We start from the raw sequence: 72,089 nt of genomic DNA on the forward strand, positions 1-72,089 counted from the left end.
CCTGTGAAGCCGTCTGACCCAGTGCTCTTCTTAGATGGGAGGTTTTTAATGACTGATTCTATCTCTTTACTTGTGATTGGTTTGTTGAGAACATCAATTTCTTCTTTTGTCAATATAGGCTGCTTATGTGTTTCTAGGAATTTGTCCATTTCCTCTAAATTGTAATTTTTGTTGGAATGTAGTTTTTCAAAGTATCCTCTTATGATAGTATTTATTTCTGTGGGGTCAGTGGTGATATCTCCTTTCTCATTTCTTAGTTTTTGTATTTGCATCTTCTCTCTTTTTTTCTTTGTTAGTCTTGCAAAGAGTTTGTCAATTTTATATATCTTCTCAAAGAACCAGCTCTTGGTTTTGTTTATCTTTTCAAGTGCTTTCTTATTTTCTATTTCATTTAGTTCTGCTCTTATCTTTGTTTTTTCTTTCTTTCTTCTTCCTTTGGGGTTACTTTGTTGTTTTTTTTACTAATTTTTCCAAAAGTGCAGTTAGTTCTTCAATTTTTGCTCTTTCTTCTTTTTTGATGTATGAATTTATGGCTATAAATTTCCCTCTCAGTACTGCCTTAGCTGCATTCCATAAGTTTTGGTATGTTGTGTTATCATTTTCATAAGTTTCAAGGTAGTTATTAATTTCTTTTGAGATTTCCTTTTTGACCCACTGTTTTTCTAAGAGTGTGCTGTTTAATTTCCATATCTTGGTGTGAAATCTGGGTCTCTGGCCCTTGCAGATTTCCAGCTTCACTCCACTGTGGTCAGAGATATTATTTTGTATGATTTCGAATTTTCTGAATTCATTGAGCCTTTCTTTGTGACCTAACATATGGTCTATCTTGGAGAATGATCCATGTGCACTTGAGAAAAATGTATATCCTGCTGTATTCGGGTGTAATGATCTGTATATGTCTATTAGATCCAGCTCCTCTAATATACTGTTCAAGGTTTTTGTTTCTTTATTGATTCTCTTTTGAGATGTTCTGTCCAAAGTTGATAGTGGTGTATTAAAGTCTCCCACTATAATTGTAGAGGCATCTATTATTTCACTTAGTTTTTCCAGTGTTTGCCTCACGTATTTGGAGGCACCCTTGTTAGGAGCATAAATATTTATGATTGTTCGTTCTTCTTGAAAGATTGTCACTTTCACTAATATGTAGTATCGTTCTTTGTCTCTCGCAGTTGTTTTGCATTTAAAGTCTATTTTTTCTGATATTAATATAGCTACTCCTGCCTTTTTTTGGTTATTGTTTGCTTGTAAGATTGTTTTCCAGCCATTCACTTTCAACCTCCATGAATCCCTGGGTCTAAGATGTGTTTCTTGTAGACAGCATATAGATGGGTCAGATTTCCTTATCCAATCTCCCAGTCTGAATCTTTTGACAGGTGAGTTTAATCTGTTGACATTCAGTGTTACTACTTTCAAGGAATTATTTATGTTAGCCATATTTTGTTTGGACTCATGTTTGTCATATTTTGTTTGTTTTTTTTCCTTCTCTTTTTGTCTTTTTTGTTGCTCTTACACTCTCCTCCAACTCTGCCTCTCCTGTTTTTTCCTTTCTTCCTGCAGAACTCCCTTTAGTATTTCTTGAAGGGCATGGTTCTTGTTGGCATACTCTTTCAATTTCTGTTTATCTGTGAATATTTTGAACTCTCCATCATTTTTGAATGCTAGTTTAGCTGGGTAGAGTATTCTTGGTTGGAAATTTTTTTCTTTTAGTACCTTAACTATATCATACCACTGCCTTCTTCTCCATGGTTTCAGCTGAGGAATCAGCACTTAATCTTATGGAGCCTCCCTTGTATGTGATGGTTTTCTTTTCTCTTTCTGCTTTTAGAATTTTCTCTTTGTTGAGCATTGGATAATTTGAAAAGTATATGTCTTGGGGTGGGCCTGTTGGGATTTATGATGTTGGGGTGCATTGTGCTTCCTGGACATGTACTTCCATCTCTCTCAGTAGATTTGGGAAGTTTTCAGCCATTATTTCCTCCAACACCCCTTCTGTCCCCTTTCCCTTCTCTTCTCCTTCTGGGATGCCTATAATACATATGTTTGTGCATTTTGCATTGTCATTCAGGTCCCTAAGTCCTAGCTGGATTTTTTCTATCTTTTTATCAATCAGTTCTACTATCTGTTTGATTTCTGATGTACTGTCTTCCACGTTGCTAATTCTCTCCTCTGCCTCTTCTAATCTGCTGCTATTTGCTGAGAGTGTATTTTTGATTTCTTGAACTTTGATGTTCATCCCCATCATATCTGTTATCTTTTTGCATATTCCTGCAATTTCCTCTCCAAGTGTTTTTTTCATATTGTTAATCTTTCCTTTACTTCATTAAGTTCATCTCTAATATATGTTTTGAGATCTTTAATTACTTGTCTGATGTTCTGCTCCTCTTCCTGGTTTTCAGTTTGTTCATTGGATTCAGCCATGTTTTCCTGATTATTGTTTTGGTTTTTAGTTTTTTTGTTGCTGTCTGGTCATCATTTTATCTTGACAGGTTTAATCAGTTCCTTAGCTTCTTTGTCTAGTCTTGGGGATTAATTAGTTGTTGTTCATGTGTAAGTGTTATGTCTTCTCTTTGTCACTTTGTTCTTCTTACTATGTTTTCTTGTTGCTGGGTAAGTTCACTTTGAAGGAAAATATTAGGGCCAGGGAAAGCAAAATGAGTAAGAAAAGAAAATATTTAAAGTAGTATTGGTATAAATGTTAACAGAGCAACTCAGTGAGATCTGGGAGAATGGGTATTAGACTCATGTAAGTTGTGTAGGGTTATAGTAGTAAGTAGAGTACCTATAATGAGACAGTCAACTGAATATGGGGAGGAATACAGTATGAATTAAAAAGCCAGTGTTTTCATGAGAGAGGGAAAGAGAAAAGAAAAACAATAATATCAAGAGTGGATAAAAGACAGAAAACAGAACAAAGGTATTAGAAATTAAAAGTCAGACAATTTCAGGGCCAAAGAAAGGGAGGTGGAATGTAAGAGAAACAGTAGAATATGGATGATGGCAAGATGTGGGAGAAAGGGGATAGTGTAGGTGGCCAAAATCAATTCACACAGAAAAGAGGAAATGAAGGATGAGGAAACACAGCAAGTGTGAAGCGCTCCCTGCAGCCCCTATTATATAAAGAAAATAAAATAAAATAAGAAGAAAAAGAGAGAAAAGAAAAAAAAGAGAAGAGAAAAAGGAGGTGGGCAAAGAAAAGGGGAGGAAACAAGCAAGAAAAAGAAAAGGAGAAAAAAAAACTAAATAAATGAAGAAGGACCTTGGGGGATAAAGTAGGAGAAAAGACCAGGAAACAATGCAATATTAGCAACCAAGACAAGGAAAAAAAAAAAAAATGAAAAAACCCCACAAATGCCGAGGGCTAGGGTAATCTAGGATCTCAGATGGACCTCAGCACGTGGTGGATTCAGGGATGGGAAATCTGTGACACTGCAGACTCAAGGTTTGTGAGTCTCTGGAGCGTGGGCCACCAGGATTTACGGGACTCAGACTTGGGAACCATGCATCTGGTTAACAGGGGGCCTGGGAGCACCTCAGCACAACACAGGGATCCCTGCAGCTGGGATCCCCACAGCTGGGTGCCAGCCCTAGGGGGAGGGGTCCCACCTGCACCCTCTGACCTCTGTGTCAGAAGCCCAAAATTCCACCTCTCACAAGAGTCTCTTCTGTCACTGTCTCACCAAATTGACATCCAGACATTTCCTGCCCTGCAAGCCCCTGAAACAGCCCACTCAGGGTTTGGGAACACCCCACACAACAAAGATCCCAGGGATTGCTGCGGCCTGGCTGCCAGCCCTAGGGGGAGGGGCTCCAACCAGAACCTCTGACCTCTGTGTCAGAAACCCAAAAATCCACCTCTGGCAAGAATCTCCTCTGTCACTGTTTCACCAAATCGACTTCTAGACACCTCCTTCCCTGCAAGTCCCCCAAAATAGCCCGCTCAGGGTTTGGGAACTCCCCATACAACAAAAATCCCAGGGATCGCCACGACCTGGCCACTAGGGGGAGGGGCTCCAGCCAGAACCTCTGACCTCTGTGTCAGAAACCCAAAATTCCACCCCTTGCAAGAATCTCCTCCATCACTGTCTCACCGAATCGACTTCCAGACACCTCCCACCCTTCAGGCCCACTCAGGGCTTGGGAACTCCCCAGCACAGCAAAGCCTTCAGGAATCACCACCGCCGGGCCGCCAGCCCCAGGGGGAAGGATCTCACTCACAACCCCAACCTCTGTGAAAGAGACCCAAAATTCTACCTCTTGCAAGAATCACTGTCCCACTAAATTGACATCCAGACACCTCCTGCCCTGCAAGCACCCAAAACAGCCTGGTCCAGCAGGACTCCAACCCTACTCAGCTGCTTCTTTGCAGGAGAGGTGCACTCACTCAGACACCATCTTGCCCCACCCTAAAGTATAATCCTAAGAACAGCTTAAGATTCAGTCTGTCAGAGTTGGAAAGAGGCTGGTAGCCACCATTTTTATTCCATCCTCAGCATGAAAGGAAGTCTGGCTGATTGAAAATCACAGTGACAGCAGGCACCAGCTTCTTTCTACCCAGATCAGACTGCAGACCTAAACTAGACTTCAGCCTCACCTCTGGCAGGGAGGAAGTTGGTGGGACCTGAACCAGCCACTCTGGGTAACTGCAGGTGCATTCAGCTGGCACAGACTGAATTGTCGGAAGTCTACTGGGACAACTGCAGTCATTTTGGACCCATAGGGCATAGATTGCTGACCACACCTGCAGCTCCATCCCCAACCTAGGCAGAGGAGGAAGGGGCATGAAGCTTCATCAGTCTCCTTTGGCAACTATAGTCTGGGCCTGAACAACTTGGATTATTATGCAGAGCTATGAATCTGTCCCTACCCCTGGCAAAGGAGAAAGGTAGAATAAGCTTCGTTGGTCTCTGAAGCAATGTGGGCAACTTGAGCCTCCATAGCTTACAGCACCAACTATATCCTCACCTCCTACTATGCAACCAGCAAGGGAGAAAGGGCAAGAAAGCTGTAAACTAAAGAGAGAAGCTGCACCGAGAATAAATACATCTAGTAAGCCAGATGCCAAGACATCAACTATAATTACAACCCATACAAAGAAACAGGAAGATATAACTCAGTTAAAGGAAAGAGATAAGCCTCCAGATGACTTAAAGGAGTAGACAACTAATCATAGATGTTCAAACAAATCTTCTTAATAAATTCAATGAGATGGTTAAAAAGATTTAGATATTAAGCAGACATTGGATGAACACAAAGAATTTTAAAGCATACATAGAAAAATAGCTGATCTTCTGGGAATGAAAGGCACAATAAATGAAATTTTAAAATACACTGGAATCAGATAACAACAGATTTGAGGAAGCAGAAGAAAGGATTAGTGAGCTTGAATAAATGATGTCTGTGAATGAACATACAAAAGAACAGATGAAGACAAGAATGGAAAAAATTGAACAAGGTCTCAAGGAACTGACAGCAAGAGATGTGCAAACATACATGTCATGGGTGTCCCAGAAGGAGAAGAGAAGGGAAAAGGGGTAGAAGGAATATCTGAATAATGGTAGAAAATTTCCCTACCCTATTGAAAGACATAGATATCCATTTCCAAGAAGCACAACATCCATCCACCCAAATAAATCGAATAGAGTAACTCTGAGATACATACTAATCAGAATGTCCAATGCCAAAGACAAAAAGAAATCTCAGCAAGAGAAAAACAATGCCTAACATATAAGGGAGACCCAATAAGATTAAGTCCTGATTTCTCATCAAAAACCATAGAGGCAAGAAGACAGGGGTTTGATATATTTAAGACACTGCAAGAGAAAAACTTTCAGCTATGAATCTCACATCCAGCAAGACTGTTGTTTAAAAATGAGGGTGGGGAAACGGACTTGGCCCAGTGGTTAGGGTGTCCATCTACCACATGGGAGGTCCACGGTTCAAACCCGGGCCTCCTTGACCCGTGTGCAGCTGGCCCACACACAGTGCTGATGCGCGCAAGGAGTGCCGCGCCACGCAGGGGTGTCCCCCGTGTAAGGGAGCCCCACGCGCAAGGAGTGCACCCCGTAAGGAGAGCCGCCCAGCGCGAAAGAAAGTGCAGCCTACCCAGGAATGGCACCGCCCACACTTCCCGTGCTGCTGACGACAACAGAAATGGACAAAGAAACAAGATGCAGCAAATAGACACAGAGAACAGACAACTGGGGGAGGGGGGAGGGGGAAATTAAATAAATAAATAAATCTTTTAAAAAAAAAGTGAGGGTGAATTTAGAATATTCACAGATAAATGGGAACTGAGAGAGTTTGTAAGCAGAGACCAGCTTTGCAGGAAATACTAAAGGGTGTGCTACTGTTACTGGATTTTATCTAGGTTCTGGACTATACTACAGAAATTAATTTCAAGAGCATGTTGGGTAAGTCAGGCAAGTAATTTACTCAGGTAGGGAGGGAAGAGAAATGGGAGAAAATAACAGATCAGGGGTCCTAGATAGAGAGGAAAGGGCTGAAAAGTGATAAAGAGGGCTAATTTACAGACTACATTCCCCATTATAGGTTATAAACGCCCAAGTTTTACTTGCGAGGCCATATGGCGGAGGAAAAATGGCGAGAATGGTGCATAGAGGGCAGGACGGGTCCACAGGTGAGAGAGTGTATGAGAGTGTTCTTTCAGGCCTCACACCTGGCTTTTTGAGCTGTTAATTATTCCACCCCTTTGCTAATGGCAGGAGAGGGGTTCCAGCTGTTTGCTGTTCTGATTGATTACCCTACCCATCAATCCCCCATGGGGGCCCAGTGATAAAGTCCTTGGGGAATACCTGGGGCTTCTCCTGGCTTCCAAAGTCTTTGTTCTAGATGGCAGGATCTTGTGGGGTGGGGTTTTCCAGCAGCCATCTTGAGGTTATGGATGTCCATGTGGATTCTCTCCCAGGTTCTAGATCCATCTATTGATTCCCTTTCTTACTAGCTGGCTTCACTATGGTCTGAAAAGAAAAGACAGGAGAGGTTTGGAAGAGAGTCTAGAAATGAAGATTATATCAGTAAAAGTAACTAAAAGTCTCAAAAAAGCGGTGAAAATAAAATAAGACATAAAACCCAAAAGTCAAAATGGGTGAAATAAGAAATGCTTTTACAGTAATAACATTGAAATTGAAGGGATTAAACACCCCAATCAGAGACACAGACTGGAGGAATGGATAAAAAAATGAGCCACCTATATGCTTTCTGTAAGGGACTCACCTTAGACGCAAGAATACCAAGAGATTGAAAGTGAAAGGCTGGAGAAAGATATTCCACTCATGCAGTAACCAAAATAAAAGCCAGAGTAGCTATACTTATATCAGATGAAATAGACTTTAAAAGACGCTAGTGATAGGCAATCTGAGAAGGAAGTCAGGGAAAAAAATTCATTTACAATAGCAGTAAAAGAATCGACTATTTAGGAATAAACTTAAACAAGGTGTAAAGCATTTGTATTCAGAAAACTACAATACATTGTTAAAAGAAATTTTAAAAGACCTAAATAATTGGAAGAACATTCCAAGATCACACATTGGAAGACTGAATATCATTAAGATGTCAATTCTATCCAACTCGATATACAGATTTCAATGCAATCTCAATAAAAATTCCACCAGCATTTTAAAAATAAATAGAATACATGATTATAAAATTTATTTGGAAGGGTAAAGGGTCCTGAACAGCCAGAAACATCTTTTCTTTTTTAAGACTTTATTTTTTTATTTATTTCTATCCCCTTCCCTACCCCCTCTCCCCTAGTTGTCTGCTCTCTGAGCCCATTTGCTGTGTGTTCTTCTGCGTCCGCTTGTATTCTTGTCAGCAGCACCTGGAATCTTTATTTCTTTTTGTTGCATCATCTTGCTGCATCAGCTCTCCATGTGTGCATAACATTCCTGAGCAGGCTGCACTTTTTTCAAGCTGGGCAGCTCTCCTTACGGGGCACACTCCTTGCAAATGGGCCTCCCCTACGTGGGGGACACTCCTGCGTGGCAGGGCACTCCTTGCGCACATCAGCACTGTGCATGGGCCAGCTCCACACGGGTGAAGGAGGCCCTAGGTTTGAACCTTGGACCTCCCATGTTGTAGGCAAATGCCCTATCCGTTGGGCCAAATCCACTTCCCCAGAAACATCTTTTTTTTTTAAAGATTTATTTTTCTCCCTTTCCCCATCACCCCCACCCAGTTGTCTGTTCTCTGTGTCCATTCACTGTGTGTTCTTCTGTGTCTGCTTGTATTCTTGTCAGTGGCACCTGGAATCTGTGTCTTCTTTTGTTGCGTCATCTTGCTGCGTCAGCTCTACGTGTGCGTGGCGCCATTCCTGGGCAGGCTGCACTTTTTTCACATTAGGCGGCTCTCCTTGCAGTGCACACTCCTTGTGTGTGGGGCTCCCCTACATGGGGAACACCTCTGCTTGGCATGGCACTCCTTGCGTGCATCAGCAGTACGCATGGGCCAGCTCATCACACGGGTCAGGAGGCCCTGATTTGAACCTTGGACATCCCATGTGGTAGGCGGATGCCCTATCTGTTGGGCCAAATCCACTTCCCCAGAAACATCTTAAAAAGGAAAAGCAAAGTCCAGAACTCTCACTTCTGGACTTTAAATCATATTACCTAGCTACAGTGGTAAAAACAACATGGTACTGCATAAAGATAGACACATAGAACAATAATATCAAATTGGTGGTTCAGAAAGAGACCCTTACGTATGCGGTCAAGTGATTTTTGACAAGCCTCTCAAACACACCCAGCTCAGGCAGAACAGTCCATTAAACAAATGGTGCTGAGAGAACTAGATATCCATAGCCAAAAGAAAGAAAGAGGACCCCCATCTCACACCTTAAACAATTATCTCAAAATGGATCAAAGACCTAAATATAAAAGCAAGTACCATAAGGCTTCTAGAAGAAAATGTAGGAAAACATCATCAAGACCTGGTGGCAAGTGGTGAATTCTTAAAGGAGATAGGAGGCCTAAGATGGACTACTGGTACTTAATATTTATAGAAGTGTTAATTAACTTTACTGTAAAAGTGTAGAAATGTGTAGGGTTGATGGTAACGCACTGTAGTGAGTAACAGCTGGTTTATAAATGGGAATGTGGCTGGAAAGGATAATCTAGGGATGTAAATGTCAACTGAAAGAAAACTAGAGAATAATCTAGGGACTGAATAACATGGTAAACCCAGAAGTGTATGAGAACTGTGGTTTGATGGCACAGATGCAAAAGTGTCCTTCGTGACAGCAAATGTACATCACTATTGCAGTGTGGTGGGAATGTGGTGAAGCATGGAAAAAATACAACTGGAGTGAGCTATGGACTGTGGTTAACAGCATTACTGTAACATGCATGCATCTATCCCAAAGATATACTGTTTTGATAATGGGGGAATATGTAAAAAATATGCCAAACGTATGCTATGGACCATGGTTAGTGGTAATAATTTGACGATATTATCTCATAATCTGTAACAAATGTTCCACCATGGTGTGGTGTGTTGAAAGAGGGGTGTTGTTCAGGAATTTGCACATGTGCATGATAGTTTTGTAAGTTTACAACTTCTGTAATAAAAATATACTTAAAAAAATAATAGGGTGGGTTGGGGGGAAAAACACCAAATGTAAGATATGGGCTATAGCTAGTAGTAAGATTTTGATAATATTCTTTAATAATTTGTAACAAATGTCTCACAAAAATGCAAGGTGTTGGTGGTGGGTTTGCGTATGGGACCCTGTATGATGTTATGCATGTTTGCTTTGTAAGTTCACAACTTTTACTACACACTTATTGTTTATGTATGTTCATGTATGAATGATATAACAAATAATAATAGGAAAGGTTGGGGGAAAATACATCAAATGTAAGATACTTTGGTTAGTAGTAATATTTTGAGGATGCTCTTTAATCATTAGTTAAAAATGTTTCACAACAATGCAAGGCATTGGTGATAGGGTGAGGTGTAAGAATCCTATATGATATTATATATGTTTATTTTGTAAATTCACAACTATTACTAAACACTTATTTTTTTATATATGTTTATGTATGAGTGGCATACTTCAATAAATTTAAAAAAAAATTTCTTTAACCTCATTTGTATTTAAAAGTTCTCCCTTTTGGTCAAAGTCTTTTTCCAAATGCATTGCTAGTTGGCACTAGGTAATAACCCCTTGGTGCCAGGGAGGCCCATCCTCAGGAGTCATGTCCAACTCTGGGGGAAGGCAGTGAGCTTATATGCTGGGAGTTTGGCTCAGAGAGAGGCCACATTTGAACAACAAGGAGGCTTTCAGGAAGTAACTCTTAGGCAATATATATTACTAGGCTGAGTTTCACTTTGGTAAGAACAAGGTTCATAAGTACAAACATCAATATCAAGGGCAGGGCATATTGGTCTGTCCTCCTTCACTAGGCACTGCCTAGGCACTGCTTGAAATTCTTGCCATACTATTAGAGAATGTAGCAGGACTCCCGAGGATGAGAATTCAATATTCCATCATTTATTGTGTGGGTCTCCATCCACCAAGACAACTAACTCCCCATGACCACATGAAAACATTCATTTTCCATAGAGGCATGTCCCAGGTGCACCCCACCCCACACATCCCCCCACCACCGACAACCCACAGCAGTCATCATCCCCTGCCACAGCTGCGACCCTTCTGCAATCCAAAACCTCCCCCAAAACAAAACCAAAAACATTTTTTTGCACTGTGCCTTTCATCACCATTAGATCTATTACCTTTTTAAATATATTCACAGTTTCTTTGTCTGTTGTCCCAGTGTTGTATGTATTTTTTACTTCAATTTCAAAGAAGCTGTAGGTCACAGGAAAGTCACATAGAAAATAGAGAGGATTCTCATATACCCTACTTCCCTCCCCCTCACACTTTCCTTTATTAATAACATCTTATGTGAGTAAGGTACATTTGTTATAATGATGAACAAATATTGAAGCATTGGTACTGATGTGGTCAATGGTTTATATTGGGGATTCTTAGTAAGGGGTCTGTGAGCTTGAATTGAAATTCAAAAAAACATTCTTTTGGGAACTTGGTACAGATGTGATATATTTCTTAAATAATACACAGTATAGTGTGGAGTTAGTAAGAGGTCCATGGTTTTCACCTAATTGGCAAAGGGGTCCATGGAACAAAAAATGACTAAGAACCCCTGGTTTACATTATGGTTTACACTTTGCACTTTACACTTTTATAAGTTTGACACAATGCATAATGGCCTGTATCCATCACTGCAAAATGATGCAGAACATTTCCAATGCCATCAAAATGCACTATGTTCCACCTCTTCTTCCCTCTCCCTCCCCTCAGAACCCATGTTAACCACTAAGGTTCAATTTTTGAAGAAGAAAGTTCATAGTAACATGCATTAATGTTGAGTGCTTGACATACTGGTATGTTTTCTTTTAATAGGCACTACCTATGTACTCAAGAGATTTTTGCCCTGTTTGAGAATGTAGCAGGACTCCCCAGGAGGGGATTTAATATTTTCTTATTTATCATGTGGCTCTCCACCTATTGAGATAACACCCTAGGACAAGATGAACACATTCATATTTCACAGAAGCATGCCCCAAGTGTACCATTTCCCACATAACCCGCCATCACTGACGTCCAGCACCAGCAACCTTCCCCTGACACATTTGCCAAAAGAACATTCCTGTCATTGTAGTTTCAGCCAGAGACCTACAGATTCCCTCCCCTCAGTTCCTTAGTCTATCTCACCCCGCATTGCTCACCCTCACATTCCAGCACAATCAACCCCACTAGCATTGTGCATGACATCACCCCCATCCACTGCCAAACCACCCCTTCCTCCTTATCATGGGTATTGCCCATATTGAGCATTGGCTCACCACACTCTACCCCATTTCTGTCTCCAGATAACCTCTCTTTCAGACTCGAGCTCTGTGAATCTGTTCAATATGCTTAGATCATATCAATGAGGTCATGCAATATTTGTCCTTTAGTGACTGGCTTACCTCTCTCACTACACCACAGTTTATACAGTAAAAATGCAGACAAAAGAATGATGGTTGCTTGGGTATTTATAACCTTAGAGAAGGTTACTGTGAGGCAAATATTTTACACTATTTTCCAGAGTTTCTCTGTGGAATTAACTTCCATTGACTCAAGGTAGCAGCTAACTTAATATTCTCTTAAGTGAGTGCCTTACCCTCCTTGACTAACCTTCCACTCTCCATTACTGTTTATTACACCTCCCCAGTAAATTGCTTGTTTTCCATTCCCTGCCCCAGTCTTCTTCTGGAGAAACACAAATAACACCATGCCCACAAATACAGTTTTAAAATATTTTATGAATAATTATGTTCATCAGATTACTAGGAAGGGTCTATACTTTTCACCTCTGAAATGTACAATATCAGGTTCTTTTTAAACTATATATCTATACTTCGATTTTTTTGTTTTTACAGTTAACAATTATTTCTACAAAAACAATAAAGCTGTTTCTCACTCCCCAGTCCACACTCAACCTAAGTCAAGAATGAGATAGGCCTCTTTGCTCAAGAGCAACATAAGAACACTGAGAAGATGAGAGAATATCATGGAAAACTCTCTGGGACTAACTATAGTCAAGTCACTGTTAGTGCACTGAAGACTGATCATAAGGTTCCCTTTGAAAAGTAGAGAAACTGAGGAATCATTCTTCAGCTATCTCCCTGTGCACCTGTTTCGGGAGGTGTGAACACTGCATATAGTTTATTTAGATTAGAAGAGAAATGTTGCTACTGGCCAAGGATTTATTTGAAGATCCAGCTCTCTGCCCACCTGATATAGTACCAGTACCTTGCCATCCATATAAGACACTTTTTGATGGCATTGGTATCAGTTGTAGAAGCAGCACAGAGGCTGGACTGTACACCTCGAAGAAACATCCTAAAGAACTCAAATCTCAAGATTCCCATCTTGTTACTGCAAAAGCCTGGGCACATTCCTGTAAAAAAATATTACATTTAATATAATGCAGCATCTTGGCAACCATTTTAAAACCAATAACCATATGGCATCTTTATTTCAGACTTCACGTAGACCAGGTACCATTCAGCTCTGGTTCAGTGACACTGACCCCAGTCAGACAAAGGGAAAGACTAGGGATGTTTTAAAGCTTGTTCTAAGTGAAGACAGCTTTACTAATAGGAATGGTCTTAATGCTGCTTGCACCTTAATCAAAATAGCCTAAGTACCATAACACGCTGATGCTTACATTTTCATCATTAACCGTGTTTCATACAGTTAACTGGGGTATTGGGCAATACCCCCATTTTGACAATCTTGGCTAGAAATTGTTTCCTCAGGGAAGAAAGTTTCATTTTGAAGACAACTGGGGAATGGCAGAAAGAAAGCAGTGTATTATTCCTTTTTTTTCCCCCTCTAATATTGAGCAAAGCAATGATGATGTTGCATAAGCTGTGGTGTGTGGCACAAATAATTGGTGATAAGTGGTAAATGTGCTGAAATTAGTGAATGATTCATTTATTCTAAGATAAATTATGTGGCAGGATAATATATTGAGCTGTTGACAGGTTTTGTTTTTCCTATATTTTATTTCTTCTTTCCAGGAAGGAAGCCAGCCCTGTGTCAGGGAGCTTTGGTCCAGGGGAGAAAAGAGAAGTTGTTTGTTCAGACAGCCTGGCTTCTGTTTTCTGGAGGCCTGCAGCCTGGGGAGTATTGACATAAGTAGATCCTGGGCACTGCAGACCAGGATCTGCTCCCTGCCAGGGCCAGGGCTGAAGCAGTTCAGTAGGACTCTATAGAGAAGCTCTGTGGTCCCTCAGAAGGTTAGAGCCTTGGACTAGGATCCTCAGCTGCAACCAAAATTCTTTTGTACAAGCTTGGAACAGAAGCTGCCACAAGCCTTCTGTCCTGAAGGGACATGAAGGCTGGATCTTGGGGATATCAGCAGAGGCCTTGACCTCAAGAAAAGAGCTCCTCTGTCTCATTTCCCAGGCACTTTATCAATGTCTTGGATTCTCATGAATCCCCAGGAAAGAGGAGAACCGGCCCCACCCCCACAGCCAGTATTAATTTCATGCCAGCCTAGAGGATGTTGGCACTAAGCTTGAGTTAACTTGAAATAAAGAACAAAAGAAATGTGACAAGTCTTGCTCATTTGAATTTTGGAAGTAAGATTCATTCAGCACTACAAGTAGAATAAATCCAAGGTGAATCTTAAAACAAAATCATGCTCGCATTTAATTGCATTCCAGTATGTTCTCATCAGTGGGAGAGAAGGGGATGATGTTGCAGTGTGGTTTCAGGGAAACTCTTCCCACAGGAGTGTGTTACATGCTAAACCATCTGTCCATCATCCCTGTGGAAACAGAATTGAAAATCACTACCTCAAAGAGAAAACAATACGTAATAATGGTTTGTTATATTTCTTCAGTGGTGTCTTACTGTGAACCGTAAATATAGTTCTCTGGCATGGTGCATACTGACTAGTAAAACGGGACCTTGGAACACAAGCCGCATTCGTTTTAGGAAAAGTCAGGAGAGTGAGGAAATAGAATCTAACAATGGAGCAAATCCCGAAAGCACCCGAGCAATGAGTCTTACCACACACTAAGAAGCTCGTAAAGGCTGGATTCAAAGAAGGTAGTAACTTGGCACAAGGCTCCAGGGGCAAGTGGCATGTGGGTTGGCCTGGGTGACATCACGGACTGGACTGTCTCCTTCAGGTGGGTCCTGCTTTGTGATGACGCCAAGATGGCGGCCAGCAGCTCTTCTGCAACACAGAAGCACCAGCTCCCAGCCCTACCGTGGGGAGCAGCACAGACAGCCCTGGTGCCACCGTTGAAGGTCTCCGGATATTATCCTCTTTTGGGAACCTCCTGCCCTGTCAGGTATGACTGCAGCCAGTGTTAAATTTGTCCTGGTCATGTCCAGCCCAACTTGGAGTATAATAATAATAATAGTAGCTAACGTTTAAAAAAGATATACCATTTTCCTACAGAGTGCTGAACATTTTACATGAATTATCTAATTTTAGCCTGATACTGGCCCCATGGGATACCCATGATTACTTCCATTTTAAAGAAAGGAAACAGAAGCCTGGAACCATGGAACATCATGCTAAAGTCACATAAGGAGCCCAAACCTGGATGGTCTGAATCCAGACCCCACACTCTTTCCCCTATTGCTCTGCTCTGCCTTGTATGAGTTCAGAAAAGCTTATTAAGGGAAGTTTTTTTTGTTGTTTTTTTTCATGTGTCCTGAAACACGTTGGCAAAATTAGTGGTGAAATACAAATGGTGGGAAAATAATGAGGATGTAGTGCCTTCAATCAGGTTGCACCTGCACAGGGTTTAAGCTTTCATTATTTGGTACATACATTAAGCATTAGACATTATGAACACAGTGTCTTAAAATGTGTTGGATATGCGATTTAAATGATTCAAGTTGCAGTCTTCACTTGGCAAACTTTTCAGAATTTTCAGGGTTATTATATGATTTGGGCAGAGAAATCCAGAATTTATTTTTTGCTTTTTAGGCAAAAGCAAGATGCTGGAATTTCAAGTAAGACAAGCAATTACTTCTATCTGTTGAAAGAAAACCTATTAGCTAAATACCTCTCAAATTTAAAAAGAATGCCCAGCTTATGTTTTTACAAAACTGAACAGGCTCAGATTGCATTACTGTTTTGTTATGTTAACGATTTGAAGAGTTACTAATAAAATAAAAATATAACGTTGGCTGTATATTTAAAAATCATAATTCTGACTTGAAAATTTGAAAATATCAGAAAAGATATCTGACACATTGAAGCCAAAGATATCAGATTTTTTTAGATGGCATCACTAAAAATCTCCTAAGGTTTATAAAGTAGATCTGAAAAGTTTGTTTTTGTTTTGCCAAACAATGAAGATGAAAATTAGCAGAGGAACCTTTTATTGACCCCACCACTTTGACATTGAATCACTTGAAGAATGTGAGCAGTGGTTAGATAATATTTATAATTTAATTTTTGAAACAGGAAATCCTAATTAATTCTTTTTCAAACTTCTGTATCAGTTTCATGGAAGACTGTGAGAAGACTGAAGGCTGTTGTTGCCACTTTTATTCTTCAGACAGATTTCAGAATAAAGAAATGTAACTTCAGTACAGTCAAATGTTTGTTTAATTACAGCTCAGTGTCGCAGCTCGAACCTGGTTGGGATGATGGGAATGCCCCCTGGTGTTGCAGCTCAAGCCTGGCCGACACAAGCCTGGCTGAGGCACAAGTCTGGCCGAGGCACTGGTGGAAGTGCCCTCAGTGTTACAGCTCAAGCCTGGTCAGTCACAAGCCTGGCTGAGGCTCCAGTGGAAGTGCTCCCAGGGCGAAGATGGAAATGCATGGCTTGCTGCTCTGCTCAGAGTCGCAACTCGATGTTCCTCTGTCTGAGGCAAGATGGAATATGTGCCTGGGGCTTTGGGGCTGTGCTTGAAATAGGTTCACTGTGTGACCGCCCCTGGGGATGGAGCCCCCACTTGTGATGCTCTGTTTGGTCAATCACTGGTTCTGTATGAGGGCATTGGTTAGGGTTTGACGACTAGATTAGCATTTTATGTAAATAGGGTATCCTAACTGGGAGATGCTGATTGGCTGTTTATGGGAGTTGTTGACTGGCTATTTATTAATTAAGGTAATAGATTCTATTAGTTGATAAATCTCATCCTGTTGGTTGGCTCAGGATCCCTCTGCCCAGGGGTCCCAGCTAACTGCTAGTCTGCTCCTTCAAAGGCAAGTTGCTTAAAGACTATTACTGTTTGCAACTAATTCTTGAGTGAATGAAGAAATACTTTATCTGTGCAACTAAAACAAAATATGGAACTATACACCAATATGAAACCTGAACTGACATCCATAACCAATAATTTCTGATTTATGTGCTTATGAAAACATATTAATTGTCTCCCCAATTGATTTTATTCTTTGTGTTTAATAAATTATTTTAAAATCATTACTATTTCAAAAATACTTCACAGTAGAGAATAATATAAAAAATAAGTTCTCACTCAGATTTTAAGAAACAAAAACATTTTACCAGATTTTATTCAACCCTTTTTTAAAAAGACAAATAATACTGCAGTTAGAGACTCCTTCTATTGCCCCCTCACCAGAAGTCATCCTGAATGCTTGTGTTTTTCCTGTCCATTTTTACTACTTTTACCACAGAGGTATATATCACTAAAAATACACATATTATATGTGATGGTTAAGATCCTGTGTCAACTTGGCCAGTTTCTGGTGCCCAAGCAAGTAACTGGCCTGATTGTTACTGTGAAGATATATTGTGGATGTAAATCATCAGTAAGTTAATTGCATCTATGGCTGTTTACGTCTACAATTAACTGAGGAGATTGCCTTCAACAATGAGAGAAGTCTCATCCAATCAATTAAAGGCTTTAAGAGGAGAAGGGATGATTTCAGCAGTCAGAATTTCTATCTCTACTTCATCCACTCAGCTGAATTCATTGAATTCCCTTCTCCTAGGGAATTCATTGAAAACCTTCATCAGTGTTCCCAGCTTGTGGCCTGCCCTATGAAATTTGGACTTGCCTATCCCCACAGTTGCATGAGACAATTCTTATAAAAGTCACACAATATTTAGTTACCTACTTTTGGTTCTTTTTGCCTAGAGAATCCTAAATAATATAGTATGTATAGTATTGCTTTTTATTGTTATTAACATTTCTATAAAGTATATAATATATATATCTTTCTGCAACTTGTATTATTGTTACATAGAGATTTGTTCAGGCAGATTTGATTAGTTCTATCTCATCCATTCTTTTCTTTTTCTTATTGCAGTAAAACATGCATAAATTGAGGAGCACATCTCTAGTGCCCAGCTCCATAACCTCCACCCAGACCATTTCCAACACCTAACAGTGCTTATTTTTGCCCCTCAGAGTTCATAATTCTCAGAGGCAGCTACCATTTTGACCTCTGAGACCATAAACTAATTTTGGTTATTTGTGAACTTTATACAACTGGAAGCATACAGAATGTGCTGTTTGAGTCAGTTTTTGCTCAACATTGGATGCATGAGAGTCATCAAACTTGTTGCATGCAATAGTAGTTGTGACAGTTTGAAATTCTTTTGTGAATCCCAGAAAATCATATTCTTAAGACTAATCCATTCCTGTGGGTGTGAGACATGCTGATTGCATTAGATTCAGTTAAGGGAAGTTTGATTAGATCACATTTGGTGAGATCACTCTAGGGCCTTTGACTGGACTCTGTCAGTGAGGCACACTCAAATGAGGAACATGTTGCCTCCAAAATCAGAACAGACCAAATAAGCACTGTTTCCCTTCTTTGGTTGTAGGAAAGCCCCAGGTGTAGGAAGGCCTAGATGCAGAAGCTTAGATGCAGCTGCAATTGGAGTCACCACCTAGTTAAGTTTATGATAATTCACTGTCATCCTCCAAGATCCATCTGTTTTTTCCTCAGGCCAAACAGGAGAGTTTAATGAGAATATGTGGGAATAACTTGCATCCTTCAAGTCTTGATGGTGGCACTAATCTCTGTCATTCCCCGAGGAATGTGATAATGCATTTGGCTTATTTGTGAAGTAGAGGCAGGTCTGGTGGCTTCTTTCACTTGGTCTTTCCTACCTATGAACTCTCACTCCATAGGTCAAGGAATAGTGTAGATTCTGCCAGTTGAGTATATATTTCCAGTAATACCTTCTGCAACTGGTTAAGTAACCACAAGAATGGGTGGGGCATCCACTGGACTTATTGTGAGATGGACCTGAGCTAAAACCCCATTGATCACCTGATCTCCATAAGCTGCTACTCTGAATGATAGACCATAGCAGTGTTTTTTTGTCTCCTGAAATTAGTATAATTTCAGAGCTAGTGTCCAGTAATCCCTGAAATGTCTGATTGTGTCCTTTTCTCCAATGCTCAATAACCCTGGTAAAAGCCATAGGTCCCTTTAGGCAATGTTGTGAGAGAGATTAACAGTATAAATTTCTGGCAGCATAGTAGGGTCTTTCATCAAGGGGACATAGATCCACAGGAATTTATAAACTGTCTAAAGTCTGGGAACTGATTGAGGGGCTGTGCCTTTGTTTTTATGACTCAAGTTAGACTTTTGTTCAGTTAGCCTAGAACTCTTCTGATCATACAGATCAAGTAAGAATTTGTTAGACTCCTCAACTATTTCACTCCTAGGAGCTCCATGATCAACTATAGGTCTCTGCATTCAGACTATTCTGATTACTGCTTTGTTTCTGATGTCCCTTATGGTAACAACCCCCTCCTTGTCTTTGGTGACTAAGTCCTACCAACCTGGGATCCAATCGTCCACATTGCATTTAAGGATTCCAGTTCAGTGGCAACTATTCCCATAGTAATATCTGACCTACAGAGAACAACCCCAGAACTCTTAAGGGATGATGGTGTTCCTCTAACAAACTTATTCCTCACTGTCATGATGAAAAGTTTGTTTTCTGGATCCACCCAGGCTGGGGAAGCAGGTCTTACATGATAAATCCACTCTAACATTCCAGTCTCCTTGTATTATACCAGGACAGTGTTGGTATTTCACCTTCACCTTCATTTAGTATAGTCCACATTTTGGTCCATGTTTCAACTAACCAAATAAATACTGTTAGAGCCTTTCTAACCCTCCAGCTAAACACTGAATTCAGAATCTCCATTTAGTGGGCCCATATCAATAAATTCAGTCTGATTCACCTTTATGTTCCTTCCACCATTGCCCCACACCTTTAAAATCCATTCCTGGGAACTGATGTGGCTCAGTGGTTGAGTACCAGCTTCACATATTTGAGGTTCCAGAGTCAATTCCCAGTCCCAGTACCTAAAAAAAAAAAAAAAAAAAAAATTCATTGCCACACTATTCCCCTTATTTCTGTCTCTGTAAATTGGGGGAAAAAATCATTCTTTTGAGTATATGGCACCTTCTCATGAGTCACAGCTGTGTACCTCATCTTTTTGGGGCCTGTTGAGACTTCATTCTAGTATAGGTCTGGAAGCAAAGAGGGTTGGTAGAGGTAGGGTCATGAGAAGATTTAGCGGGGTCTTGCAAGTCAACTACCTCAGTTGATTCAATTACAGTTTCACCTGGTGAAACAAGGTTATTCTCTTCAGATAGAAGTGGGATGGCTGGTTCCTGAGAGGGGGTCATTACAGGTTTATCTGGCAAAGAAGCCTCAGCAGAATTTAGGGTTTCAGTGTCTCCACTGTCATCATGATCAGCCCATATAGCCCCATTCCAATTTTCCAGATTGTGTTCCTTCCCAATCAATGCCCTCATTTTAACAGCAGATACTCTGAAAGGTTGGGTATACAATTTGCATAATTTAGCATGATGAGACTGAGTATTTGGTTTTCAGAAATCTCAATTTGGCAGCTACAAGAAATAAGTTGCTTTCTGGACACACATAGAAATTTTCATGTCTTACATGCCGCACTTCACCTGGGAATTTGAAGCCTTGAGTTCATCCTTTTCTCTAACATCTTTATCCAGCATTATTAGAAACAACAAGCCAAGCTCATTGTATTTTTTAAACTGAACAAAAATATGTTAAGGTATCAAATATTGACTGTCACACAGAGCCTTTCCTCTTATAAGCATTTGAGTAGGAACATCCTATGGTGATATTTTGTATATCTCTAATGCCAGTTCATAACATGAGCAATCAGTGCTATCTTGATCATTGGAATAAGAGTCGTTAGTGCCTTTAAGTTTAATCTTAAGAAAGAACAAAATCCCAGTTCAGAAATCTCATCCTTAAGATTCTGTTTCTCAAGAACCACTCTTGGTATGAAAATTTGTATTAGGGTTCTCCAGAGAAACAGAACTGACATACATATTGAGAGAGAGAGATTTATATATTACATGAATATTATATGAATTGGCTTACACAACAGTGGATATTGGCAAATCCAATTTTAATAGGGTAGGCCACAACCTGGAAGTTCTAACGAAGGTGAAGTCGAATTCTCCAGGAGAAGCTGGCTCGTGGAAATAGAGTCAGAATTTCTTCTTCCTGATACCTGAAATCCTCAATTCTGGCTTTTAAGACCTCTAACTAAGTGGATTAGGAGAGTCTCCTCTTCTCTGGGGGCAGTCTCCTTTGTTGATTATAAATACAATCAGTCCTTGATGCAATCGCAGTTGATTATATTTGCAAATTTACCTACAAAATACTCTCAGAGTAATAAGCAGGCCAGTTCTTGCCTGACCAAATAACTGTACACCATAACCTAGTCAAGTTGACCCATTAATTAAGCAACACGTATGGTGATTCTGTATTATACTCTGTGAGGAACCACCAATTTGTTTTCCACACTGGCTGCATTATTTTACATCCCCACCAGCAATGTACAAGAGTTCCAATTTTCTAATTTCTCCAATTCTTGCCAACACTTGTTTTTTGTTTTTGTTTGTTTTTTTTCTTAAATAATAGCCACCCTAGTGAGTGGGAAGTGGTAACTTATTGTGGTTTTCTTTTGCATTTCCTTAATGCTTAATGATATTGACCATCTTTTCATGGGCTTGTTAGCCATTTGAATATCTTTTCTGGGGAAATGTCTATTGAAGTCTTTAGACCAATTTTAATTGGGTTGTTTTTTGCTATTAGTATAGATGTTCTTTATGTATTCTTAATATTAAATCCTTATCAGATACATGTTTCCAACTATTTTCTCCTATTTGGTGGGTTGTGTTTTCATTTTCTTGATAATATCATTTGACATATATACGTTTTTAATTTGTGGTAGCCATTTTATCTACTTTTCCTTTTGTTGCTTATGCTTTTGGTGTCAAATCTAAAAAAATCACTGCCAAGTCCATGGTCATGAAGGTTTCCCCCTATGTCTTCTTCATTACTCTTTTTGTCCGAGGAAAATGAAATTTCTTAAATGGTGTCCCCCATAGTATATGGGGATAGTATATAGAATAGTATATGGAAAGTTTTCAATAGTATATAGAAAGTGCTCAATATATGCTGAATTACTGAAGATATATCCATGTAGGGTTTTAACATTAACATCATAAGAATGTTGATGTTATCGTTATTACAAAAGTGAAGCAAAAAAATGAAAACCAAGTTGCAAGTGAGAAAACACTATTCAGCCTATAAACTTGTCAGAAATGGTTACAGGGAGATAACTTGATCTTTGAAGTCTAAAATATCCAGTTCAATTCCTCATTTTTCAGAGAGACTTAACTAAAATCTTAACATTCTACAAAGAATTGCCTACACTGTTGAAAATTGCCTATAAACCAAATTTATTTCACTCCTGACAAGGCACAAGGAAGGATTCCTAGTATTAAGTGTTGAACGTTGGGCTTCGATATATCTACTTTGCAGCCTTGCAGAATTCCAAGTGAAAGAGCCCTCTAGTGTTCACAGAGACTCTTAGGGTCCTGCCACGCAGCAGTTCAGGAAAGTGCAATCTATCCTGATGGAGACCTTAGGGAAAGGATCCTCTCAAATTCCCCTAGATGGTTCTGCAGTCTGGAAATTCTGTTCCCGCGCATCGCCTTAGGTTTCAGTTGCAAGTTCAGCTCAAGTTTTAACTTCAGATAAAAAAGAAGCAGCACTAGCCTCCAAGGAATCCTCTCATTATAAAAAAATGACATAAAGACAATCAGCTTTGGTTTACTCCGTATTTAGCATAGGCTTCACCAAAGTTGGCAGTAAGTTTGGAGTCCCTTAGTGTACTTACCTCCACTGTTTTCCTGAGAGTCATTCCTTAAATCATCCACACTCCAACTACACCCAAGTGCTATTTTTCTTTCAGACTGTACCCTGGAGTAGATGCATGTGGTCAGGAAAATGTTCAACATGTCTCTCCCATCTGTCAGCTGAAAGGAAGCACCTGTCCTGTTGGATGTGCTTTCTTGAGGAGAGCGTCCTATCAGTGAGGGTATTTTCTCTTAATCAAACCCTAAACTCCACAGACTCAACTTTTCATTCCAGTAGAATCTGGGCAATGCTGTATTTTTCCAAGGACTCTGTATTTTTTGCTTCTTCAGTGTTAGAGAATGTTCTAATTATACTCATTTTCCTTTCCAGTTTATTAAAGTTCCTTCTCTGATAAATGGATTAACAGTGATCCCTTTGTCCACCACCTTCCTCCTCTAGGAATGGCCAGCCAGCATGGCAGATACTTTTCTTGCCTTTTTTACGGGGTCCCTGTGAGTTAGGAATGATGTTTACTATCTCAAGCAATGGCAAGATCTTCCTCCCCTTCCCACCCCTCCCCTCCCCTCCTTTCATTCATTTATTGCAGTGGAATGGTGGCTATCTTTTCTCACTCTAAATTATGTCTGCTGGGACACAGCACAATCCTGGTGGCCATGTTTTAACAAAATACTTCTTCAATATTCCAAACTATAGACTGAGTAAGAGCAAAGGAGACAAAATTTATTGTCATGATCTTACAGGGTCGTCTTTGGCAGGACCACTCTTCCATTAACACTAGGGCTCAGATTCAGAGACTGACATCTCCAAGTGAGACAAATCCTAAGTGTGTGTTAAGAGATTATTTATAGAATGTAAATATTTAAAATACAATGTAGGTAAGCGGATTTGGCTGAACGGATAGAGCATCCACCTACCACATGGGAGGCCCAGGGTCCAAACCCAGGGCCTCCTGACCCATGTGAAGAGATGGCCCACGAGCAGTGCTGATGCGTGCAAGGGGTGCCGTGCCACGCAGAGGCGTCCCCCATGTAGGGGAGCTGCCCAGCGCGAAAAAAGTGCAGCCTGCCCAGGAGTGGCGCCTCATACACGGAGAGATGACTTAGCAAGATGATGCAACAAAAAGAGACACAGATTCCCGGTGCCACTGACAAGAATACAGAAGAGCACACAGCGAATGAACACAGAAAGCAGACAACCGGGGGGAGGGGGAGGGCAGGGAAGGGGAGAGAACTAAAAAAAAAGAAAATACAATGTAATCCTGCTTTTGGAATTGCTTTAGTGATTTCTTTGTTGAATATGAGGTACCAAAAATTTATATAGATATGCATATAGAGTGTGTATTTATTAAATTATATTAGAGAAAGCCCTGAGGACCTCTTAGAGCCGAAAAACGAAAACGAAAACAAAACCCCCTGCCCTACTTCCTCTTTGAACTCCCTCTCAAGTTTCTTCTTGATATCTTTTGAAATTTGAAATCCCCACCAAGGCAGCTGACCCAGATAGTCAAGTTTGATCCTGCCCCTGTGAGAGGGACAATCATTTCTCCAATCAATAGGAGTCAAGCTAATGTCCTTTTTTATAAAAATCATTTGCAATCCCTAGAAACCCAGAGCTACTTCTGTTCTTGCAAGTCATCTGGCTTCCTTTGCTGGAGCAAAACTCCATGTCCCGAATAAATGCTGTAGTCTGCAAAGGACTTCAATTTGTCTTTTGACAACATACATGGTATATGCGTATGCATAGTGTATATAGACTCAGCCCGTCCCAACCACTTAGAGCCCTGGCTCTGGATAGCACCACCAGCAGAGAGCAGGAGGGAAAGGGTGACTTGGTGGGAAGGATTTTGACTAGAGGGGATTTCTGTGCAGCTCACAGTTGCCCATGATTTGCACTTAGCATTCCAGCCAGCACCCACTCAAGTCCCAAAGGGAGGCCAGACCAAGGATCAGGCCCAGTGGTAGCTGGACAGACTTTCCACCAGTGGAAGCTGGATGGGACTGACAGGCACAGGCAGCCAGAGATAAGCAAATGTTTGTTTGACCAGAGACGTGGGATTGTCCTCTGCTCAAGTGGGTGTCAGGCCTGGATTAACTCTGAGCTAAAAGGCAACCACTACCAACTGCTGGTGCACAGGGCAGGTTGGATGCCTGACTTCAGGGCAGCCACACTGCAGTCTCAGAGTGCTGGGAAAGGCCATGCGAGAAGGGCTGTGTGCACGTCCATTTTTCAATTCCTTTTTCTCACTTATTAGTCTCATTCCAAAAAGCAGAAAGTGTAACAGGAAAAAGGAAAAAAAAGTGCAGGGGCAGAGCCACCTGCTGACCCATCCACTTTTCCTCTAATTCCTAGGATCGTGAGGATGCCCAGGCCACCGTGAAACCCTCCTATTAAAGCAATTGCAGGTTTTGCTTGTGTGAACATGTCCCCACATAAATGGTAGTGCTTGCCATTTTGAAGTTGGTACTTTTGTGGAAGAAGAAAACTTCCATGGGGGAGAGGGATTCCAGCAGGAGAGTCACAAGGAACTCATGGGTCCTCACACTAAGATGCCCCTTTCCTCAGTCCCCATGTTGTGGAATGTGACAGGACAACTAACTCCTGTGTTTAACCCTTTGTGAACTCTGGGTACCCACCAGGGAACAGCCTCATGGCCAAATCAGTTCCCCCCCAAGGTAAACAACCTTCACCCTGATTTTGTGTCCCCACGGAGATCCAGTGATACTATGGACTGAGAAATGCCAAAAGCTTTCAGGGTTGCCTGGAAACCAGAGTCCCATCTCCTGCTGCAGTCTGGATCCAGCCAGTGTGAAGCGGTGGAGACCTCTTTTTCCTCCTAGGGTTTGGAGCCTGGCTTTTCAGATATTGCCAGATTCTACCTCAGGGATTTCCTAGACTCCAATAGTCCTGGCAGGTGCCATGTATGTGGCTGTCCTCAGACTGAACGTGCTGCTGCTACACATCCTCCCTCCAAGGTGCAGAAAGAGGGACCTAGGGGCTTTCAGGAAAGGCTTCCCTGCTGCAGGCCTTGAAACGACCTGACCTGGACTCTCTGTGAGTGAATTTCTTTTTTTTTTTTTTTTTTTTTTTACATTTTTTTAATTGATTTTGTAATAATATTACATTAAAAATATATATGTGAGGTCCCATTCAACCCCACCCCCCCCACCCCACCTCTCCCTCCCCCCCCCCCCCCCCCCCAGCAACACTCGTTCCCATCATCATGACACATCCATTGGATTTGGTAAGTACATCTTTGGGCACCTCTGCACCTCATAGTCAATGGTCCACATCATGGCCCATACTCTCCTCCATTCCATCCAGTGGGCCCTGTGAGGATTTACAATGTCCGGTGATTGCCTCTGAAGCACCATCCAGGGCAGCTCCATATCTCTGTGAGTGAATTTTTTATGCAAGTTAAAAACAGTCTACATTATTCAGTAAATTTTGGATAATAGATTATTGTGGAAGTAACCTTTATAATGAAGGAGTGTTTTTTACATGAGTTTGAGGTCTTTTACATTAGAAAATGATCAGTTTCTTTTGTGTGGAAGAGCCAGCTCTTGGTGAAAGATCCCTGGAGCAGGCATCTCTAGGCCTGCCTGGTTCCTAACTGCCCCTTACCTGACCTGGGCACATGACTCATCCTCTGTGAAGCTTAGGTTTCTACTCTGTAAAAGTGGGGATTGACATGCCTGATTTTCTTGTGGACTTTTGTTTTGTTCTGAATTAATCAGAATCAAAATAATACTAACTCACCGAGAGGAGGGTCATCTCCCCAGTTCACTAATGCAATCCCAGTGCTTGGAATGGTGCTTGGCATGTGGAGGACCCTTGAGACAGAGTAACTGAAAGAACAAAGAATTACAAATATAAATGAAAAACAATTTATTTAGGATAATGGTTACTAAAGATAGATACTTTATATCTAAAATAACAAATAAATACATAAAATATATACATAGTTTAGGAGTAGATTTAAGTAATTCACAAAGTCATAGGTGGATCTTCACATGGATACTATGCTATATGAAGCTTTGTTATATATCTTTCATATTTTAAGTGACACTTTCTACTATAGGGCCTTTTGAATAGCAAAGTATAAGGCACGCTAGTCAAGAATATAAAATATCAATTGTTTTTTTTTTCTTTTTTCAACAGTTTTTATGAGGTGAGATTTTAGTGTTTCCAGTTCTAAGCACAAATATATTTGGATGACATTATTCTAAAGGCTTTTGTATAATTTTTCACCATGCCTTTACTTCTCCATTATTTTTTGAAATGTTCTACTTTCCTCTGGGCAGGCAGCCAATGTCTCCCACATTTTAAATGTTTTCCAGGACAATCTGGTATTTTTCACAGCTCATCTCCTCAGGAGGAAATTTTTTCACACCAAATGTCAGCCTTGCTTCAGATCTTCTGTAGGTGTTCAAGGAAGTATCACTGCATAAGCCCTGTTCAGAGAAACTGGCTCTTCCTATTGGTGAAAGAGCATATGATGTATCAAAACAAATCAAGGAAAACTGGTGCTGGTGATCTTTGCCATTTCACTGGTGATGTTTCAGATGTGTTTTAAAAATCACACCTCATATGTAAAGTAGACATCAATTTGTATGTTCACAGAGTGATCTTTAGACTACACTGTACAGTTCTGATGAGTGGGAAATACCACTAGCTTTATTTTTCTTGTTGCTTTTTTCTTGTTTTGTCATAAAGTTTTAAAATGTTTAAATATCTAAGACTATCTTAAACAAAACTAATGATAGACTTTTTTTCAATTAAAATACAATAGTTACACTATATAATTATGGAGGGTCCAATGAACAGAAAATAATGTATTCATAATTATATTAAACGTACCTATAGTTATAAAATACAATCTTAGAAATTATACTGATACCAAAGTTCAATAAGAACTTCAATTGAGGCATTAACTAAATGACAACAATTAAAATGAGAACAATAAAAATTACTTTTAAAGGAAAAACCAGATGGATGTCTTGTTGTAGTTGTGGGTTTTCAGAAGTCAGCAGTTGTGAAAGCAAAATTAAACCTTCAGGCCTCTGAGGTTGTGGGTGGAACAGCAGGAGCAAAGGGGCTGCCTGGGAATAATTGGGCCTTTAGCTCTACTTTAGCCAACATTTCTCTGTTGTAGTCATTTTCCTTCCTTAGCTCATTGAGCTTACTCTCAGTTGAATGACCTGCCAGCCCCCTTTCTTGAACTTTCTTTTCATAGAAGGTAGTCTGGTTATAGAAGAAGGAAGTGATTCTTTCTAATTCTTTTTCCAGGTCTTAGCCATCTTTTTGTAGAGGTTGCACTTCTGATAGGTAAAGTTCACGTTTCCATACACTCTGCAAAATCTCCTCTCCATTTCTGAGAAGTATTTTTCCTCCTCAGTTGAATTTGCCTGAAGTTGCATTACATGTTTTTGATGAACTTCAGGTAGTATTTTACGTTTTGTCTGAAGCTTCCGTATCTCATTTTTCAGCTGTGAATTTTCAGACGGCAAAGATGCTTGCTTCTTTTGGAGACTTTCTATTTGCACTCTAAGTTTGGCATTCATTTCATTTTCTTCACACATGTTCTTGAATATCTCTTTTTTTACCCCTTCATGTCTTTTGAAGGAAACATGGAAGTTCACCACTTCAATGAGTTTGTTTAAATCAAACCGATGACTGACAGACTAAGTTATTACCATTTTCTGATTCCTTTTTTTGGTCTAATTTTAAGTTGCCATTATCCATGTAATCTCTAAAGATAACAGGTAAATTTATTACCTTCAGCACAGTTTCAGTTAGAGATTTTATCTGGCTGTCTTCATCACATTTTTTTTTTAAGATTTATTTTATTTATTTCTCTCCCCTTACCCGCCCCCCCCCCCCAGTTGTCTGTTCTCTGTGTCCATTTGCTGCGTGTTCTTCTTTTTGTCCACTTCTGTTGTTGTCAGCAGCATGGGAATCTATGTTTCTTTTTGTTGTGTCATCTTGCTGTGTCAGCTCTCTGTATGTGTGGTGCCATTCCTGGGCAGGCTGCACTTTCTTTTGCGCTGGGCGGCTCTCCTTACAGGGCACCCTCCTTGCGTGTGGGGCTCCCCTACGCAGGGGACATCCCTGCATGGCAGGACACTCCTTGTGCGCATCAGCACTGCGCGTGGGCCAGCTCCACACGGGTCAAGGAGGCCCGGGGTTTGACCCGCGGACCTCCCATGTGGTAGACGGATGCTCTATCCACTGGGCCAAGTCTGCTTCCCTATCCATCACATTTTGGTTCATTCTTGCATTGCAGTGTTTAAGCTTTTTTATCTGTTCCTTCAGTTTATACACTTTTTGTTTCCAGTCTGCAGTTTCTTGGGCAAGGACTTGTAGACTTTCCTGAAGATGAATGTTTTCATTCACACCATCCCTTATTTCCTTCTGAAGATGTTCTGCATTTTTCTGAGAGACTTTCAAGACATTTTTTGCATCAGTCATGTGGGATTGGTGGGATTCTGCTGCCTCTTGGAGTGACCTTATCTGTCCATGAAGGTGAACCATCAAAGTTCCATGAGGTAAAAGTTACAGGCCACACTTTTGTTCTTTTTCAAGAAGATCCTCTGTATCCTCACGTGAAGAGCTGTTCAAGTGTCTATTCAGTGCTGCCAAACACAAAGTCTGTAAAGTCAGTGGCCTGGCCTCAACCCCAGGGCACTCGTGGGCTTCATAGGCTTGTGTATTCAGGCCAGTCTTCTCTTGAGCTTTATGAGCACAGGCAGAAACACTTTTCACTAGCTCCTTTTCACTCCTTAAAGTATGCCAGCTCTTTAGTATAAAAATAAACTTAGGGAAGCGGACTTGGCCCAATGGATGGGGCATCTGCCTACCACATGGGAGGTCCACAGTTCAAGCCCCGGGCCTCCTTTACCTGTGTGAAGCTGGCCCATGTGCAGTGCTGATGCGTGCAAGGAGTGCCCTGCCATGCAGGGGTGTCCCCTGCATAAGGGAGCCCCCGCGCAAGGAGTGCACCCCGTAAGGAGAGCCACCCAGCGTGAAAGAAAGTGCAGCCTGCCCAAGAATGGCGCCACACACACCGAGCGCTGACACAACAAGATGAGGTAACAAAAAAAAACACAGATTCCTGGTGCTGCTGATAAGGATAGAAGCGGTCACAGAAGAACACACAGTTAATGGACACAGAGAGCAGACAACGGGGGGGGGGGCGTGGGAAGGGGAGAGAAATAAATAAAAAATAAATCTTAAAAAAAACGGACTCACACACACACAAAAAACCAAACATACCAGTACATATCAGGATCTCCCAGGAAAACACAAAGAGCCCTGAGGGTTGTCTCAGGCATTCTGAAAACAGCAGCAGAACACAGCACAGCTTTTCCAGGACCAGTTGGGAAGACACTTTGGTGGCTGTCAACAGGCCCTCCATGGCTTCAGAGGCACAGCCCCTCTGCCTCCTGATGCCAGTGTCCTGTGAGCCACAACTGACTTGTGGAGGGTTCTATCTCTAAAGTAAACCAGTGCCTGGCAACCAGCATATCAGTTGGGAGGGGGAGGGGAGCCTCACCAGGTTCTATAAGACAGGGCTCTCTCACTTTGCTCTGCTCACAGCACAAACAGAAAGTGAAATAACTTGTACAGTGTATTTGGGAAAGGAGGAAGTGCTGCTTCCAGTCAGGGGTGACCAGCCAGTAAGCTCTGGTCACTCTAGGCCCCATGTGACCCTACAGCAAACCTAGAGGATGAAAGTAGTGGCATGCCAAAACCATTCCCCTGCACACAGCATGTTAGGGCACAATGGTGGGGCGCACGCAGCAATGTGTGCAGGTCCCTGGGTGGCTTCATTCTCCTGATTTAAAGTTTCCTTTTGCCCTTGGGAGCCTGATCCTGCCTACAAAAGTCATAGGACTCTCCCTGCCCTGAAGGGTCCCTCTCTCCTTGTTATTTGGTCAAAGCAGGCAGGAATGGCAAATGTCTGCAGGGTGTCCCAAAGGTATCAGTTAACTGGCTTGGATTTAAATAGAAAGTATTCTGGAAAAATCTCTTGGAACTGGTAACATCTTAATGTTTCATGGATTTCCTGTGGAGCCACCTTGTCCTCATTCAATCCAAGTCTTCCAGGATGGGGAAGACTCTCTTCAGTTGGTGACTCAGGCTCCTCACCTCATGTGGCCCTGCCACCTGCAACCTAAGCCTCCCAAGGCTGTCCTGGGGAGAGTCGCCATTCACTGCCATCTTCAGAAATGTCCCTCTGCAAATGCAGCATATCCTTCAGTGAATTTGCCAAACTTTATGTTTTTAAACCACATCTCAGTATGACTCTCCTCTTAATCTTTTTTTATTAATTTGTATGAGTTTTATATATTAAATGACCAACACTATCATTTGGAAAATTGCTGCAGAGTTTTAATTTCCAGTTAGAATTCTGGCTCTCTCTGCCTAGAAGATCCTGCATCAAATCTCAGTATGTATTTCTGCCCTTCTCTCCCATTTCTCAGTAAGCTTTGTTCTTTTCACTATTTCCCAATAAATTCTTTTTACCGATCTAACTAAACTGGCATGTTCTTAAATTCTTTTATGCAATATAGCCAAGACCCTAGAGGAGTGCTACACTGAGACTGGTGAATTTTAATTAACACCAGTCTGTGCCCTCTTTTGGTTCTGCCATTTTAAAGGGGTTCCTGCATAGGCTCCCATAGGACATAAATACAATCTTCCCAGACTTTTGTCTCCCTCTTTGGCAGTGGTAGGGGCGAGCCCCCCGCATGATGTAGATCCAAGGAAGTTCCTTGAGACCTGACTGAGCATGTGGCCTAAGTCAAGCAGGAGCCCACCGTTGAGTTTACCAGTCCCGCTCTGTGAGTTCAGAATGGCTATCTCTCATTGCATCATTTCCTTAGACCACTAGTTAACTCCTTTTAATTAGACATGACTGTTGCCAGCCATTTTAAAGGGGTTCCTGGATAGGCTCCCACAGGATATAAACTCCATCTGCCCAGACTTCCAGCTCCCTCTCTGGGGTTGTTAGGGGTAAAGGTGGTAGATCCAAGGAAGTTCTGGGTGGTGGGTGAAACCATCCTTGACACCTAACTAGGCATGTAGCCTAAATCAAGCAGGAGTCTGCTGGGCCTTTACCAGGCCCTCTCTGAGTTCAGAATGGCTATCACCTATTCTATCATTTTCTTAGACCAGTAGTTAACTTCTTTAAATATGCTGATCATAAACTGAGTTTTCCTTTATGGTTACTTCAGGTCTAACCTTACCCCTTGCCTTTGCTTATGGTTATTTAATGACAACTTCTGCCCCCTACGGCTCAGGAGAAAGTAAACTTGAGACACCTCTGTCTCCTTTCCTTCCACTGATGCACATTCCTTGCATAAACTATAATTGTTGCAATTTTATTTAGCTTGGATGTTATCTCCCTAGGTTTATAGAATACCAAGAAAATAAATTAACATTATATGTATTAATCTGTAAGGTGATGAAAATTTTAAGTTCGTGTGTAATAAAATTAAGTTAAAGAAATATAGATCTGCTCTCTCTTAAATGGAAAGAATCAATTTCATTGGTTACAAATTACAGTTTAAAAAGTTTATTTTAATATAAAACGACCAGTCTATGTGGTTATAGTTAATAATAAGGAGTTTGAAAAAGCATCTTCTAAACTGAAACATTAAATGGCTAATTCCAGGAAGCGATTATTAGAAACCTAAATTGACATTAATAATAAAAAGAACTTCATAACAGGGAAACCTATCAGTGATCACCTCAATATGCATATTAAAATGGTGATAAGGGAAGATAATCTTGATTCCATTGGGAATCTTAGATTTTCATCAAATAATTGAGAACATAGTTTTTCCTGCTAAAGTAAAGTACCTGTAAACTAATGTTATCTTGATTAAGGTATAGAAATAAAAAGCAAAGTACTAAAGTAGTTAAGTTCATTTGATATGATATACATTGCATTGGAAGTGTTTAGAAAGTATATAAAATTCAAAAGAGATAGATTTCAATATTGTCAAACTCTTTTACATATTCAAACCAAACCTTCAGTATACTACATGTTGCCTCTCCATATTGACTAGGTTGGTCACTGACTCCTAAAACAATAAAACTATCCACTGCATCTCTGATTATTCTCCTGAAATAGCTGGAGAGAATGTTGTAGTTTTGGACTCTTGCAACGGCCAGCAATGGCTCGATATAGCCAGATTTAAAAGGGACATTACCTCCAGACTGGCTCTGTTTCATAGTGCTGAAGGGCACTATATACCAAGCCAGTGAAACACTGGAGCCTACCTTCCTAGTCTTTCTAGGATCAGTGGTGCTGCAGCATGCTGGCTGTGTGAAGGAGATACCAAGTGCAGCAACAGTTACCAGCATACTGTAAGTAGAACTTAAACAAACACAATTGGCTTATGGCCTGCTCCCACAGAGAAATAACATGTATGGTATTGCAAACTTGGAGCTTAGCTCTATTAACTGCAGTACAAAGAGGAACTTGTGCTTTGATTAGCGTTACGTGCTATACCTATGTGCCTGATGATTATTGTGATATCTTTTCTATTCTAGATCATATGCAGAGGGATATTGAACATGTTAAAAGTCCTGGTAAATTTAATTAATTTTCTAAGTAGTTAATGAACATGCCTATAAGATAAAGGAATGAATCTCTTAAGTACTGTCTTTATTTTGCTTGCCATATACTTGACTTATTGTTGCTTTTATTGTCTTTGTGAGTTTATGTCTAGGGCAGTGCCTCTTCATACCCCTCCTAGCTGTCCTAAGCATAACTACTGCTGTGGGAAATGGGGTTGGAAATTTATGCCCAAATCCAGCAGGTCTACCACAGTCTCTTCCTAGAGTTAACCAACAGCATAAAACTCAAGGAAGAATGCTGTTTCCCATTAACTTTGGAAGGATGCAGCCTCTGAAGGCACCGGACCTTTCTCACTGCAGTATGTCATGGCTGGCCCCCTTTTTGGGTCTGTTTACCACCATCTTCTTTTTCTGTTTAGTTGAACCATGTATCTTCAAAATTCTAATTAAGTTTATTTCTTACAGAATGAACACCTTATTAGTTATGTGGGGATTTCATCCAGTCCAACCAAGGTGCTGGACCTCTCTTCCATCAACCACAATAGAATAGCCAGAGAGGTTTATGCACTGTCAGGCAGGGACTACTGCCCTAACCAGCAGAAAGTAACTGCAGAAGAATGACCATCGCCCCTCAGCATCCCCTTAAGAATAAGGGAATGAACTCTCTGAGGGGGAGTTGAGACAGATTAGTATGTGCCTCAACTGTGAGGATGTGGCTGTCCCAACAGGCAACATGGCTGACAGACAGCATGGCTGTGAGACCCCATTGAGACTTGACCTTGGCCTTGAGGTCCCAGTTGGGACTCTTTCCAGGGTAAAGAGGATGCTCCACATATTACAAACAGGCCTCATAATTGACTCCACCATTGGTGGGGTAACCAATAACAGCTGGGGCCCCTCCCCTTACCGTTAGCAAGGGGAGGAATAATTAATATCTTAAAAGGTGAAGACACAAATCAAAGCCTTCTCTCTCTGCCTAGAGGAACCCACATCAAAGCTCAGTGTGTATTTCCACCCTTTTATCCCGTTTCTCAGAAAGCTCTGTTCTTTTCCCTCATTTCCCAATAAATAATTTTTACCAGCCTAACTGAAAAAAAAAAAGAATTCTCACTTTCAGATCCTGCTTAAAGTATCTTGTCCACTCAGTGATAAACCCAAGATTAAATAGTGTTCATCCATAATTATTCTTGTATTTTTTAATGGTTTTAAAATTTTTATTCTAGTGCCACATATACAACATAAAATTTCCCCACTCACACACTTAAAATAAATAATTTAGTGGTGTTAATCACATTCACAATGTTGTGACACCATAACCACAATTCTTTGTCAAAATTCTTCCATCAACCCAAATAGAAACTCTATACCAATTAAGCATTAACTCCTCATTTCCTACCCCATCCCAGTCCTAGGTAACTGCATTTTAATTTCTGTTTCTATGAATTTGCTTAAACTAATTGCTTCTTAAATTTGCTTCTTAAGTTTATTTCTTTTACCTTTAAAAAATTAAGATCCATCTAAAATCTCTTTTAGTATAAAATGTATTCTTCAGTTGTGGAAGCGGAGAGATTCAATTATTATGTAAGGAAGGCCAGGACTCAGGAATATTTTTAAGAAGGAAAACATTAAACGACTGGTCAGGCACAGTGGACTCTTTTCCAAAAATCTGAGCTCCAAATAGGATTTTTGGGTCTCTTTTATACAGAGGATGTAGGAGTGGGGAGTCAAATGGTGCTTTGTTTGAGTACCAAATAAGCTTGAATTAACACATATCCTTCACATTCCAGGTAAGCTTGAATTAACATATTTAGTTTGCATCCTCCCTGAATATCCAAAGTTTATAGAGCCTATATCACTTAATTGGCTTTCTGAGAACTAGGCAGGCTGGAGTGGTTGGCATGGTTATGAAAGGTGGGGCTGCAGTTCTTATTGTTTGCAGGCATACATGGCTTATGCTGGAATTTTAAGTTTTAGCAAGTTTACACACACAGCCCAGGTTATCCATGAAGAAACACACAGCCCCTACACATAGCCCATATCATTCACCCCTTTGATGCAAGCTTAACTTGTTAAGCGTTGGCATCACTTTCGTTGGAGTCATGAGGTAGGTGGCTGTCTGTGTTCTTACTGCGTCATTTATTAAAGTGCGTATTCTAGTTATTAGTAAGGGGAGGAAGCAGGGAAGTATGATGAAAGCATGAGAGGAGTCTCGGCTGTTTGCTGTTTTGATTGATTACCCCACCTATTAATTTCCCAGTGAGGGCTCAATGATAAAATTCTTAGGGAGTATCTGGAGTTTTTCCTTGCTCCCAAAAGAAGTCTTTGTTCTGGATAATAGAATCCTGGGGATGGGGGTCTTCTAGTAGCCATCTTGGGGGTTACTGATGTCCATGTGGACTCTCTGCCAGGTTCCAGATCCATCTATTAATTTCCTATTTTGTTAGCCCGCTTTATTTTCCCTTCAGAGAGTTTACACCTTTAATCTTTTTATATATATATATTTATAGTTTATTGAAATATATCACTCATACATAAACATACATAAACAATAAATGTATGATAGTTGTGAACTTACAAAACAAACATATATAACATCAAAAAAACATATATAACATCTCACCCTACCACCAATAACTTGCATTGTTTTTAATCCTTTTTAACTAATAATTAAAGAGAATTGTCAAAATATTACTACTAAGCAAAGTATTTTCCCCAACCCTCCCTATAATTATTTTTATATCATTTATATATAAACATACATAAACAAGTATATAGTAAAAGCTGTGAACTTACAAAGCATACATGCATAACATCATACAGGGGTCCCATACATCAACCCTCCACCAACACTTGGCATTGTCGTGAGATGTTTGTTACAAATTATGAAAGAATATTATCAAAATCTTACTACTAATCATAATCCTTATCTTACATTTGGTGTGTTTTTCCCTTAACCCACCCTATCATTATTTTTAAAATATATTTTTTATGACAGAAGTTGTAAACTTATAAAACAATCATGCACATGTGCAGAATTCCCAAACAACACCCCTCCATCAACACACCACACTATGGTGGAACATTTGTTACAGATAAGATAATATCATCTAATTGTTACCATGTCCATAGTATACATTTGGCTTGCATTTTCCATACTGCACCATTATCAACACAGTACATCTTTAGCATAGATGCAAGAATATTATATTATTACTGCTAACCACAGTCCATTGGTCATTCCAGGTTATTTTTCCCATGTGTTCCCAACACCCTGCAGTAGTGATAATCTTTGCTCTAGCTCACAAAGGACACTCTTGCATCTGTACCATCAACCACAATTCTCATCCACCTCAGGGTAATCTAGGAACTCCTAGATTATTCTGTCAATTGGCATTTACATACCTAGACTACCATTTTCAGCCACATCCCCATTTATAAACTAGCTATTACTCACTATTCGTTACCATCCATTCTATACATTTCCGCATTTTTACAGTAAAGCTAATTAAAACTTCTATATACATTAAACATCATTAGTCCATCTCAGTCCTTCTCTTATCTCCGTTAATAATTCACTACCTACCACCAGGTCTTGAAGATATTCTCCTACAATTTCTTCTAGAAATTGTATGGTTCTTGCTTTTATTTTTAGTTTTTTTATCCATTTTGAGTTAGTTTTTGGATAAGGTGTGAGATAGGGGTCCTCTTTCCTTCTTTCAGCTATGGATGTTCAATTCTCTCAGCACCATTTCTTTTTTTTTTTTATTTTTATTTTTTTATTTTATTTATTTATTTATTTATTTTTATTGACTTTGTAATAATATTACATTAAAAATATATATGTGAGGTCCCATTCAACCCCACCCCCCCACCCCACCTCTCCCCCCCCCAACAACACTCGTTCCTATCATCATGACACATCCATTGGATTTGGAAGGTACATCTTTGGGCACCTCTGCACCTCATAGACAATGGTCCACATCATGGCCCATACTCTCCTCCATTCCATCCAGTGGGCCCTGTGAGGATTTACAATGTCCGGTGATTACCTCTGAAGCGCCATCCAGGGCAGCTCCATGTCCCAAAGACGCCTCCACCTCTCATCTCTTCCTGCCTTTCCCCATACCCATCGTCCACCATGTCCACTTTTCCCAATCCAATGCCACCTCTTCTATGTGGACATTGGATTGGTTGTCAGCACCATTTCTTGAATGGATTGTTCTGCCTGAGCTGTGTGAGTTTGACAGGCTAGTCAAATATCACTTGACCATACCTGTAAGTGTCTGTTTCTGAACCATAAATATGATTCCATTGGTCTATTGTGTCTGTCTTCAGGCCAGTACCATGTTATTTTTACCAGTATAGGTAGGTATTATGGTTTAAAGTCTGGAGTTGAGGGTTCACTGTTCCTTTTTATGATGCATCTGGCTATTCAGGACTCCTTACCCTTCCAAATTTAATAATCATGTTTTCAATTTTTTCTTTAATGCTGGTGGAATTTTTATTGGGATTGCATTAAATCTGTATATCAATTTGAGTAGAATTGACATCTTAATGATATTTAGCCTTCCAATCCATGAGCATGGAATGTTCTTCCAGTTATTTAGGGCTTTTTTAATTTGTTTGACATTGAGTTGCAGTTTTCTGAATACAAGTGCTTTACATCATTGGTTAAATTTATTCCTGACTATTTTATTTTCACCACTCTTTTGACACTTTTAGTTATTTTTATTGATATAATCTTCATTTCTGGACTCTCTTCCAAGCCCCTCTCTCCTGTCTTTTCTTTTCAGGCTCTAGCACACCCTTTAATATTTCCTGAAAATCTGGTCTCTTGCTTAGAAATTCTCTCAGTTTCTGTTTATCTGTGAATATTCTAATCTCACCCTCATTTTTGAAAGACGGTCTTGCTGAATATAAGATTCTTGGCTGGAAGTTTTTCTCTTGTGGTATCTTAAATATATCAGACCACTGTCTTCTTGCCTCCATAGTTTCTGGTAAGAAATCAGCACTTAATCTTATTGGATATCCCTTATATGTTATGCATTGCTTTTCTCTTGCAGCTCTCAGAATTCTCTCTTTGTCTTTGGCCTTTGACATTTTGATGAGTATGTGTCTTGGAGTTGGTCTATTTGGATTTTTTTGGCTGGGAGTACATTGTGCTTCTTGGACAGGGATTTCTGTATCTTTCAATAGGGTTGGGAAATTTTCTACCATTACTTCTTTAAATATTCCTTCTGCTCCTTTCCCTTCTCTTCTCCTTCTGGGACACCCATGACACGTATGTTTGCATGCCTTTTGCTGTCATTTAGTTCCCTGACACCTTGTTCAATTTTTCCCATATTTCATCTCTTCTTTTGTATGTTCATTTTCAGAGGCCATTTCTTCAAGCTCACCAATCCTTTCTTCTGCCTCCTCAAATCTGCTATTATATGATTCCAATGTTTTTAAAATTTCATTGACTGCACCTTTCATTCCCGTAAGATCTATTTTCCTATGCATGCTTTCAAATTCTTCTTTGTGCTCATCCAATGTCTTCTTAATATCCTTAATCTCTTTAGCCATGTCATTGAATTTATTAAGGAGATTTGTTTGAACATCTATAATTAGTTGTCTCAACTCCTTTATGTCATCTGGAGGCTTCTCTTGTTCCTTTAACTGGGCCATAGCTTCCTGTTTCTTGGTGTGGATTGTAATTTTTTGTTGGTGTCTTCGCATCTGGCTTACTAGAGTATTTTTTCTGGGTGCAGTTTTTCTCTCTAGTTTAGAGCTTCCTACCTTTTCTCCCTTGCTGGTTATGCAGCAGGAGTCAAGCATATACTTGGTGCTATAAACTGTGGAGGCTCAAGCTGCCCTCATTGCACCAGGGACCAGTGAAGCTTCTTCCTACTTTCTCCTTTGCCAGGGGTAGGGACAGAGTCACAATTATGTGGAATAATCCACATGTAGGCCTAGGCTGTAGTTGCCCAGAGAGACTGATGGAGCTTCGCATCCCTTTCTCCCCTACCTGGGGCAGGGATGGGGCTGCAGGTGTGGGCAGCAATCTAAGCAGTGCGGGTCCTAAGATGACTGCAGTTGCCCTGGTAGACTTCTGATTTTCAGTCTATGCCAGCTGAAGTTCCCTGCTGTTACCTCTATAGGCTGGTGCAGGGCTCCTCAGCCTCCTCCCTGCCAGAGGCGGGGCTGAAGCCTAAGCGGGGCTGAAGCCTAAGCGGGCTGCAGGCTGATCTGCAAGAAAGAAACTGTCAGCCTGGCTTCCCCTCAAGCTGGAGGTGGAGTCAGAATGGTGGCTACTGACCTCTTTCTGACTTAGGCTGGTCCACACCCCAGCTATTCCCGGGGTTATCTCTTAGCCATCCAAGTCTCCCAATCAGTAGCTGAAATTGGCAGCCAACTGTCTCCTCCTCCCCTGTTTCTGGGAAATGGAGCTTTCATTTCCCATCACAGAACAGCTCCTGGGATGGCTTGTGCCACCAGAGTAGGACAATCACTGGTCTCCACGGCTTGGCTGGTAATTTCCCAGAGAGGCTGGTACAGGTCCCCACAGCTTCCTCCCTGCTAGAGGTGGCACTGGGGCCTAGGCTGGACCTGCAATATGGTCGGGACAGGAAGAAGCTGGTCCCCACCAGAACTGGGATTTTCAGTCTGCCCCGCTTTCCCTTGTGCCAGGCATGGAGTTAAGGTGACAGCTCCCAGCTTCTTGCTGACCTGGACAGTCTCAAACCTTAGCTGTTCTCGGGATCATACTGTAGCCCACTGAATTTCCTCACCATAGCTGAAATTGGTGCCCAACCATCTCTTCCTCCCCTGTTTTGGGGGAAGTGGAGCTTTCAATTCCAGCCATGGAACAGCTCCTGAGGCAGCTTGTGCCTCCAGTGGAGGATGGGCACCAGCCTCCATGGCGTGGAGCACTCTGCTTATGAGTCTTCTCTGCAGACGGGCAGTCTCCTCCTTTCATTCCCCCAAGGACATTGCAGGATGTTCTTCTGGTCTCCTGGAGCCCTCAAATAGGTGCTTCAGCTAGCTCCAGAGAGCTCTGGATGTTTGCTAACTGCCCTGCAGCAGAAGCTGACTCTAGGGGCTCCTTACTCCGCCACCATTTTGCTGGTTCTCCCTATACCTTTAATCTTAAAGGGGTGCTGAAGGGAGATGATCTTTTTCTGTAGCTACTTCCTTCTGGTTATGGGCTGTAGTCCCTACCTGGCAAGGTGTAAAAACTCTGTTATTTTATTTTGACTGGAGGAAGATGGCTCTGGCACCTTGTATGAGGTTGGATGAATTTTTCACATGGGCAAGAAGATGCTCATTCTGGAAGAAACAAACTCAAAAATTAGAATTCTCAGAATACATGGTTTTCTAAGAGGACACTGGACCACAGAAGTAGAAAATGTTAGGTGCCTGTAAAGATGGCACCTTTTTAAACTTGATGGGGAACAGTATAGATATATATTTAAGTTATTTTATGCTATTGGTTAATCCCAGAGAGAAATTGCAATAGACAATGGGATTAGGCATAAATCGCTAATATAAGTTTTTATGGTAGAGGAGAGAAATGAGAAGAAGCATATCTCTTTTTAGTTAAGCCAGAGGAGATGAAAAGAGGCAAGGTTTTCAAAGGGAAGTCTTTTTGTTTGTTTGTTTGTTTGTTTTTTAGCAATAGGCATTTGGGCTAGAGTTAAAGGAAACAGTTGATTTTTCAATGACGGGCACTGGTATGTTTAGTCAGGTGTTTCTGGTGAACTGGCCCTCTTGGGTAGCTGACTTTATTCAGGATTAGTATACCAAGCTGGACATTCTTCTAGTTTTAATAGCTGTGGGAGTGATCAGAACTATAGAGTAGAGTTTTATATTTTGGTTTTAATTGAGCAACTCCTGATAAATTTTTTGACTGTTTTTTATCAGGCTTTTTTTTTTTTAAACCTGTTTGGCTACACTGGTTAGGGTATTCCTCCCCAGGTGAGTGCCTTGGGGAAGTTTATAAAGGATTTTTACTGCCTTGTCCTTGGCAGGTAGACTTGAACCATTTTAACAAGCCACCTATCAGTTTCCAGGGTGAACCCCAAGCTGGTTATACTGTGGAACTTTAAGTACTAATATAGGTGTTGGAATAAGTTTGATATACCCTTACTTGTACTTCAGGGGTTTTTAGTAATTGAGTTTGATATTAGTTACTTGACTGTAAGCCACTGGTGGCCCTGGGGTCAAGCACATTTTTCACCCCATGTGGGTGAAGACTGTGAGAGGTTGCCCCCAAGTTAATTTGGTGGTTTTTTTTAAATTAAAAAGCTGTTGGCTTCACTGCTTTTAGGCAAGGTGGCCAATTTTATTTTATAAATATGTTCATTAACTATTTAGAAAATGAAATTGATCAGGACTTTTAACACATGTTCAATGTTCTTTTGTATATTATTTACTAGAAGTACTACCATAGTTATTAGACATATATTTAAAATAGGATATAGGTACTGTACTTCATACTAATTAATGTACTACACAATGCATCAGTTCTTTTTAAGTTGCAATTAATAGCTTTAAGTTTCAGGTTTGCAATATCATACAGGTTGTTTTTCCATGGGAGCAAGCAAAAGTGCTAATTGTGTTTAACTTCTACTTGGAGTAATCTGGTATTCATTGCTCCACTTCGTATGTTCTTCACAGAAGCTGCAGCACTGTTTCTCTCCCTAGAGAGAAACTAGGGAGAGATTTTACCAACCTAGTGCATAGCGCTCTCTGGCACTATGAAACAGTGCCGGCTTGGAGACGATATTCATTGTACGTTTGGCTATACTTAGCCACTGTTGTCTGCTGCAGGAGTTTGAAACTGCAAAGTAGTTCTCATCCACTTCAGGAGCATGACCAGAGATGTAGTAGATACTTTTATTGTTTTAGGGGTCAATGACCAAATTAGCCAATAACTCACATGGAGAAGAACAGTGCATGTTTTGGACACCTGGTTTGAATGCATAAGAGACTTTGACAATGTTGAAGTTTATCTTTTGATTTTTATATATCTTTTAAGCACTTTTAATGCAATGTGTCATATATTAAATGATCTTTTAGTACTTTGTTTTTTTTACTTTTATACTTTTACTATGAAGACATTAATTACACAGGTATTTTTTTTAGCAGTAGAGGAAAAAGCACTTTTTTATTTTTAAAATGAAAACTTAAGATTCCTAATGGAATCAAGGTAACTTTTTACTACCACCACTTGAATATGCACATTGAGGTGACTTTCAGACAGGTTTTACTTTTACGAAGTTACTTTTTGCTATTAATGCCAATTCTGATTTTTAATTAATAATGGCTTTTTAGAACTAGCCATAAATGCTTTAATTTGGAAGATGTTCTTACAAACTTTTTATATTTAAACACAATTACATAGACTGGTTAATTTAAATTATAATTGGCAACCAATGGATTTTTTTTTTTAAAGGCCACACTTTCCTTTTTTTTTTCAAATTCTACTCAATCCATTTTTTTAAAAGATATTTCATTAAAAAAATATGAGGTCCCCATTTGCCCCCACCGCCCCCACCCAACACTCCCCCCCCCAATAACACTCTCCCCCATCATCATGTCACATCCATTGTGTCTGGTGAGTACATCTCCGGGCATTGCTGCACCCCATGTCCCGTATTCCACACCATAGCTCACACTTTCCCACGTTCCATCCAGTGGGCCAGCAACCAATGGATTTTACTTTATGCATTTAGGAGAGGGCAGATTTACAATTTTTTAAAACTCACTTTTATTAAACATGAACTTACAGCTTTTTATTATTTTAAAGATTTAATACATATAATGTTAACTTATTAACTTGGTATCTTATAAACCAAAGAGATAACATTCAGGCTAAATAAGTGAAACTGTTATTATATAACCAAAGAATATTTTTTTCCTTTTTTCTTTTTTTTCTTTACAGATGTTTAAAACTTCTTGTCTTTGATAAAACTTTAAAACTGTGAATAATCTTAAAAGCATACTGACTTCTGGACTTTGAAATATAATATAATTATTTAAATTGCTTTAATTATAATTTTGTAAGGATTTTTTTTTATAGCTTTCCCAATAGTTTCTATATTCAGATTTCTATATGATCTTTCCATACTGTTTAGTCTAACTTGGGTTATAGGAATATTTATCACATATATAACTGCATATTTAATTTTAACAATTTGAGCAAATAGGCAGACATGAATAGTTTGACATGGAAACACAACTTAGTTACTTAAAACTTTTCTTTTTTTTTTTTTTTACAAAACAAATTTAACTGTAAAACAACACTTGAAAGATTTTCCTGAAGGCTTTTCTTTGCTGGCTTCTCCAGACTATGGGTTCATGGTTTCCCCACTTTGTGACTTTCTTAATTAATGACTTATAACAAAAATGTTTCTAATGCTATGATACAATTTTTTTTTTTTTTTTTTTTTAGAACCATAAGCAGAGGCAAGGAGTAAGCCCAGACTGGCAGTAACCATAAGCAAAAGCAAACTCAGTTTATGATTACCATCACAATAATTGATGTCTAGGGGTAGGTGAAATTGGTTATAAAATAACTATAATTAAAGGTAAATTTAAGTTATAATTACTATTACTATAGTAAGCACCAAATAAACTTGAAGTAGTCACAAACAAAAGTAAATTAGTTTAAGACTACCACTACAATAGCTGAAATCTAAGCTACATCTACTTTGCTGCAATAATTTCAGTTATCAATCCTTCTTTTATATATAAAGGTATTTATATAATGGTTTTAACTTTTAGTTTTTAGAAAGTTTTTACTTAAAATTAATTTGGGTATCTTTATTAATTATGCAACTAAAACAATTTTATTAGTAACAACTCTGTGCAGTTTTTCCGCCTTTCCCAGCAATTAAATAAATTTCACTCTTGAGTTATGCATTAAATTCACTAGCAAGACAGTATTGGCATTTAAAGACTCATTTTTAGGGAAGTGGATATGGCTCAACAAATAGAGCATCTGCCCACCATATAGGAGGTCCAAGGGTTCAATACCCAGGGCCTCCTAGCTCATGTGGTGAGCTGGCCCACGCACAGTGCTGCATGCGTAAGGAGTGCTGGCCCATGCAGGGCTACCATGTAAGGGTGTCCCCCATGCAAGGAGTGGCCTCTGTGCAAGGAGAGCCACCCCGTGCGAAACCGCAGCCCGCCCAGGAGTGGTGCCACACACATGAAGAACTGACACAGCAAGATGATGCAACAAAAAGAGACATAGATCCCAAGTGATGCCTGATGAGAATACAAGCAGACACAAAAGAACACAGTGAATGGACACAGAGAGCAGACAATGGGGGAGGTGGGAGAATAAAAAAAATCTTAAAAAGAAAAAAAATATTCATTTTTAGGTTACCTTTTACCATTATCCAACTTGTAACAGGTGAACCCCTAAATCTGATTTTCTAGGCACAAGCAAACTGACAAAGTTAAATATAGATTTTAAAGTTGAGCACAAGGTTATGCACAGATCAAAACAGAAGAATTTTATGTACTTAGCATTTCTGGGAATTCTTTAACCTTAGTTGATGGCACATCAATTTTTTAAATTTCTTTAAGGAGACACAACATGAGGTTTCTGGGTTTCAGATTTATTTATTTATTTTTCCTTACACTGGTTTAACTAGAATTCAGGATTCTATGCAGAGGCTGCTCTCTGATTCCCACTATTCCAGGGAATCATAGAGCTCCTGCCACTGGCATTCCTGGGACAGTCTTAGACTTGGGAGACAGGCTGACTAGATTGTAACTTGAAGCTGCCAAGCCAAATTGTGCTTTTTCTCCTATTTTTTCAGAGTTCTTAGTCGCAGTTTCAGTTTTATGACTTTGTTGTCTGATAGTTTCACAGTTAAACCAGTCATCAAAAGGCCATTAAGTGATTAGAGGTTAATTGCTCTAGTTCAACAGGCTTTGGGACCTGAGGCAACAGCTTCCTTGCTAGAAAAGGCATTTTTATTTTCACAGTTTTAAAAACATTCCAAAGCATTCTGACACAAACCTGCGAAGAGAAATTTAGTAGCAAGAAGTAGAAAGGTAAAACATGGATAAAGGTAAATTATGCAAGGGTATCCTGGCCTGTGACTACCCTAGGAAAGGAACTTTCATGGCATCCATTTTGGCCCTGGAATAACTTTAATATAATTTATTAATTCTGTATTAGTCAGCCAAAGGGGTGCTGAAGCAAAATACCAGAAATCTGCTGGCTTTTATTTGGGTATTTATTTGGAGTAGAAGTTTACAGTTACCAGGCCATAGAGCATAAGTTACTTCTCTCACCAAATTCTGTTGCCATGTTTTGGAGCAAGATAGCTGCCAACATCGGCTAAGGGTTCAGGTTTCCTTGTTCCTCTCTTTCCAGGGCTTGTTTCTCTCTGGGCTCAGATGCCCTACTCTCTTCATAAGACATGCTATAGACTATAAGACAACCAGCTCTGTCTCTCTCCCCGGCCTTGATTCTCTCCGGGCTCAGCTGCTCTGCTTCTCTGTGTGTATAGTTCCTGGGCTCTAAGTCAAAACTCTTAACTCTGTCCTTTGCCATGTCTTTTCTCTGTCCCTGCCCACCAAGGGGTGGGGACTCAATGTCCTACTGATGTGGCTCAATTACAGTCCTAATCATAATTTAATCAGTTAAAGATGATACCTCTGACAGATCAGTTTACAAACATAGTCCAATAACTATTTTTGGAATTTAGAAACAATGCCAAACTACTACAAGTTCTTAGGTTCTTTTTATAGTTGCTTAAGTTCATAATCTTAAAAAAATCACGCACTGTTTATGATAATTTTTGGCTCAAGAAAAGCTAAAGAAACAGGAACCTTGTTTTTCTCTGTTCTGTAATGTGTAGTATGCTACCGTACACAGTGGGGTTATTCAGTAAATGTTGCCTGCTCTATTATCTACTATCTACTATCTATTTCCTTGTGTTATTTGTGGTGATAAAGTCTAACACATGGAGTGTTTTCTTCTTTTTTTTCTCATTGACTGTCATAATCTCACCTTCCTGCTTTTACTGTATTCACTGTGTAATGTTCATTTGCTTAATCGTCTAATGTACTTACATTTAGGATTTGGTCATCAGTTTCACAAAATTTTGGTATTCCCAGTTCCTAGTTAAGGAAATTTAAATCAGTAGCAGTGATTTTCCTAGAAACTTTGTAGTTAAAAACAAAATTAGCAGGGACAGAGAAGCAGATGTGACTCAAGCAATTGGGCTCCCACCTACCACATGGGAGGTCCTGGGTTCGTTTCCTGGTGCCTTCTAGAGAAGGTGAGCTGGCACGGTAGGCAGGCATGGCAAGTTGATGCAAAAAGGTGATGCAACCAAAGAGACATGAAGAGGAAAGACAATGAGAGACAATAAACCAGGGAGCTGAGGTGGCTCAGGTGATTGAGCGCCTCTCTTCCACATGAGAGGACCTGAGTTTGGTTCCTGGTAACTCCTAAAGAGAAGACGAACAGACACAGAGAGCAAATGGACACAGAAAGCAGACAGGAACCGCAAATGAGGGGGAGACAAAATAAATAAAATAAATCTTTAAAAAAAAATTAACAGGGACAATAGATTTTTATGTAGCTATCTCATAGGCAAGAAGTAAGCCTATAAGAAAAGCAGACATAGATTTTCATATCTGTCTAGGGTATTAAAATAATTTGCAGTTTGATGGTTTGTTTTATTGTTACACTCTTCAATCAGAAGGTGGAGTTGGAATACACAGGGTTTTTTAAAATGAAAAACCTTTTATTTTTTTAAATTAAAAAAATTTTTTTGAGGTATTGGGCTGGGGAAGTAGAAAGTTGGCACTTATCCACTGAGCCACTTTGGCTCCCCCGAGTTGGTTTTTTCATTTGTTTGTTTGTTGTTTGTTTTTGTTTTTAGGAGGTACCAGGAACCAAATCCAGGACCTCCCATATGGGAAGCAGGAGCTCAAGCAATAACTACTTGAGTCACATTCACTCCCCAGAATATACATTCTTGTTTTAGATTGGGGTTGACAAATATTTTCAGTTTTCAGGGCCATATATAGGTACTATGCTTGGCTTTATTGTGCTTCACAAATATTGTATTCTTACAAATTGAAGGATTGTGGCAACCTGTGTGCAGCAGTCTGTTGGCACCATTTTTACAATAGCCTGTGATCACTTTGTGTCTGTGAAATTTTGGTAATTCCTTCAAAATTTCAAACTTTTTTTTTTTCATTTTGGTTTACTTTATGGTTTTTATTTTAGACTGTACAAATTTCTAAATTTTTAGCTTCCTTATGTTTTATATTATGGTTTACATTTTAGCTTATAGACTTTTATACACATTTGGTGTAAGTTAACATGTCCCATATCCATCATTTTTTATTAATTAATTAAATTTTAATGTTACATTAAAAAAATATGAGGTCCCTGTATACCCCCACCCCCCTCATCCCACTCCTCCCATAACACAACCTCCTCCATCATCATGGGGCAGTCATTGCACGTGGTGAATACATCTCTGAGCGCTGCTGCACCACATGGTCAATGGTCCACATTACAGTTTACAGTCTCCCCCAGTCCCCCCAGTGGGCCATGGGAGGACATACAATGTCCAGTAACTGTCCCCGCAGTACCACCCAGGACATCAAACTTTTTGATAATTATTTTATCTGTTATGGTGATCTGTGATCAGTGATCTTTGATGTTACTATTGTACATGTGTTAGGGCACCACAAACTATGCCCATATATGATGATGGACTTAATAGATGTGTGTGTTCTAACTGCTCCACTGATGGGCCATTCCCTGTCTCTCTCCCTTTCCCCAGGCCTCCCTGTTTCCTGACACAAAACAGTTTTGGAATTAGGCCAATTAACCTTACAATGGCCTCTAAGTGTTCAAGTAAATGAAAGAGTCACACGTTGGTCACTTCAAATCAAAAGCTAGAAACTAGTGAGGAAGGTATGTTGAAAGCTGACAGGCTGAAAGCTAGGCCCCTTGTGTCAAACAGTTAGCCAAAATGTGAATGCAAAGGAAAAGTTCTTGAAGGAAATTAAAAGTGCTATTGCAGTGAACACATGAATGCTAAGAAAGCAAAACTCCCTTATTGCTGATATGGAAAGGTTTTAGTTGTCTATAACCAGCCACAACATTCCCTTAAACCAAAGCCTGATACCGAGCCCAGAGCAAGGCCCTAACTCTCTTCAAGTCTGTGAAGGCTAATAGAGGAAAGAAAACTGCAGAAAAAAAATTTAAAGGTACAGAGATTGGTTCACATGTTTAAGGAAAGAAGCTGTCTTCATACCAGAAGTGCAAGGTGAACCAGCCAAGTGCTGATGTAGAAGCTGCAACAAGTTATCCAGAAGATTTGGTAAGATAATTGGTGAAGGAGGTTACACCAAACAACAGATTTTCAATGTAGACAAAACAGCCTTATACTGGAAGAAGATACGATCTAGGACTTTCATAGCTAGAGAGGAGTCAATGCCTGGCTTCAAAGCCTCAAAGGACAGGCTGATTCTCAGGTCAGGGGCTAATGCAGCTGGTGCCTTCACATTGAAGCCAGTGCTCACCGACCTTTCCACAAATCCTAGAGACCTTAAAAATTCTGCTCTATCTACTCTTCCTTTGTTCTGTAAATGGTATAACAATGCCTGGATGACAGGACGTCTGTTCACAAAATGGTTTACTGAATATTTTAAGCCCACTGATGAGACCTACTGCTCAGGAAAAAAAAATATTTCTTTCAAAATGTTGATGCATATTGACAAATACACCTGTTCATCCAAGAGCTCTGATGGAGATGTACAATAAGATTAATGTTGTTTTCATATCTACTAACATAACATCTGTGCGGCAGCCCATAGAACAAGGAGTCATTTGACTTTCAAGACTTATTACTTAAGAAATATATTTTGTAAGCCTAATGGTGCCACACATAGTGATTCCAGTGATGGATCTGGGCAAAGCACATTGGAAACCTTTTGGAAATATTCACCATTCTGGATGCTAATACAAGCATTTGTGATTCATGGAAGAAGGCAAAAAATATCAGCATTAATAGGTGTTTAGAAGAAGTTGATTTCTGTCTTAGATGACTTTGAGGGGTTAATATCAGCATTAATAGGTGTTTAGAAGAAGTTGATTTCTGTCTTAGATGACTTTGAAGGGTTTAAGACTTTAGGAAGTACCTGCAGATGTGGTAGAAATAATAAGAGAATTAGAATTATAAGTGCAGCATAAGGATGACTGAATTGCTGTAATCTCATGCTAGAACTTGAACGGATGAGGAGTTACTTCTTATGGATTAGCAAAGAAAATGGTTTCTTGAGATGAAATCTACTCCTGTGAAGATGCTCTGAACATTACTGAAATGGAAACAAAGGATTTAGAATATTACATAAACTTATTGATAAAGCAACAGCAGGATTTGAGAGCATTGATGGGAATTTTGAAAGAAGTTTTACTGTGGGTAAAATGCTATCAAACAGCATTAAATGCTAAGAGAACTCTTTCATGAAATGGAGAGTTAATTGAAGTGGTAAACTTCATTTCTTATTTTCAGAAATTGCCACTGCCCCCCCCCCCCAGCCCAATCTTCAGCAACCACCACCCTGGTCATTCATCAGCCATCAAAATCAAGGTAAGACCCTCCACCAGCAAAAAGATTACAACTTGCTGAAGGATTGCGTGATGAGTAGCATTTTTTAGCAATAAAGTATTTTTAAATTACTTTATATAGATTACTTTTACACATGATGCTATTGCACGCTGTGTCAGTTTGAAGCTGGCTAGACGCCAGACAATCCTGTTCTTAAAGCTAGTCCATTCCTGTGCATGTAAACTTACTGTAGGTGGGTCTTTTGATAAAATTGCTTCAGTTAACAGCCTTTGATTAGATTGTGGGACCCAGGGTGGGTCTTAATCTTCATATTGGTGTCTTTTATAATGGAGGAATAAAAAGCCACAGATACAGAAAAAGCTGCAGAGAAACAGAGGAACCCAGAAGCTGAGAGAGAAGGTGCCGAGAACCAGAAGCTCAGAGAGGTCCAAAGGAGAGAGGAAAGATGAGCCAGCGCCATCACTGTGCCCTGCCATGCACCTCATCACCCACAGCTGCAGCTCAGAGAGATAGCATCTGTGTATGACGCTACCATGTGTGCGAACGTCCACAGCTGAAGCTCGGGAAGAAAGGATCTCCTGGTGATGCTTTCATTTGGACACTTTCATGGCCTCAGAACTGTGGGCTTTTAATCTAATAAATGTCCCTCGCAAGAGCCAACCCATTTATGGAATATTGCTTTGGCAGGATTTAGCAAACTAAAACAGAAATTGGCACTAGAAAAATGGGGTGCATGCTGCTATGCAAATACCAAAAACACTGCAATGGTTTTATAAATGGGTAAGGGGTAGATTCTGGAAGAATTGTGATATGCCTGATAGAAAAGGCCTAGATTGCTTTGAAGAGACCGTTAGTAGATGTTAAAGATACTTATGAGGCTTTAGAAAGAAATGATGAATATGTCATTGCAAACTGGGAGGAATGTGATCGATCCTTGCTTTAAAGTGGCAGAGAACTTGGCAGAATTGACTCCTGATGATAGATGAAAGGCAGAATTTGAAAATGATGAGCTTGGATATTTAACTGAGGAGATTTCCAAACTAATGGAGTATGCCCTGCCGGTTTTTGGAACTGTTTGAGACATATAACCCGGTTTTCCTTACAATTTCTACCTATGACAATAGGAACATTTATTCTATGACTGACCCTTCTTTGGAAATTTGAGGCAGATACTTAACTATTTAAGTACTTTTGATTTAAGGTTTTTGAAATAATGTGATAGAATGAATTTATTTGCATATGGAAAGAACATAACTTTCTGGGATTGAAAGGGTGGAATATGAATTTGAAGCTGGGGGACCCCAGATCATGTCCTTAAAGCGAATCCATTCCTGTGTGTTTCCAGTAGTATGCAGGGAAGCTCAATATTGTTAGGTGAAAAATATGCCTACTATTGTTTTTATGTAGAGATTAAGCATGATTTAGGATGATGTGTATGGTGGCCAATTTGACAAGGGGTGGAATGTGATGGTTAGGTCCTGTGTCAACTTTGCCAGGTAATGGTGCCTGGTTGTTTAGTCAAGTACTGACCTAATTGATGAAGACATTTCATTGGCTTAAATCACTATTAGTAAGTTCATTGCATCTATGGCTGATTATATCTAGAGTCAGCTGAGGAGAGAGCCTTCAGCAATGACAATCAGTTGAAGGCCTTAAAAGGAGGAGTGATGATTTCAGCAGTCAAAACAGAATTTTCATCTCTACCTGAGCCATCCAGCTTCTCCTGGAGAATTCATCAGAAACCTTCATTGGAAATCCAGCTTACAGCCTGCCCTACAGAATGTAGATTCATGTATCTCCACAGTTGTATATGACAATTTTTATAAAATCTCATAATATTTACAGATATCTCCTGTTGTATATTTCCCTAGAGAACCCTGACTAATACACATACTTAACAGACTATAATATAATGTAAGTATAATTTTTATATATTCTGGAAAACCAAGAAATTCGTGACTTGCTTTATTGTGATATTCACTTAATTGTGGTGGTCTCGAACTGTATTTCAGCAACTCAACACTGTAGTTGTAGCACAAAAGTAATTATAGACAATACATAAACAAATGGGCATCGCCATGTTCCATTAAAACTTTGTTTACAAAAACAGGCTGTGGGTTGGATTTAACTCATAGATTATATTTTAATGACCCCTTATATTGACATTAATTTAATTTTCAATTTTTTTTTTAGAAATAGCATCACCATGGCTATTATGTAATTCCCATACTTGGTAATTTGTTAGATAAAAAAAAGCCCATTAATACTAAGAATGAAATTTTAAAAATATCAGTAGGTAGGAGAATAAATGATCAATCACCGTGGGTAGCCTTAAATGGAAATGGCTTTGAAATATAATGAGAGGTTAAAAGGAGAAAAGCAAGGAAAGAGTTTGAAAATTATTCTGGTCATGTTATATGAAGTTATGTTTTTAAATTGTCCCCAAACAACCCCATTCTCTCCTTTAAATTTTGTTGCCCTCAGTTCAAAAACTTTCCATTGGAAAGTGGCCAATGAAGAGTAGCGTTTTAAAACAAAATTTAGTCTGAATCAAAATCATGTTCCAATCAAAGAATTAAAGTATAATAAGTCCTGTAAATTTAAGTTTAATATACCATTTGGATGCAGCTTTAAGAGCAAAGTTAAAAAAAAAAAAAAGCTTGATCTTTATACCATTTTAGAGGGTTTTTTTAAAATTTAGGGTAGAATAGGCTGCTTAGGATGAAAGTCTGTGAGATTCTAGCCATTTCATTGTATTCATTAAATTACACATTTTTAGCTCACTTTTAGCAATTTGACTTACGCTTTAAATCAGGGGTTCTTAACATTTTTTGTTCCATGGATCCCTTTGCCAGTTAGGTGAAAACCACGGACCCCTTATTAAGTTCACACTATACTGTGTATTATTTAATAAACATACCTGCACCAACACATCCCCACAAGAATAATGTTTTTTGTTTTGTTTATTATTCGCTCCCCTCTCCCCCACCATGGCTCCCTCATCTGTCGCTCATGTCTGCTGCTCTAGGCACAAGGAACTAAACCCAGGACCTCCCATGTGGGAGGCAAGCACCCAATTGCTTCAGCACATCTGCTCCCCCCAAAAATAATGTTTTTGTGGTTTTTTTTTTCAATTTAAATTTAAGCTCATGGACCCCTTGTTATGGACCTTTGCTTTAAATGAAACTCAGCCTCTCTTTTTCAGACCAGAAATCATTTTGCTAATTTTAATGGTACCATAGGAAGCATTTATCATCTATAATTTCTGAATAATGGCAATGAAATTGAAATTTATAAATCTAAAATTTGGCGTAAGTAGAAGAGGATTTCAGGATAGGAACAGATAGAACAGGCTTTTAAGAAGTAAGACTTCAGTCCTCCTGAAGAAACCTAGTCAGCTGAGTAGCATTTATGCTGATTGTGCCAGGATTTTTAAGCATGGTTACTAGATGCACTTTGACAGTGCTTCTAAATGGCTATTTCCTTTGGAATAGTAGATATATTAAAAGAAAAATAGTGCCTCTAAACATTTCAAAGCCATGTTATCAAACTGTATTAGGTTAAAAAACAAAATATGATCAATAGATCAAAAGAGAGATTCCATTATATATAACAAACCAGGCATAAGATTATGCTAGGAATTAAATCAGTATTTAACAAATACATTGGTTTAGAGAAAGAACACTATTTTAAAAAAGATTTGACTTTTATCCTTACCTTGCAGAGTACATAAAATAACATAAAGAAGACAAAGTTGCCTATTTACCACCATAAATATGGAGGTCAGTGTGTTATACCCTTATGAGTCCCTGACTGTTGAAAGTGCTGAAAACTACCATCAGTGACAAGATGGATTGCCTAATCCACTAAGTGTGTTTTCAAACTTCTGTGGAATAAAATGAAATCGAGTAAACATACAAAAGAAAGCAATGGAGCAGGGAGAATGTATGTAATAAATATAACTGGTAAAGCTTCCCTAATATTTGTAAGAAATATTATAAAGTGTTCAAAAGAGATGAACAGCTTACACATAAAGAAACACAGAGAACAGATAATCTTATGCAAAAACTATAACCTCTGTCACAATTTAAATGTAGAATAAAACCTTATGAAATCATTACATATCAGTTAAATCATTAAAACTCCAAATGACTGCAGCCAGGAGAGGAGCACTGAGCATGCATGTGCCATGTGAAAAGAAAATGGTTTATTTTTTTCTAGCAGAAATTCTGACAACATGTAATGAATTATAATCCATTTGTACTCTTTCATCCAGTAATCTCCATTGAAAGTCCCCCAAAGAAAACAAAATAATTTGTCTAGAGGGCTTAGCTATTCATTATTTTTCTCATAGACAGCTGACATTAAGTATTTACTGTGGACCTGGCATTGTGCTAATCTCATGGTGTAAAGGTTGAATGAGATCAGATACAGGAACCTTGCAGTGATGAAGCTGAACTACTCCAGTTTGTCATCCTCCAAGCCTGGAGATGGGCAGGTGAATTGTCCAAAAGTAGGAGAGTTTTCAGAGGCAAATATTTCTCCAGCAAATGTTTTTTCATTGAGGACCAAACACTTCATTTATCCACTCAGTGAAAAATTGCCTCATGATGGAAGCTTTGCTGTTTGCCCTCCACATCACATGGACTTCGCTTTTTATGATATTATGTTTCTTGAAAACTCACAGGTTTTCACTATAATAGACTAGTAGAGGCTTGAGTTTTAAGTCCTCACTAGCATTCCCACATAACAATAGAGTAAGCCTTGCCTTCATTGTTTTGTGACCTGGTAATGACTTCTCTTTTTTTTTTTCCAAAAAATTCTGCTCTCATCACAGGTAAAATTTTGTTGTGTAATAAAACCCTCAGCCTCTACGTAGTCTTTAAATTCATGATGGATTCGTCAGCAGCCTTTTTATTAGCACTCACTCCTTCACCATGCCTCACCACGCTACAGATGCTGTTTCTCTTTTTAAAATTATCAAACCAGCTGTGGCTGGCTTAAAAACTTCAACACCCTCATCACTTGGTACTGGTTTGTTTTTAAAAAGATCAGCAGGCAACACTTACTTTTGCACACATCATGGCTTCTGATACACTCTTGCCCACTAATTGTTTCTCGTTTACCCAAATTAATTACAGTTTTTCAACTTCTTTGAGTGTTTTGGAACACTACTTTGTTACTACTTTAACTCCTTCCATAGCATCAACGTTTTTTACCACTTCTTTATTCTTAATGATGGTGGAGACCGATGTTCTAGGCATACTATATTCCCTAGCAAGATCAGTAATGCAAACACTGTTCTTCTATTTACCTATCATTTCTTTCTTTTGCACAATGATGGTGCGAAGGAATTTTCTTTCCTGTTCAGTGTTATCACTGCTTATTTTCTTGGGACCCATGGTGAGAGAAAAAAATGCAAAAATACACAAAATGACCACAAAAACTAAGACCACAATGGGATATACACACGGCAAGAGCTACCATGTGACTAATGTGTGACCCTTTGTTTTGGCTGGAAAGGGTAGTGAGTCACAAGACATCCGACACCAACAAGTTCCAGTTTGCACATGAGTACCAAACAAATGACGAGTACTGGGACAAAATTTTCATTTCACAATGCATCGAGTACCAAATGTGATGAGTTTTAAAGCAGTCAAGTACCAAGATATGACTATATATTTCAGTGACCCGCCCATTCCTGACCTGAGGCAAGGAGAAGCTCAAGAAGGCTTAGCACGTTCAGCCAGTTGCTGTTTTTGCCTGTGAGCAAATTTAGTTTCCTGAATTGGATGAGTCTGTCATTGCTCTTCAGAAAAAGAAAAGAAAGATACAAATCCCATCTTAGTCCAAGAAAAGCTGATAGTTGACATAGACAACTGGAGGCTTTATCCTTGAGACTAGAATCAGGCCAGGCTCAGCTGAGGCAGATGTTCTGATAGGAACAGTCACAGACCATTTATATTTGCAGAGAGCCTTTTCTATTGAGCCCCTGCCTCCCACCTTGTTCACAGCTCAAACTGTGCTTTTATTTTTTTAAAAGATTTTATTTATTTCCCCTTTCTCCTCGTTGTCTGCTCTCTGTGTCCATTTGCTGTGTGTTTCTCTGCATCCACCTGCATTGTCAGGCAGCACTGGGAAACTGCGTCTCTTTTTGTTGCGTCATCTTGCTGCGTCAGCTCCCCGTGTGTGCGGCGCCACTCCTGGGCGGGCTGTGCTATTTTCATGCAGGGCGGCTTTCCTTGCAGGGCGCGCTCCTTGCATGTGGGGCACACCTGCATGGGGTGCCCCTGCATGGCACGGCACTCCTTGAACGCGGTAGCACTGCACGTGGGTTGGCTTGCCACACGGGTCAGGAGGTCCTGGGTATCGAACCCTGGGCCCTCCATATGGTAGGCAGACACTCTATCAGTTGAGCCACATCCACTTCCCTCAAACTGTGCTTTTAATTTCCCAGGCCCAGCACTCTCTCTTTCTGCTACTTGATCTTATTGAAATCTGGGAGGAGGAACCAGGGTTTTGTGTGGTCTGAGCATAACCAGGAGCCATGTTTAATGACAGTAATACTTGGTAACAGTCACTTCTAGTTAGTTTCCAGTTTATTTTTAGCTTGTTAAGAGATAAACTCAATCCTTAGGATCCTTATGCTTGTTGAGTTTAGAAAACAACTCTCCTTAGAATTATGAAGATTAAGAAGGTGTTATAAAGGTTTGTGAAGGGAACTCTTGGGTTGATTGTGCTTCCCTCAAGGAAGAGCACTTGTGTATGATATTAAAGACAGTTTTGTCTTAAGCCCCTCTGAATGAAAAGATGTGTGGCTGGGTTAGGTGTTTATACTAAACACACCAAAACGTGGTGCTGTCTGTGGGAATCATCAAATATTTCTTGGCTTTATTCTCCCTTAGGAGAATGGGTGCTGTCATACCTGGAATGTTGGTCAATTTTTGGTCTACTGACCAGGGCTTCTCATGTATTCTGTTAAGGAAAAACTTAGATTATTGTAATTAAGAGTGTTACACTGTCATCTTTAGCACAAGTGACATGTTCATACTCAATTAGATGAACAAAATGCCTGTTTTGGAGGACTCCTCTGCAGAGAGTTTCTTTAGGCATGGAGTTATCAACTCTTGAGACCAGTTGTGGGGTTTCTTTCCTCTCCCTGTTACTTTAAGAAAATGTCATGAACGCATTGCAACCACACTCTTTTTCAGCATCTGTGGGTGCTTCCTCAGACAGTCTTTTACCTCCCTGTCATTAGAGCTAGGACTTTGCCTTCAAACGCTTTTGTGGAATGTTTCCCCATTTTTTTGGAGCTCTGTCTTATTTGATATCCTGACAAATTTCTGTCATATTGAAAATTGATCTCCATCTTGAAGGCTCATTGTTTTGTCTCCATTTCTTTTTTTATGGAAAGAACTGAAAATCTCAATGGAATGACAAGAAGGATACAGTCTTTAGTGAGGAATTAATGCCCATTTATTTCAGAGATGCCTGTTGGTCTCCCAGTGTGTGCCAAGGAGGAGAAGTCTGAGATGAAATACGAAGTCCCTGGCTCAAGAAGCAGACAGTCCAGTTAACCATGGAGGATTTAGCTAATAACTGGCTTCCTTCATGTATTCAGTCAGACCATCTTGGGAATAAGAAATTGGGTGATCCAGTACCTTCTCTGGGCATCCAGATCCCAGGGAAGGGAAGAAATATTGAAAGTGAGGAGATAGAAAACTGAGAGCAGCAAAGATTCCTTCCAGCTGGTGTTCTTCCTTCACTCTAGGACCTCTTTCCACCTTCAGCCTCCTGGACCCACCTTTGACAGGTCTCTTCACAGGTCTTTACCCCCATCCTCCATTTAAAATAAGGAGACTATTTGATATCTATTACAATGATAGAATCTCCAAATTATTTCAATATGTGTAAAAGTCTTTGAAGTCCTTAGTAAAAGATTGTAGATAGCCATAATTTTAATGAAGAAAGGAGTTAATATGTATCAATGTTTGGGTTTTATTTTTTTTAATTGAAGATTGTTCAACAACCAGAATGTATTTTGTGTTTTCCACTTCATATTATAATATTAAACAACAACAAAAAAATCACAGCTAAGATGTAGGACAATTATCTAGCATGATTCTGCCAGAGCAAATTTCCCAGTCCCCTTTAATACCATTCTTCCTAGGTTGGTGTCTGAATGGATCTTTTTGACTCAGGAGCTAGAAAGCCTGTCAGGCAAATTCATAATACTGTTGCTCACACGTGATACAAAGTGGGACTCTTAGCCTTATTTCTTTCCTTCTAGTTTTTCATTCTCCTCTTCCTACAGGTGAATTTTAAGAATTTTACCACTTCCATTCAATCCATAGTATATCTAAGATTGCTTTACAGCTGCTACCAAAAAATGTACTTGTTTTCCAATAAAGGTAGTTCAAGAGTTTTCAATCTCAACACTATTGGCATTTGGGGCCAGATAATTCTTTTTTGTGGGAGGCTGTCCTGTGCATTGTACAAAGTTTAACAGCATCCTGGCCTTCACCTACTAGTGACCATAGCAGTCCCCCAGTAGTGACAACCCAGAATGCCACCTATAAAACCTAATGCCCCTGTGGCAGTTGGGAACCAATGCTTTAATTAATGCTCAGCAACATTTATGGTACTAGAATAGCATACCATGGCTATCTTTCAATGTTGCTATTTCTTAATTTACCTTTTTAATTTTTTTAATAATTTGCTTGCTATTCCATGTTTTGGATACTTACTATAAGTTTTTAACCATTCCTTTCTTGTTTGGCATTGTGATTATTTTCAACTTTTCGCTGTCACACATAATATTGTTATGGCTATATTTGAACAACTATGTGTGAGTTATGTAAATATTTCTGTAAGATTGTCTCTTTTTTTTAAGATTTATTTATTTATTTCTCTCCTTCTCCCCCCCCCACCTGCCCACCCCAGTTGTCTGCTCTGTGTCCATTCACTGTGTGTCTCTTTTTGTTGTGTCATCTTGTTGTGTCAGCTCTCCGTGTGTGCGGTGCCATTCTTGGGCAGGCTGCACTTTCTTTTGCGCTGGGTGGCTCTCCTTACGGGCTGTGCTCCTTGCATGTGGGGGCTCCCCTATGCGGGGGACACCCCTCCATGGCACGGCACTCCTTGTGCGCATAGCACTGTGCATGGGCCAGCTGCACACCCATCATGGAGGCCTGGGGTTTGAACCGTGGACCTTCCATGTGGTAGGCAGATGCCCTATCCATTGGGCCAAGTCCGCTTCCAAGATTGTCCCTTAAAAGCGGCACTGCTGGATAAAAGGGTATGTACATGTAATGTTTTGGTCAGCACAGCCTGCTTTGCCTCCCCAAAAGCTGTACCAGGTGACACTGCCACCAGGAATATATGTTTTGTTTGTGCTTTGTTTATTATAGAGTTACAAGTTCCCCTCTCATTCATGTCTAGAAAAATGGAGGAGATAAACTGAAACAGGCTTTCTTGGGGCCACTGATAATGATAGCATGGATATCTCAGTTATGCATGATTCTTATGGAGACAGATCAAAATTCTAAGGTGTTCTCAAAGTCACTGCATTTCCTAAGGGGAAGCCTTCTTTAATAGGACATTTCCTGAGGTTGATTTGCTTTTGCGATTCCCTAGTTTGATTTAAAAAAAAAAAATTGGAATGTGTTTTAAATACTGTTTGAATAATTTTTTTTCTGTGTGAGTGAATAATTCTCTATAAGGAATGAGGGCACTCTCCCCTTCTGGTATGAGGAAGGCCTGGTGGGAGCTGGCTGTCTCCCTTGAGGCTGGAGAAACTCATGCTGGGGTTTCCCTCTCTCTGGCTTATAGGAAGCAGCCCTTCCTGTGGAACAGCCTGCCTCAGGCAACAGTCTAGGATGGAGATGGGGCAGGACCGGGGCACTTTGTCCAAGAATTATGATGAGTCTTAGAGTCTTAGTCAGATGTCTTTCTTTTTTACCCCCTTTTACTCTTTATTTTCCTTTGTTATTATTATTGTTAGTTTACCATTTAACATAGAGGAGAAACCCACTTGGTTTTGGTTTCCCTCTTACCTGAGTTGGTTGAGAAAGGTTATGTTTGTCTTTAAAAACAGAAAGTTTTGATCGATAGGGTAGATTTATTCTCTTGTTAAGTTTTTCTTCCAATTTTCTCTCTTTAATTTTTCTTTGTGGTTGGGAGAAGGAAGAAAGTAATGAAACACAAAAGGAAGGAGTCCAGGGGGACTTTTTTAAGATTTTATTTATTTCTCTCCACTCCCTCATTGATTGAACTTGCTGTGTGCTGTCTTTAGGAGGCCCTGGGAACTGGACCCGGGACCTCCAAAGTGGGAGAGAGGCGCCTAATCACTTGAGCCACCTCTGATCCCTGCTCTGTTGTGTCTCTCCCCATGCCTGCTATTCCCTTTAGGAGGCATCGGGAACTGAACCACGGACCTCCTGTGCAGTAGGCAGGAGCCCAGTCACCTAAGCCACATCCTCTTCCCTTCAGGGCAGATTTTGACCACTTGTGACTCCCTCAAAGAATATAACAACAAATAAGATAATTTTGAGTGAATAAGAAAATTTGAATATTTATATAACATGGAATGTATTATGAATTAACACAAAAATTGCCCTTAAGAAGTATGGAATTCCAGTTTTTCTGACCCCTAAGAGAATGTGCCTCTGAGCCATGTACAGAGTAGTGAACTATTTAGGGGCAGAGCTAGTCTAACAATCTGCCAAGAATGAAAAATCAGGTCATTGGTATAGGAAGGATGATTATTATCATGAAATCCTTAGAAACAATCCAAAAGACGTATGAGGCTAGATGACACAACTGCTATTTTTCTTAAGAATACTCCTTTATAAGCTGTTTTTTTGTTGTTTTTATTTCTATTTAGGTTGAAGACAAAGAACTGCATAGAAGGATCCACTATATCATTCAAGAAGCGTGCCAGAAACCAAACTGTAAGTGGTAAGTGGTGGTAACATATATGTGATAACATATATGTGACACCTGGTGCCCTGGAAGGGGATGTCTCCTCTCAGTATAGCGCTGGATGGAAACTCAGGAGACCTGGGACTACCCCAAGAGTGGGTGATTGCCCTCTCTGAGCCTCATTTTCCTTCTCTCTCACATGGTATTAGGCTAGCACAATTGTTCTGACCTTGGTTGCACATAAGCTTCAACACTGGAAAGTTTTAAACAGACTCTACCCCAAGGAATTCTAATTTAGCAGGGGATGGGGTGGGGGCTAGACAGGTAAGCTCTCCAGGTGGTTCTGATACACTCATCTAGGACTTTTTTTTTAAGATTTATTTTATTTTTATTTATTTATTCCTCCCTGTTGCCGCTTGCTTACTGTCTGCTCTCTGTCCATTCGCTGCATGTTCTTCTGTGTCTGCTTCTCTCCCTTTGTTGCATCATCTTGCTGCTCCAGCTTTTCGTGGGTGTGGGCTGTCAGCTCTCTGCAGGCCTGGGCCAGCCTGCCTTCACAAGGGGGCCCTGGGAAGTGAAACCAGGGTCTCCCATATGGTAGATGGGAGCCCAATTGGTTGAGCCACATCCACTCCCCTCGTCTAGGACTTTTGATGTCCTTCTGATTCTCATAGTCTCTCTGGTTTCTGTTATTTCTTGTTCCACTCTTGCCCCTTGTCTTACAACCCAAAGGTGACATTTCCCTCTTCTAACATCAAGGCCCTTCAGTGTTTGGGTCTAGACATTAGAATTTGTGAATGATGTAAATGACATTAGAATTTGTGAATGATGTAATTCAGCCATATGGAAACAGGATTGGCGAAAGGTGTGGTTTGGAAAATTGATGGTTTTAGTGGAGTTAGGTCTGCCCCTAGTGATTCACAATTCAAACTGAGGATCTCTGACAAGGGATATCAATTTGACACTGGTTAGAAAGACACAAAAATCATTAATTTTATCTTTAAATCCTTGTGTAAGCTGGTCAGTTCTAAAAGTGACCTCTATCTTTTACAAACAATGCTAATAATGACTGTTGCCATATATTAACAAATGACATCATAAGGCAAATGGAAAGGCTTATTAATATCCGCAGCTTCAGGTCTCTTGATCCTGGGTTCTTTCTCTCCAGAGAAGCTTACTGTCAGTCCTTCCAGCCCACACATCCCTGGGGCCTGGCCTGCTCCTGGCTGAGTCAGCGGGTGGAGCTGGGCCAGGGCCTCAGTCCTGCATTTATGGAACTCAGCCCTATGTAGCCTTTAAAAACTGATGGTGTCACATCCCAGGTGTTCTGGGCTCTCCTTTGGCTCATTCAGAACAATAAGAACACATTTTCTTTACTTGGGGGGAATGATCATCTGCCCACAATTTAAGGAGCTTTTTAGAGCAGTGAAATGTGGGAATATCAGCAAAGAAGGGATGCGAGGCTGCTCCTGAGATAACCTTCCTGCTCTCATCCTAGTGCCCACACCCCGGGCCAGCTTCTCATTGTGATCTGCATTAGGAGCAAAATCTGTTGAAATAGGCCTAGGACTTAGGGAAGCAAATGAAAGGAATTCACACTTCATTACTTAGGAGAACCAAACAGCCTCTGTGACCCAGGAACCATAAAAATGGGGAATTCATATCCACTTCTAACCCCCAGGCTGGCTAAACGTGCACATATTATATATAATATTTAAGTTCATGTGTCAACTTAGCCAGTTTATGGTGCCCAGTTGTTTGGCCAAGTAAGTGCTGGTCTGATTGTTACTGTGAGGATATTTGTGTACTTAAAACATCAGTAAGTTAGTCGCATCCGTGGCTGTTTGCATCTACAATTAACTGAGGAGATGGTCTTCAACAATGAAAGAAGTCTCATCCAATCAAGAAGGCTTTAAAAGGAGAAGGGATGATTTCAACAGTCAGAAGAATTTCTGTTCTACTTCAGCCAGCCAGCTGAATTCATTGAATTCACTTCTCCCGGGGAATTCATTGAGAACTTTCATGAGAGTTCCCAGCTTGTTGCCCATACTATGGAATTTGGACTTGCCTATCCCCACAGTCACAAGAGAAAACTCTTACAAAAATCTCACAATATTTACAGATATCTCCTGTTCTGTTTCTCGAGATAACTCTAATACAATATGTATAGGATGGTTTTATTATTAACATTTCTATAAAGTGTATAATGTACATATCCTTCTACAACTTGCATTAATGTTACTCACCAGAACCATAGAGATTTGTTCAGTTCTATCTCATCCATTCTTTTCTTTTTCTTATTGCAGTAAAGGATACATAATTTGATTGCACAACTCTAGTGCACAGATCAATAACCTCCACACAGACGATTTCCAGTACTTAACGGTGTTCATTTGTGCCCCTCCCTGTCCATACTTCTCAGAGTCAACTATTATTCTGATCCCTAAGAGTATAAATTAATTTTGGTTATTTGTGAACTTTATATTACAGGAAGCATACAGTATGTACTGTTCGAGTCTGTTTTTGTTCAACATTGGGTCTTCGAGTGTCATCCAACTTGTTGCATGTAATAGTAGTTGTGACAGTTTGAAGTTCTTTTGTGAATCCCAGGAAAGCATTTCTTAAAACTGATGCATTTCTGTGGGTGTGAGACCTATTGATTGCATTAGATCCAGTTAATGGAACTTTGATTAGATCACTTTAATGTGTTTGACTGGACTCTGTCAGTGAGGCATGACCCAGGTTAGGTCTCTGTCTTCTTCCAGGGTCTTATGTAAATGACAACTGAAAGCAGAAACACAGAGAGAAAGTAAGCTGCCATTTTTACCTTGACATCTGAAAAGGACTCCAAGATCAGCTACAACTGTAGTAGGTCGAAAGAAACCCTGAGAGGCCAAGAGTGAGGCCGGAGGCTGAAATCCATGGAGCCCAGAGGCACAGAAGGAGGCCTGTGAGAGGCCAGGCCCATGGAGCAGCTAAGTACTAAAGAGATGAGCCATGCTCTGTGCCTGATCGCTCACAGCTGAGTTTCAAGAAAAGCAACCTTGAAGAGAAGGCAGGGACCAAGATGGAAAACAGTCATTTTGCTTTGCCACGTGACAGACTCCATGATCTGCCAGCAGCCAACCTTTGGTAAAAACAGCATATCTTGGAAGAGGCTGTGGTTCAAATCAGTTGGGCTCCTGTCTACCATATGGGAGGCCCTGGGTTCACTTCCTGGGGCCTCCTTGTGAAGGCAGGCTTGCCACCCACCACAGAGAGCCACTGGCTCCCAAGTGCTGCAGAGTGCCGCCCAGCCCACAAGTGATGCAACGAAAAGGGAGACAAGTAAAAACCCAGAAGAGCGCACAGCAAATGGACACAGAGAGCAGACAGCAAACAAGCTGCAAGAGGGTAGGGGGATTAAAAAAAAAAACCCCAAAACAGCAACTCTGATGATGCCTTAATTTGGACATTTTCCAATTCTGCCCCATGGGCCTAGCTGCTTGAGGTTTCTCTTGACCTCTTTCTCAGCCTCTTGGGGTTCTTTGTCTTTCTGTGACTGCAAGTGATCCTGGAGTCCTTTCTCTCATGGTTGGGTAAAAATGGCAGCTCTCTTTCTCTGTTTATGCTTTCAGTTCTCAGTTTATATAAGATTCTAGCAAGATAGCAGAGACCCACCCTTGATCATACCTCACTGACGTACTCCAATAAAAAATCCTAATGCAATCTAATCAATCTCTTAACTGAATGCAATTCAATCAATGCATCCCATACCCACAGGAATGAATTAGATCTAAGAACATGATCTTTCCTTAGATTCACAAAAAACTTCAAACTGTCACATTATCTCCTGCCCATTTTCTATTGATCTGATTTGGCCCTTATGATACTTTATATATTCCAGATTCTAAAACTTCATTAGTTATATATATTTAGTAAATATCATCTCAGAGACTGTAGCTTGTCTTTTTACATATTTATGGTGTCTTGACTATAACAATTTTTAAAATTTAATATAGGCTTGTTTATCAATCTTTTCCTTTATGCTTTGTGTTTTTTATATTGATTTGGTAAATCCTTTCCTACCTGAAAGTCATGCGGATATTCTCCCATATATTCTTATGAAAACTTTTCACTTTAATTTTCATATTTCTTTTTTTTCCCCAAGATTTATTTTATTTGTTTTCCCCCCTTTGCCCTCCTCCTGCCCTGCTGTTTTTGCTGTTTGTGTTGTCGTCTCATTTTCTTTCCTCTAGGATTCACCGGGATTCAGTCCTGGAGACCTCTGATTGGGAGAGAGTTTCCCTGTCAATTGTACCACCTCAGTTCCTGGTTTCTGTGCACTTCACCTTGACTCTCCCCTTGTCTCTCTTCTGATGTGTCATCATCTTGCTGCGTGACTCACTTGCACAGGGCACTGGCTCACCACGTGGGGATTTGCGCAGGCATTCATGTGGGCACTGGCTCGCCACATGGGCACACTTTTTCTTTTTCAAAAGGAGCCCCAGGAATTGAACCCAGGTCTTCCCATATGGTAGGCAGAAGCTCCATCGTTGAGCTACATCTGCTACCCCATATTTCAGTTTTTAATTCAGCTGGATTACATTTTGTAAATGATGTGAGGTCAGGATTGAACGTTTACTCCTTTCCACTAGTCATAGCACAAATTATTGATTAATTGATTAATTCCCCTGTGCCCACCAATTCATAAAGACAGGGTTATATACCAATTCCCCCTATATGTTTCTGTTTTGGAGCTTTCATTTCTATTTGGTCTATTTGCCTTTCCCAGACTTTTACCTCATATCTGATGAGTTCCCCCTTTGTCCTTCTTAAAAATTGTCTTTTATTAATAGCAGCTATTTACAGCAGGGGAAGCATAGAGAGATCGAGAGGTGGTGAGTTTTGTTTGTTTTTTCTTTATTATTATTGGAATAATGAAAGTCCTCCAAGAATAACTGAAGTGATGAATGCACAAATATGTAATTACCCTGAATACCATTGATTGCATACTTTTGATGGATTTATGCTTTATTAATATGTATTGCTAAAATAGATTTGTTTAAAAAATAGTTTTTAGTATTCTTGGCCCTTTCTTTACTCATTGATTAGGACTCTCTCCCATCCTTTGTGCTACTGACTTTATGTGATTTACTTCTAAATATATTATAAATTCCACAATACTGATATTCTTTTTTGGCTCAAATTTATGAACCTACCCTACCACCAAAAAAAAACAAAAAAACAAAAAACAAAAATAACTTTTATATTTAGACATGTATTTACTATTTTCAGAAATCTTCATTTCTCTCTGAAAATCTAAGTTTCTGTTTGGTGTCATTTTCCTTCAACCTGAAAATCCAATTTAATTGAACAATATTTCCCATGGAATTCATAACATATTAAATAAACCAAATTATTTCTAGCACCTCTCTTTTTACAAGGTGAAAGAACAAATCCTTTGTGATTTTCCAGGGGCCTTCTGGAAAAATCTAAACATAGTTTGAAATCAGTAAGATGTCATTTAGGGTTTGATTTTGTCAAGATTCATCAGCTGTGCACAATAGGGAAACAGGTTGCTTGAAACAATATTTAGTTTTCTATTTAACCAAAGTGACAAGATTTTAAAACTAAATAGAAGTTAGCATGATTTTTTTAAAAAAGTAAGCACAAGAACACCATAGTTTTTTTAAAAGTGGGAAGAATTTTTCTCTAAAATAGTAATGAATAATAAAGTCAATATAAATGTCTATAAGGATATTATTTTTATTGCTTTTTTAAAAAATCAATTTTATTGATACATATTAATAAATCATATAGTCTATCCAAAGTGTACAATCAGTGGTATTTGGTATAATCACATAGTATGTATCCATCACTTCATTATTAGAGCATTTTCATTATTCCAGTAATAATAAAAATATATAAAAAACAGAAAAACATTAAAAGCTCTATCCCTTAATAACTACGTCTCAATCTCTCTATGCTGTCCCTGCCATACATAGCTGCTATTTTGTTTGCATCTTTCTAATTTATTTGTATTTAATTTTGCATAGATGGAATCAAATATACTGCTTTTTATCTAATTTTTTTCACTTAGTGTATTTCTTTTTTTTTTAACCTTTAATGGAAGCTTATTAATATATTACTATATGTGGACATAATGGACAAAGGGTATGGGGAAAGGCAGGAAGAGATGAGAGGTGGAGGCGTCTTCGGGACATGGAGCTGCCCTGGATGGTGCTTCAGAGGTAATCACCGGACATTGTAAATCCTCACAGGGCCTACATGATGGAATAGAGGAGAGTATGGGCCATGATGTGAACCAATGTATATGAGGTGCAGAGGTGCCCAAAGATGTACTTACCAAATCCAATGGATGTGTCATGATGATGGGAACGAGTGTTGTTGGGGGGGGGGGGAGAGGGGGGGTGGGGGGGTGGGGTTGAATGGGACCTCACATATATATTTTTAATGTAATATTATTACAAAGTCAATAAAAAATAAAAAAATTAAAAAAAAATATATTACTATATGCTGTTCTTTATATTTTGCTTTGATTGTATTTTTGCCTGATATAAACATCTTGTAACATTAATGTACATTTGTTCAGATTCAAAGAAAAACAGTCTTATATATGTAATATTATCCATATTCATATTTCACATGAGGTTTTCAAAATAAAATATTATTGATGTCATTCATACATATACATAAGCAATAAATGTCCAGTAAAATTTGTGAATTTAGAAAAGAAACATGCATATCATCATACACGTCTCCTATACATCTCCCTACCATCAATAACTTGCATTGTTGTGAAACATTTGTTAGAAACTATGAAAGAGCATCATCAAAATATTAGTAGGAACAATAGCCCATAACTTAATATTTGTTGTATTTTCTGCCAACCCACCATATTATTAAAACCCTATATTAGTATTATATATGTATTATTTTTCAGAAGAAAACGTTCTCATATTTGGCCTGTTAACGTACATCTCATCATCCACTATTGGATTCCCTGTGTTATATAGTCCCATGCTTTGTACAATCCATTCAGAGTGTACACCCAGTTGGCTCTCATTTTCATCAGAGTTGTACAGGCATTAGCTTAGTCAGTTTTAGAACGTTTTCATTACTCTAAAAGGAAAAATCCCACATCCCCCTAACCCCTCTAATGTTGTCCCTTAGTACTGAAAAAATATCTTCTTGCCTTTGCTACAAAATATTACTTTTAACTGTCATCCACAAGTTACATTAGTTGTAATTTTCCCATGTATCAGCATATTCTTACCACTTTGTAAAAGAAGAGCATTCTTCATATTTATGCTAACAACAATCTTCATCCACCATTGAAATGTCTTTTACACATACCCTAGTTTATTCTCTAGTTTCCTTTCAATTGGTATTTACTTCCACATACTACAGCACCCTTTCAGCCACAATCATATTTCTAAATCAGCAGTGTTAGTTATATTCATTATAATGTGTTATTCTCAATTCTATTCATTTCCACACTTTTACAACTAACCTTGTTAATAATGCTACATTCATTAAACATCAGCTCCCATTCTCAACCCAGCTTCTATTAATATTTCCTATTAACCTGTGCTCTAGAATTTACCTCTATGGGTTTACTCATTGTATTTAGTTCGTGTTAGTGAGACCATACCATATTTGTCCTTTATTTTACTCAACATAATATGCTGTAGGTATATTCATTTTGTAACATGCAACCCAATTTCATTTCTTCTTACAGTTCAATAGTACTACATTGTGTGTACATGCCACATTTTGTTATCCATTAATCGGTTGATGGATACTTGGGCTAGTTCCATATTTTACAATTGTGAATAATGCTGCCATGAACACTGGTGTGCAAATGTCAGTTCACGTCCTTTCAGTTCTTCTGAAGATATATCTAGTAATGGGATTTGCTGGGTCATACAGAAGTCCTATATTCAGCTTCTTGAAATACTGCCAAACTGTCTTTCACAAAGGATGCACTATTCTACATTCTCACCAACAGTGAAGAAGTGTTCCTGTTTCTCCACATCCTTTCCAGCACTTGCAATTTTTTTTTGTTGTTGTTTTTTAAACAGTGGCTATTCTATAAATTGTGAAATGGTATCTCATTGTATTTTTTTATCTGCATTTCCCTAATGGCTAGTGAGGTTAAATATTTTTTCATGTGCTTTTTTGGCTATTTGTATTTCATTTTTTTTGAGAAATGTGCTTGACTGTTTATATCATGAGTTATATGATCTCTTTATAAAACTTGGACATCAAACCCTTATCAGATATGTGGTTTTCAAATATTTTCTCCCATTGAGTAGGCTGCCTTTTACTTTCTTGACAAAGTCTTTTGAAGAACAAATGTTTGTTGAATGTGCTTTGGGCATAAGGTTTAAGAAACTATTGCCTACCACAAGATCTTGAAGAAGCTTTCCTACATTTCTTCAAGGAGTTTTATGGTTGTAGCTTTTGTATTTTCAAGGAGTGTGTATGGTTGTAGTTTCATCTTTGATCCATTTTGAGTTAATTTTTATATAAGGTGTGAGAAAAGGGACCTCTTTCTTTCTTTTGAATATAGATATCCAGTTTTCCCAGCACCATTTATTGAATAGACTGTTCAGGCCCAGCTGAGTGGGCTAAATAGTGTCAAAAACCACCTGACAATAGATGTGGGAGGGTCTATTTCTGAGTTCTCAGTTCAGTTCCACTGGTCACTCTGTGTATCCTTATGCCAGTACCATGCTGTTTCTACCACTGTAGCTAAGTAATATGCTTTAAAGTCAGGAAGTGAGAGTCCTCAATTTCATTCTTTTTAAAGAAATTTTTGGTTATTTGGGGCCACTTACCCTTCCAAATAAGTTTGATAATTGGCTTTTCTATTTCTGCAAAAAAAGGCTGTTGGGATTTTTATTGGGATTGCATTGAATCTGTAAATCAGTTTGGATAGAATTGACATTTTAACAACTTTGCATCTTCCAGTCCATGAATATGGAATGTCCTTCCATTTATTTAAGTCTTCAGTTTCTTTTAGCAATGTTTTGTAGTTTTCTGAATACAGATCTTTTATGTCCTTGGCAAAGTTTCATTCTAAATATTTGATTCTTTTAGACACTATTATAAATAGAATTTTTTTCTGATGTCCTCCTCAGATTTTTCATCAGTAGTGTTTGTATAAATGCTCAGATTTTTGTGTATTAATTTTGAATCCTGCCACTTTGCTGAATTTGTCTATTAGTTTTAGTAGCTTTGTTGTAGATTTTCAGGATTTTCAGATATATAATCGTAGCATCAGCCAAAGCAAAAGTTTTATTTCCTTTTCTATTCAGTGCCTTTCACTTCTTTATCTAGCCTAACTCCTCTAGGTAGAACTTCTAGCACAATATTGAATAATAGTGCTGTTAGTGGGTATCCTTGACTTATTCCTGATTTTAGTCTTTAACCATTTAATATAATGCTATTTGTAGATTTTTCATATATGCCCATTTACCATACTGAGAGAGTTTCCTTCTGTTCCTATCTTTAAGATGTTTTTATCAAGTATGGATGCTATTTGTTGTCAAATGCCTTTTCTGCACATATTGGTCATATTGGTCTGTAGTTTTCTTTTTCTGTAGTATGTCTATCTGGTTTTGGTATTAGGGTGATGTTGGCCTCAGAGTATGAGTTTGATAGCACTCTTTCCTGTTCAATTTTTGGATAAGCTTGAGCAAGATGGGTTTAGATTGTTTTTGAATGGTTGAATGCTGTGAAGGGTGCGGATGTAGGTCAGTGTTTGAGCACCTGCCTCCCTTATCTAAGGTCTTGAGTTCAATCTCTGGTACCTCCTGAGAGGGAATTCACCTGTGAAACTATCTAGCTCTGGGATTTTCATCTTTGGGATGTTTTTGATGACTGTGTCAATCTCATTACTTGTGATTGGTTTGTTGAAGTCTTCTATTTTCTAGGGTCATTGTAGGGTGTTCGTGTGTGTTTGAAATTTGTCCATCTTATCTACATTGTCTAGATTTTGGTATACAGTTGTTCATAATCCTTTATGATCTCTCTTATTTCTGTGAGGTCATTGGTAATTTCCCCTTTCATTTCTGATTTGATTTATTTGCATCTTCTTTTTTTTTTCTTCTGTCAGTCTAGCTAAGGATTTGTTGATTTTGTTCATTGTCTCAAAGAACCAGCTTTTGGTTTGGTTGGTTTTCAATACTGTTTTTTTTTTGGCTCTCAATTTCATTTGTTTTTGCTCTGATCTTTATTATTTCTTTCCTTTGCTTGGTTTGGGATTCATTTACTGTTCTTTTTCTAGTTCCTCCGGGTATGTGGTTAGGTCTTTGATTTTAGCTTTTTCTTCTTTTTTAATGTAATCATTGAGGGCTATAAATTGCCCTCTCTGCACTGCCTTTGCAGTGTCCCATAGGTTTTAATATGTCGTGTTCACATTTTCATTCATCCCAAGATATTTACTGAATTCCCTTGCAATTTCCTGTTTGACCTGCTGATTATTTAAGAATGTTATTTAATCTCCATAGATTTGTGAATTTTTCCTTTTCCTTTCCATTATTGATTTCCAGCTTTATACTGTTATGATCACAGAAGGTGTTTTGTTAATTTCAGTCTTTTTAAATTTACTGAGACCTGTCTTGTGACCCAGTGTATGGTCTATCCTGGATAAGGATTCTTGAGTGCTTGAAAATAATGTATATCCTGCTGTTTGGGTGTGTAAGGCTCTGGAAATAACTGTTAGGACTAGTTCATTTATCATATTAATCAAGCTGTTTCTTTATTATCCTCTGTGCAGAAGTTCAATCCAATGCTGAGAGTGGTGTATTGAAGTCTCCATCTATTATTGCCAAGTGTTTTGCCAGTGTGTGCCTCAGATATCTTGAGGAATCCAGGTTAAGTGCAAAAATATTTGCTAAATTTATTTCTCCTTGGTGAATTGCCTTTTTAATTAATATATAATGACCTTCTTCATCCCGTATAACAGTTTTGTATTTAAAATCTAATATTAGTATCGCTACTCAAGATCTTTTTTGGCTACTATTTGCATGGAATATCTTTTTCCAAACTTTCACCATGCTGTTTTGACCACTGTAGATTTGTAGTATGTTGCAAGGCCACCCGTGAATTTCCTCCCACATTGCTCTTCCTTTTTAGAATGCTTTTGGCTATTTAGGTGCTCTTTCCCTCCCACATAAATCTGGTAACTGCCTTTTCTAAGGTGTTAGAATTTTAATTGGTATTGCATTGAAATCTATAAATCAG

At 39.4% G+C, this 72,089-nt stretch overlaps 1 long non-coding RNA gene across 1 annotated transcript; it reads right to left on the minus strand.

The window, feature by feature from the left end:
- Positions 1-19,726: 19,726 nt before the first annotated feature.
- LOC131278690 (uncharacterized) lies at positions 19,727-30,301 on the minus strand. Its single transcript, XR_009186094.1, has 3 exons — positions 29,995-30,301; positions 26,479-26,567; positions 19,727-19,865 (listed from the first exon to the last, which is right to left on the minus strand). It is a non-coding gene; the product is annotated as an uncharacterized lncRNA (long non-coding RNA).
- Positions 30,302-72,089: the final 41,788 nt, after the last annotated feature.

This window comes from Dasypus novemcinctus, chromosome 6 (assembly GCF_030445035.2).
Source record: "Dasypus novemcinctus isolate mDasNov1 chromosome 6, mDasNov1.1.hap2, whole genome shotgun sequence".
NCBI lineage: Eukaryota > Metazoa > Chordata > Mammalia > Cingulata > Dasypodidae > Dasypus > Dasypus novemcinctus.